The sequence below is a fragment of the Magnolia sinica genome, chromosome 12 (assembly GCF_029962835.1).
Source record: "Magnolia sinica isolate HGM2019 chromosome 12, MsV1, whole genome shotgun sequence".
Taxonomy (NCBI): domain Eukaryota; kingdom Viridiplantae; phylum Streptophyta; class Magnoliopsida; order Magnoliales; family Magnoliaceae; genus Magnolia; species Magnolia sinica.
The window spans coordinates 53141066-53212340 of NC_080584.1; the positions used below are offsets into that span (position 1 = coordinate 53141066).

At 39.8% G+C, this 71275-nt stretch overlaps 1 protein-coding gene and 1 long non-coding RNA gene across 3 annotated transcripts; one reads left to right on the forward strand and one right to left on the reverse strand.

The window, feature by feature from the left end:
• Positions 1–12134: 12134 nt before the first annotated feature.
• Positions 12135–21749, reverse strand: LOC131220060 (protein LIFEGUARD 2-like). The gene is made up of 4 exons (XM_058215034.1): positions 21494–21749; positions 21260–21373; positions 19783–19940; positions 12135–12335 (listed from the first exon to the last, which is right to left on the reverse strand). The coding sequence occupies exons 1-4, from the start codon at positions 21747–21749 to the stop codon at positions 12135–12137; spliced, it is 729 nt and encodes a 242-aa protein (XP_058071017.1).
• Positions 21750–34427: 12678 nt separating this feature from the next.
• Positions 34428–43496, forward strand: LOC131221382 (uncharacterized). Of its 2 annotated transcripts, XR_009159228.1 has the most exons (7): positions 34428–34685; positions 35318–35391; positions 36853–38018; positions 38405–38474; positions 39034–39124; positions 39301–39344; positions 43435–43496. It is a non-coding gene; the product is annotated as an uncharacterized LOC131221382 (long non-coding RNA). The 2 variants fall into 2 exon arrangements; XR_009159229.1 differs by lacking the exon at positions 43435–43496 and having other exon boundaries at positions 36853–37355; positions 37482–38018; positions 39034–39723.
• Positions 43497–71275: the final 27779 nt, after the last annotated feature.

Consider the following 71275-nt stretch of genomic DNA (forward strand, 5'->3'; position numbering starts at 1 on the left):
CAGCAACAATAACATGCAAAGCAAGCCCAAATGTAACAACAAATACACAAAAAAAAATGCTAATATATATATATATATATATATATATATATATATATATATATATATAGATAATCTAAACAGATTCACAAAATACCCCAACAAATTTCAACAATCTAATAAATAAAATACATCAAATGCAAATAATGCATGTTGAAATGAAATAGAAATAATCAATTTGATCCAAGTGGGACACATAATGGATGGGCTAGATTTGTGAACCACATAAAAATCCTCTTAAGACCCACTATACTGTTTATTTGACATCCAATATGTTGATTAGGTCATACAAGGCCAGATGAAGGGGAAAAACAAAAATCAGTTTGATCCAAAACTTTTATGGCCCCAAAATGTTTTTAAATGGTTGACGCTTATTCAACATTGTTTCTTGGAATGTGGTCCACTTAAGATTTGGATATATCTCACTTTTGGTTTCATACCGTAAGATGATCTTTAAAAATAGATAGATGACATGGATTAAACATATACATCATAGTAGGGCTCACAAAAGTTTTGGATCAAGCTAATATATATTTTTTCACTTCATCCAATTTTTTACATCTAATATATCAATAGGTAAGATGTCAAATAACCATTATAGTGGGCCCTAAGAGGTTTTTAACAGTGGACATTCAATCAAAAAAAAATTCCATGGTGTGGTCCACCTGAGATTTATATCTATCTCATTTTCGAGATTAAGTCATAAAATTATCTTTTAAAATGGATGGACGGCGTGAATAAAACACGTACATTGTGGTGGGGTCCACATTGCATCGACTACTAGCAACCTGGCTAGCCAAACCACGTATGTTTCTGGATGGAAGCGGATTGCATATAGAGTAACTCGGTACCCTAAGTGCACTGAGTAAATCCTGTGGGGCCCACCATGATTTATTCATTTATTCACTATCCCACTCTTTTCTATGGTGGGTCCACTTGAACTTTGGATCTGCCCCGTCAGTCAGATGCACCATTCCATGGTGGGCCACGAGCTTAAAAATAAAGTCAATCAATGACTTGGGTGGGCCACACCACATACTATAGTTGAGAGGGTTACTCTCCCATTAAAACATTCATAATCATTTATTAGGCCCACCTAGATGTGGTTCATAGATCCAGCCCATTCATAATGTGTGTCTCACTTGGATGAGGAGTTAGACCAAGTTTCATACACATCCAAAACTCATATGGGCCCCACCAAATGCTTTTATATATTTTAGGGATGTCTTCGCATAGTTTTAGATGCTATGGCCCACCTGAGTTTCATATATGACTGATTTTTGGACTTAAAGGGGACACATTAAATGCATGGTGTTGATGTTCTACACGCATCATGGTGGGGCGCACGCAGATTAACCTCATGGGAAGTTCCTATGAGGTGCCTTATAGTACCATTTCAGTATTTAGGTAACTCCTTCATGGGTGTTACTCTAACCGTGTAGGGCCCACCTTGATATATTTTATGTATATCGACACCGTCCATTCACTCTATTTTACTGATCATTACCCTCAATTTGACTAGTTACTCGCCTCGATCATACTACATATGAGAAAGATATTGGGCAAACAAGATTAATCAACAATTTAAGTGAATTTTGATTTAAACATCTGAAGTTATTTACTCTTCAAGTCCGGATTGATCAAATTGTTTAAAAATAATTAAAGGTTGTTCATAATATTAAAAATATATAAATTAATAGAAAACACAAACATCAGCTTGATCCAAAACTTCTATGGCCTCTAAGAAATTTTAAATGGTAGAGTTTCAATCACACTATTTCTTGTGGTGTGGTCCACTTGAGCTTTGGATATGCTTCCTTTTTGTTTTTTAGACCTCAAATTATCTGCTAACATGGATGAATGGAGTGGAAAAAATAAATAAATAACGGTGAACCCCACAGAGTTTACTCTGGTAACGGTAACGAGTAACTCACTTAAATGTAATGGAGAAAGGTTTTCCTAAAACATTCATAATCATATATTAGGCCTGCCTAAATGTGATTCACATATCCAACCCACTCATTATGTGTATCCCACTTGGATGAGGGGTTAGACTAAGTTTCAACCGCATCCAAAACTCATGTGGGCCCCACCAAGTGTTTTTATATTTTTTAGGATGTCTTCACATAGTTTTAAATGGTATGGCCCACTTGAGTTTCGTTTACCAATGATTTTTAGATATCTCATAACATAAAGGGGACACATCAAATCCACAGTGTTGATGTTCGACAAACATCATGATGGGGCCCACAAAATTTACTAACATCAATTCTTAGGTTCTCACGAGGTTAGTAAGTTGGGTCACAATTTTAACCAGAATATTTGGCCCATTTTACATGTCTAGTCCATTCACCCTATTTTACTATCAATACTCTCAATTTGACTAGTTACTCGCCTCAATTTTAACCAGAATATTTGGCTCATTTTACATGTCTACATATGAGAAAGATATTAGGCATACAATATTGATCAACAATTCAGTGAAATTTGATTTAAACATCTGAAGTTATTTACTATTCAATTTGAACTGATTAGATTGTCCAATAACGATTAAAGGTTCAATTAGTGGATGTGCCTAATAATTTAGTTATTTTATATTTCACAAATAAATTTAACATTTTTTTTTCAAAATGTATATTTTTTTAAATCTTTTAACTAAATATCATTTTTATTATAAATAAATTTAACATTTTTTTTTTACAAAATTTAGTTTTCTTCTTTAAAATATATATATTTTTTTACAATTTGTCAATTTTTTCACAATTTCATTTAATTTTTTAAATTTTCTTTTTCAAAATATCATTTTTTTATCAAAATCTTGTTATATAACTTTTTAATTTTTCTTTTCAAACTACAAAATCTAGTTTTTTATATATATATATATATATATATATATATATATATATATATATATATATATATATATATATATATATATATATATATATATATATATATATATTTAAATTTTTTTTCACAATTTTGTTTAATTTTTTAAATTTTATTTTTCAAAATATCATTTTTTAAATATCACTTTTGTTATATAACTTTTTAATTTTTCTTGTCAAAATACAAAATCTAGTTTTCTTTTTAAAATATATATTTTTTTTTACAATTTGTCAATTTTTTCACAATTTTGTTTAATTTTTTAAATTTTCTTTTTCAAAATATCATTTTTTAAATATCATTTTTGTTATATAAATTTTTAATTTTTCTTTTTAAAATAAAAAATCTAGTTTTCTTTTTTAAAATATATATTTTTTTAAAATTTGTCAATTTTTCACAATTTTGTTTAATTTTTTAAATTTTCTTTTTCAAAATATCATTTTTTAAATATCACTTTTGTGATACAACTTTTTAATTTTTATTTTCAAAATACAAAATCTAGTTTTCTTTTTTAAATTATATATTTTTTTGAAATTTGACAATTTTTTTACAAATTTGTTTAATTTTTTAAATTTTCTTTTTCAAAATATCATTTTTTAAATATCGCTTTTGCTATACAACTTTTTAATTTTTCTTTTCAAAATACAAAATCTAGTTTTCTTTTTTAAAAAATATATGTTTTTACAATTTGACAATTTTTTTACAATTTTGTTTAATTTTTAAAATTTTCTTTTTCAAAATATCATCTTCTTATCGAATTTTTTTTTCAAAATTATCAACATTATTAAAAGTTCTTAATTTTTTTTTCAAAACCTAGATTTTTATAAAATTACATTTTTTTTCAAAATCTAAATTTTTTTCTTAAACATTATTAGTTATTTTTCTAAGTTTTTTAACTTTTTTTTTTCGAAATTCATAATTTCTTTTGTTTTTAAAATTTGAGCATTAGAGACGGTTTAGGACCGTCTCTAATGCAGACGGTCTTTGACAGTCTCAAATAACCACAATAAGACGGCTAAGGACCGTCTCTAATAGAGACCGTCATTGACAGTCTCAAATAGAGACTGTTAAGGACCGTCCCTAATACAAGCTATCTACCGAAGCTGGTAAAAGACGGCCGATGACCGTCTATAATTGAGACGGTCAATGACAGTCTCAGATTACCAATACGAGACGGTCAATGACCGTCTCTAATAGAGACGGTCCTTGACAGTCTCAAACAGAGACAGCTGAGAACCGTCCCTAAGATAAACTCTCTTTGACTGTCCCAAATAATAGGAAAAGACGGCCAACGACCATCTCTAATTGAGACGGTCCTTGACAGTCTCAAATTACCAGTAAGAGACGGCCAATGACCGTCTCTAATTCTCCCATATAAGACGGTCAGGGACCGTCTCTTATTCCCAATGGTCAATGGCCGTCTTTTATCTGCTGTTAACGACGGTGTTTGACCGTCTAAATGATTGGTCAACGTTCAAATTTTTAAGACAATAATAAGGACGGTCAAGGGTCATCTAAAAATTTAGAGACGGCTTACGGCCGTCTCTAAAGCGTCTTTAAACCAAGCAATTTTAGAGACGGTCCAGAACCGTCTCTAAATCCGTCATTTTTTCCCATTTTTCACGTACTGTCTGAAGGGTGTTCGGCTTCAACTGATACAGGTGAAGGAACTCGTCTACCGATAGCTTGAGCTGCTCCAGCTCAGCCCAAAGACTACGCAACTGAACAAGTCCCGCCACCCGTTCAGGGTTAGCTGTCCCGGGGCCAAGTCGAGACAGGTCAAAAGACACCAAACAATTCCTCGAAGCGGAAATCGCAGGCCGCACTAGAGGATGACCTGAAAAATTGGTGCTACCCCTTTGGGAGGTCGGTCCGGAAGTTCATCTGCTGAAGGAAGACAAAAAATCCCAAACTCGAGAATGTGGTACCCGAGCCTGATCCGACCAGTTCCTCGGCGATCAAAGTAGAGGGCACAGGCCCCCTCGGATCCTCCTCGCCCACTTCATTGTCGTCGGGTGGATTGCATGCCTCAGCAACTTGGTCGGTTGCCGAAGACACATTCAGCCCTTTCATCCCAGGCGCCCTCTCGTGCCTGGAAGATAAGTTCAATGCCCTAGCAGCGGGCACCGGTCTCTACTATGGAGATCTCTCCTCTACTCTCCTCGACAATGAATAGTAGAAAGGTGGCATCCGCCATTACTACCAGTGGCGAGGATGGGTTTAACATTACCCTGAGGCGACTGCTCACCCCACTTTCGCCACCAGAAATTCCCTCCCATGAGCTCCTAGAACCGGACATTGAATAGAAAAGTAGAAAGGTAAAAAAAAAAAAAAAAAAAAAAAGAAAAAGAAGAAGAAGGAAAAAGAGGAGCTCACCGGAGTTGAAAATGGTGGGACTTTGAATGAGGTGCAGCAGAAATGGTCACCACAGTGCAATTAAGAAAAACGGGGAAAGCAGAAAAGGGGGAAGAAGATGGAGCACAGAGAAGAGCCCTAGAGTGTTAGGGCTCTCCTTATATAGTTGTACCACATGGCACTGAATGAATGCGCACGTTAACTCCAAGCCATATGAACGCCTCTTCAGCTACACCAACTCGCCATGTGTCACGACCAGATGCGCCGCTCGCCCCTGACATCAAGTGCAATGCCATGCGTCGCGATCTCATTGAGCTATCACCAAAGCGATAGCTTGACGCCCCATGTGACCTCGAGCCACGTGATGACGTGTCATGATTATAGGCGGACGACGCTTCGATTGACGTGGTGGCTGCCATACCTGGCATTAACTACAATGCGGATCGACCTAGTCCACACATAACCCGACCTAATGATGATTGAGCTTACTTTTCGAGCTCCGTTCAAAAAGCAAGGGGGCTCACGGTTGGGGAAAAAATTACAAGTCCAAAAGTCGGCTTATGGAATGGACCAACTCTATTGAACCAGCCTGAGCCCGATAAGGTCTCTACGTCCAAAAGCAGGCTGACCTTCAAGAAGGCTAATGTGAACGCAAGGACACTCGAAGAGCTTCTAAGCTCACACAAATGGTTGAAAGACCGACCTAATTCATAGGTCGGCTAAAGGATGGTTATGGATCGTCTGTAGACTAGCCACATGTCAATTATGGATCGATCATAGCTCGGTCATAGATCGATTCCAGACTGGCCATAGTTCAGCCATAGATCGGTCATAGATCGAATATAGATCAGTCACAGGATGATCACAGATCGACCATAGCTTGGTTATAGATCGGTCATAGATCAGTTGTAGAACGATCACAGATCGGTTGGGGTGTACATCGAGTCGAACCGAGTCGAGCTGGCCTTAGCTCGACTTGTCTCGAACACTGGCTGACCTCAGCTTAAACTCATCTCGGCTCGGTCCTTGAGCCTGACTGGCCAGCTCGGCTCGTTTTGGTCAATAGCTTAGGCCGAATTCGAGCCAAGATCGAGCCGAGTTCTTCATTGATGCATTTCCACAGATACCTGAATTGCAACTTCACAATCCCACTGTTTGTAAAACAGAGGCAGTGGTTTTATAGGTGTTTTATCAAACACCTTCTAAGTAACATAAAAACCATAAAAAAATAAAGAGAAAAAAGATATTTGTTTAATGTACATACCTTGCTTGCCACCGGCCAAACCTTCCTTGCCACTAGTCAAAACTTCCTTGCCACCAGCCACATTTGGTTAAGTCATTTTATCAAACAGTTGATGAGCAACATCAATGACAAAGTAATCGAGTCACCAAACTGGTTCGATTTGAGTTCGATTCGAGCTGGATTCGATTCGAGTCGAGTCAAGTTGGGGCCTGCTCGAACTCATTTTCAAGCTTAAAAAATCAGCTCGACTCGGCTCGAACTCGACTTCGAACCGAGTCGAATCGAGCTTTTTCGAGTCGAGTCGAGTGAGCTAACCGAGCTAGCTCGGTTCGTGTACACCCCTACAAATCAGCCATAGCTCGCTCATATATCGTCGTAAAAAAATGACACTCATAGCAAAATCGAGAAGTCTCAGCATCAGGACGTAGGAAACACTATACTTCTGGCTCGACCGATGGTCGAAAATGATGAATGTTGATCTATCGAGCAGAATAGTATCAGTCGTTTCTAACTCGGCACCCGCTCGAGATACGACCTAAAGTCAAACTATAGATCCAAAGAATTTTCCTTAATCTCAAAGATCTCTTCCAAAATCTCCGGAGGATAATATCAAATCCCGATAATCGAGGGAACCTGCAATCTCGGAAAGATCCTGGATCGTAATAAGTTTCCAAGATATGAGGGGAGATCCCCCTCCATAACGGGATCCCCTCTTCCCTATAAATAGGCAAATTTCTCCCACCATTAAGGTACGTTCACAAGAACTCAAAACACCCGACTGATCTCTTTTCTGGAGATTCTTCTTCCAAGACCTCGAGCCTGACTTAGGCATCGGAGTCCCCTGAATGAACCAGGGCCTCCTTTGTCTCTCACCTTTGTCCATGCAGGTTCAAGGAGGAACGTTGTAAAGGGTCTGCATTAATAATATGTATACTTGAATTGAATTTTAAGATGGGTACTTAACTTGTAAGCACGCAAAAGATCATTATCTCTCTATAAACTAGTTGCTCATCTTGTTGCATCTATTGTAGTCTATGTGATTGGACCCACTTGGCTTGTAAGCTTAAGTGTTAATTGCCTTCTTAGTTTAAATTGGTAAATTGTTTTAAGTAGGTAAGAATTTTTAAGTAGTCCTATTAACCCCCCTCCCTCCTGTAGGACTTAGTTGTAATTTTAAGCTTCGTTAAGGTTTCACATGTCGTGATAGACAATTTATGTAATTTCAATTGAGACGGTTACTAGAGGAGAAATTCAAGAAGAGTAAGAAACTGACTAAAACGATTAGCATGATACCTAGGAGAATATAACAAAAAATAAGGAGAGACGAGCCATTAGAGCCTTGGCTCAATATAGGTTCGAGCATTTGGTTTCTTTGGCTTTGTTCACAGGGAGTGAAGATCCCTCCACTTTTCAAGAGGCTGAGTCTGGAAAGGATGGCAACAAGTGAATGTCAGCCATGACAGAAGAGGTGTGATCTTTATACAGGAATCAGACATAAGAGTTGGTGAAACTTCTAAAAGGTCAGAGGGTTATAGGATGCAAGTGGGTGTTCAAATTTGTATTTACAACACCCAAAGACATTAAGTTCTTCTTCAGATCCGAGACATGCCGACATCACTTAGAGTCTGCATGACTCCATCAAACATCATTATCTTAATGTCCCCTATTTTAATGGCCTTGCATGTAACGTCATTCCCTATCAGAACATTCTCACCATCATAGGACTTGTAAGTATCGAAGCAAGTCCTATTTGGACACATGATATGAAAATCCCGAATCGAGTATACACGTATCTGTAAGATGACTCGTACCAAAGGAGACTGAGAGGTCTTCTTCTGAGTTCTCCTGTGCTAAGCTAACCGATTCACCTGTGTTCTTTTTATTCTTACTTTCCATGTCGTCCTTCCATTTCTGGTACTCTCTTAAAGTGCCCCTTCACCAATTCGCCTCTGAGCTCGATCTAGACTTCTTCTTCTTGTCAGGCCGATAATCTCTCCAAGCCTTAAAAACTCGCTACATATCTTAGTAAACGAGTTTGTATGCTCCATAAGACCGAATCCATCCTTCTTCTGTGGCCTGTAAAGTTGTTTCTTCACAAACAACTTGTTAGTGATGGACTTTTCTATGTATAGATCTTTTAATTTCATCCAAATTTACCGTGATGATTCCTCGTCCAAAACATTGTACATGACTTTATCCGATATACACTGACGGATAACGCTCATAGCCTTCTCCCTGAATTCGTTACCAATTGTCTTCTGACTCTTCTCCAGTTTTATCTCCAACAATATTTTGCTCAACCCTTACGACATTAGAATATCTTTAACCTTCCACTGTCACAAAATGAAATTGTTCTTCCCGTCGAATTTATGGATATCAAACTTCGACCCTGACATCTTCGTTGAATTCTTGAACGTCAGTAATTTAATGCTCTGATATCACTTTGTTGTAATCTTGAGCCCACAACAAACCTAGATTAATCCTAGATATTAGAAATTCATGTCTAATACCGCGACCAATTCTGCATTTGTGGAAGCATGTTCAAGAAAGATAGAACAATCAAATAGAAACAACCAATCAAAGCAAAACATAAACGCACAATTTTACGTGGAAAACCCTAGTAAGAAAAAATCATTGCACAAAGGCACAAAGATCTTCACTATAATCAAAACCTTAAAATTACACCACACACCTTCTCCAATTACATAAACAACTCTATCTCCCCTTGCAATGCATAACTTAGGAAAAACCCTAGCCCCTTAAGAAAATCTTTTCCCAAGCCCTTACAAGTGTAGAAACCCTCCTAACCTGCAGAACCCTTTCTCTCAAGTGTAGAAACCCTCTCAACCTGCAAAACCCTTTCCCTTTTGAGAGAAAATACTCGTAATTTCCAAGCCCTAATCATATTAGGCTTTAAATACTCATATTTGTGCAAAACCACGGAACACTGAACTAAACTAATTGTCAATTGGATCGAACTAACAGTCAGTTGGACCAACAGAGCCCGACTCTGCTTCTAAATGAGAAATCCAACACTATTGGTATCGGACCAACAAAGTCATGCTCTGTTTCCCCAATCCAAGGCATATGCACAACACCACCTAAGTTGCACTGAAAAGGAACACGTGCTGCTAAAAAAAAAAATAGTAGAAGATTATACGCATGACCCCTATCAGTTAATAGAATTTTTTTAGACATTGGATTTTAGTTGAACATGAGAGGTAGGCACTATCTCTACTGGGTGTGGTTATGGGGAAGGACTTCTAGCATATTGAGAGGGGGGCAGGGGAGAGCTCTTTCTCATGGTTGGCCATGGTTGTTTGAAATGGGAAACGGATTGGGCCGTGGTAGAAGGGATGTGCTCGCGAACATCTAGTTAAAGAAGGCATAATGATGGTTTTTTTTTTTTTTTTTTTTTGTATTTTTTTTTTTTTTTTGTAATTTTTGGAGATCGAGATGAACAAAGAATGCAAATGATTACATAGGAACTAGAATCCTTGAAACGTCGTGATGTCTTGTCTTTCGAGTCAAGTCACAACGAGTGGAACTAGCATGTCCCTAGCAGAGTAGCCATTATGTGAATCCTAGATTACGGATCACACTCACAAGGGCCTTTGCAGGCTTTTGTATATATTTGTGACTCGGAGTATTATATATTTAACTTTCAACAATGGCAAATGAAGAAGAATTAATGATCATAGTAAAAAAATTTGAGCCCTCAGTTTATCTTGCTTCAGCCCATTAAGACACATTTTCTCTTGGGATCCATTATTTGAGACTCATGCATTTGTTCGGTAAAAGTTTCCTAGGACTAATATAGAAATTGCTTGATAATTCAGGATAAACTCAAATGAGGGCATGGCCCACCCTCTATTATTGTCAATTCTGTAAGTATCACATGGTTGAGCTTACTCTCAGGATTTATGGCTCTTATCTTGTTATTCTTGACTCACCGAAGGTGGGGGGCTATCAACCCTATAACACCAAAATGGCATCAAGCCATTTATACCATCTAATGAAGGGTGTGTTGACATTGGACATTGATCATCATTCTCTTGTTTGTTTTCGACAATCCATTATAGGTATGTAGGTATGGATGGGCTGGTCAAGCCTCTAGGCCTGGCCCATTCCCATCTGAGTTTGAGCTTTATTTTTAGGCCCTCAGCGGATAACAAAATCAGGCCACTTTATAGGAGAGTGGATACTATCAAATAAGATAAGGGGCCCACCTAAGTCGTGGATGTAACTGATTTTTTATTATCATGATTTTTCAGGGCCAAGCCAAGACCAACATGAGAGGGAGAAGAAGAAATGAACCAGGCTCAGGCTCCTGCTGATACTGACCTGACTCAGGCCTCATCATCTCATTATTTTGGGTGCAGGTTAGATTTTCCAAATGCAACATGTTGAAAAAATCTCAATGGCTGGTTTCCCTTTCTACATTGGCTCCTGCAGAGCAACACCAACAACCTGACCCCGACCCAACCCAATGCTTTTCTCTAATGTTTTGCGGCGGCCAGCACGGGTCTGCAACGGACGTGGATTTGGTGAATACCTGACCGTGGGGACCATCTCGATGTATGTACCTTATATCCATGCCATGCATCCGTTTTTCCCGCTCATTTTATAGCAAGAACCCAAAAATGGAGCAGATCCAAATCTCAGGTGGAACACACCACAGGAAACAGTAGTGATTAAAACACAAACTTATGGGGGCCACAAAAGTTTTCGATCAAGCTGACATGTGTGGTACCTTCATCCAGGTCTTTGTGACTTCATCAACGGAAGCGGATTGCGTCCGACCCCGCTCGGACGTAGCAAAGAACGGACAGAACTGTGTGGGGCCCACCGTGATGTATCTGTTTATGCACGCCGTCCATCCCTCTTCGCAGATCATGTTATGGTATGAACTCAAAAATGAGGAAGATCCAACGCTCCAGTAGACCACACCGGAGATGACTCTTTCATTTAATGCAACCCAAACTTACTATTTGGTGTGGTCCCCTTGAGCATTAGATCTACCTCATTTTTGGGGTCAAAGCTTAAAATGGCCCGATAAAAGGGATGGACGGTGTGGATAAACAGATACATCACGATGGGCCCCCACACAGATCTGTCTGTTCCTTGCTAGGTAAGAGCAGGGGTCGGACGCAATCCGCTTCCCTTATCAACAGGTTGGATGGAAAATAAACGTTCCAGTGGCCCCAAAGAAAATTTTAATGATGGGTGTTCAATCACCACTGTTTCAAGTGGTGTGGTCCACCTGAGAATTGGATCTTTTGGACTCATGGCATAAAATGAGCTAGCGAAACAGATGGACGGCATGGATATAAGGTGCATACATCACGGTGCATGGGCCTCAGAGTCAGGGATTCACAGACCTCCAAAGCCATTTCCCATTTACAAAGTAGAAGCAAGCAAAGAAGAGGAGAGACTGCGTATGCATGTACGGGGAGGAAGGTTGGATTTTATTCAGATAACATAAAATGCCCATTAATTTCAATTAACTAATCACTGACAACTATATCAAAGGATTTAGGATTATTCAAACAAAACCAATGAAATTATACTTGATTATTCCTCTTCAAACAAGGCCCACCTTTTCCAACTGTTAATCTGCATTTAAGATTTGAAGCAGCGCCATGAAGAGATTGAGAATGTCAAGATACAAAGAGATAGCCGCAACGATGTGCTCATCATACGAGTAGCGCTTGATCAAGTTATCGGTATCATAGACAATGTAGCCGCAAAATAAGAGAGCTGCCAATGCGCCAAAGATCATTGTTGATATCTTACCTAATGGTACAAAGACCTGCGAGAAGGCCATCAAAGAAATATTTATTTTAATTAAGTAAAGGCAAAGGGACAATAATATTTTCTAGTTTAATCAAGTAATTAAACTCAAATTGGAGTTGCATTTCTTTCAAGTCCATTCCAAATGTAATTCAAAGAAATACAATTTGGTCATTGGACTAATTACTAATTATTTCAATTCATTTCGACAGTGCATCTAAGTGCATTTCAATACTTGGTCCTGAATGTGCTTAATGAAAGACCCGAGAAAAGATATATATATATATATATATATATATATATATATATATATATATATATATATATATATATATATATATATATATATATATATATATATATATAGTCTGAACCAAAACTTAAGCCACTGCTGGGGCAATCTTCCGTATGTATGGTGAACATGAGAGTGGTCTCTATAATATTTCCCATGTGAGAAGATCATATCCAATTAATATATATATATATATATATATATATATATATATATATATATATATATATAATATATATATATATATATATATATATATTTATATATATATATATACATATATATATATATATATATATATATATATATATATATATATATATATATATATATTGTTGGGGATTTGTACTGCGGAATCACCCAGATCTAGATCTAGGATAGCAATCGAATGGCACCAAGCACACACAAGAGAACACAGATTTAACGTGGAAAACCCTTGCGGGAAAAAACCACGGCACAAAACGACAGATCTCCACTATGAAAATAGAAATTACAAAGAGAGAGGACTTACCCAATTCGAACAACCTCGAATCTCACCCTTACTATACCCTTTAAAAATCCTAAAATCCTTTTAGGAACCTTTGGAACTCCTTTAAAAAGCTTTAGAATACCTCCCAATCCCGCATACACCCCTTAATATAAATTTAGAAAGAAGTAGAATCGAAATAAAACATAAAAATTGCAAAATCTACGTTTCCGCAGAAAATCTGCGTAAAATCTTCGATATCATCGAAGGTCCATTGATGTCATTGAAAATGGACAAAAACTGTCCAGCGACCAAGGGTGAAAAATTCGACAATTATCGATGGCATCAAAACCCTGTCGATGTCATCGACAGATCAACAGACAGATTTAAGAAATCTGTCAATGTCATCGATAGACCAACAGACAGATTTAAGACATTTGTCCATAACAATCTCCACCATGTCTTCAATCTTCATCCATGTAGCTTTTTGTCCTCTTCTTTTATCTCTGCATCACATCATAGCTTCTCTTGCACACTCCATCTTCCTTTTACGCCATTGCCAAGCCCAAAGAAGTTTTACAGGCCTTGAACTTCTCTACAAGAACGATCTAGGGGAGCATGTCCATTGGATCAAAATTCACATGCCCAATCATCTTTGCTCCTGTCTTCTCAAAAGGAAAGACGTAGTCTTCTTACCATCTCACTGCTACCCAATATTGTTTGTCGAGGTACTTGCTCACAACATTGATAGCCTATGAAATAACCGATCTAATCTAGACCATGGCATACACTACCAACCGCATTCGACTAAGACTCATGAGATATCCTGCTTTTCCTCATCTGTTTTGGGACATGTCCTGAGGAAAACTTGAGGAGAGACGCGTAGGGAACGCTCTCCGGCTTTACCTGGCCCATCACATCCTTGATCAATACTTACACATAAGGTATTCCTCCTGTAATTATCAAAACCTACTCCTCTTTCAGTCTCAATGCCGAGAACCATCTTTGCAGCCCCATGATCCTTCATCCTGAATGTCCCACTTAACCGAGTCTTCAATACATTGATTTCAGACATGTCATAATTGGCAATTTACATGTCATCAATTCCTGACTCACTATGAAGGAATCAAACCACTGCCTAGGCGACAGGTTGAACTACGACCTCCTTCAAAGTCTTTTCTCAACCCCTTTAACTTCGAACTACTTTGGTTGCTTCATGTAGATCTGCTCTTTACTTTCCCTTTCAGAAGTGCAGACTCCACATTCATCCTTCCAACTCAAGATCACATTGGCCAACCAGCGCCAATCACGGATCTAATAGAACCTGTTATACCATCGACGCGAATATCTCTGAGAAGCCAATCCCTTCTCTTTGAGCATAACCCTTCGCTACCAACCTCATCCTGTATCTATGTTGTATCCTTCTGAAGATCCACCTGCATCTTACCGCTTTCCAGCCCACTGAAAGCTCCACCAGCTCCCATATGTCAATCTAGTATAACGAATCCATCACATCACCCATAATCATGTTTCACTTCTTAGCATCAGGCTCACTTAGAGCTATCTAAATAGAAGATGAATCCCCTGCGATATTGGAGTCATCCATGTACCCTGCCGATATCCTACAATCATGCCGTATGATTCTTCTCACAGGTGGTTGCTCCACCTGCTCTGTATCCCTGTCCATACGTCTCAGCCTTCCTGCCCTGCCCACTCTTGTGGCCATGCCCAACATGCCACACACATGCAAAAGTGGAATCCGCTACATCTACTACAGCTCCACCTTTTGAAGTGCTCCTGAGCAACCTGTACATATTACTGAGTCGTAGCGCTTTTATGATTACCCATGCCCCCTTGGATACCCTAAGAGCACGATTAATACCTATGTACTTGCATCCTTTTGCCTCAAGCACACCAAGAGAAATCAGATTCAACTTCAAATCAGGAACGTGCCTCACATCGGTCAAGGTACGCTCCACCCCATCAAACATCTTGATGCGCACCGAACCAACAACCACAACATTACAGGCAATGTCATTACCCATAAATACCTATCCACTATCGCACTCCCTGTAGCTGGTGAACCAACTCCGATGAGGAGTCATGTGAAAAGACGCTCCTGTGTCTAGCATCCACTCGTCCTTACGATCATCGTATGGCCATCTAATAGTAGACACAGATAAAACATTACCATCACATCCACTCGATTCATCAGACGTAGCAGCATTGGCCTCTCTGTATGAAGCTCCAAAATCTTCTCTCTTCGATTTAGGATTTTCTCAATCCTTCTTCACATGTCCTTCCTTCCCACAATTCCATCACTTTACCTTTCCTTTGCCCTTGCCCTTAGATTTGGATTTATAACTTGAAGAACCTGTACCTTGCTCAGAATTTATCCCTCGTAAATAGTGCCTCAAAAGATGTCCTCATATTGCTATTTAGCTTTCTCATAGTCTTTCCTTGAAGGGCTAAGATAACGGTGTCGATACTCAGGGTTTTATTTGTGCTACAAATAGTGTCCTTGAATGACTTATATGACGTCGGAAGAGAATTCAACAACATACATGCTTGTTTTTCATCTTTCATCACTTCTTCCATATCCAGCAATTTGCAAACTAATTTATCAAAGTTGCTGATGTGAGCCTTCAGATCTCCACCCTCAGCTATCTTGAAGTTATACCACTGCTGCTTCAAGTGTAGGCGATTTTTCGAGAATTTTTTTGCATAGACATCCTCTAACTTCGCCCATAACTTAGCCACAGTTTTCTTCCTCATGACGTTATAGAGAACCTTATCCATGAGACATAAACGAATCGATGATAATGCCTTCTTATCAAGAGTATTTCATTCATCATCAGTCATAGTAGACTTTCACTCCTCAAGAGCACCATCTTCGCCTTGCTTGATTAAGAAACTCATCATCTTGATCTTCCATAACTCAAAATTATTTTTCCCTAAGTACTTCTCAATATTATCCCTGGTGCTTGCCATTATTACTAATTCTTCAGATTTAGATCTGTGCCCTAATGATTGCTCTAATACCACTTGTTAGGGATTTGTACTGCGGAATCACACAGATCTAGATCTAGGATAGCAATCCAATGGCACCAAGCACATACAAGAGAACACAGATTTAACGTGGAAAACCCTTGCGGGAAAAAACCATGGCACAAAGCGACAGATCTCCACTATGAAAATAGAAATTATAAAGAGAGAAGACTTACCTGATTTGAATAACCTCGAATCTTACCATTGATACATCCTTTAGAAACCTTAAAATCCTTTTAGGAACCCCTGGAACTCCTTTAGAAAGCCTTAGAATACCTCCCAATCCCGCATACACCCCTTTATATAGGTTTAGAAAGAAGTAGAATCGGAATAGGAAATAAAAATCGCAAAATATGCGTTTCCGCAGAAAATCTGTGTAAAATCTTCGATATCATCGAAGGTCCATCAATGTCATCAAAAACGGACCAAAACTGTCCAGTGACCAGGGGTGAAAAATTCGACAATTATCGATGGCATCGAGCAACCTTCGATGTCATCGACGACTGGCTTCGATGTCATCGAAACCCTGTCAATGTCATCGACAGACCAACAGACATATTTAAGACATCTGTCGATGTCATTGAAACCCTGTCGATGTTATCGACAGACCAACAGACAAATTTAAGACATATGTCCATAACATATATATATAATGTGTGTGTGTGCGCGCGCGCGTGTGTATTACTAATTATTTCAATTCATTTCGACGGTGCATCTAAGTGCATTTCAATACTTGGTCCTGAATGTATTTAATGAAAGATCTGAGAAAAGGCATATATATATATATATATATATATATATATATATATATATATATATATATATATATATCTATGTCTATATTTATATATATATATATATATATATATATATATATAAAAACAAAAATATATATATATATATATATATATGGAAAAGGTTCTATGTGGTCGAACTCATGAGAACTTCCCATGCGGTCGAGTTGTGTGGGCCTCACCATGATGTATATCGAACATCAACACCGTGCATTTAATGGGTCCCCTTTAAATTATGGGATATCCCAAAAATCAACTAGAACTCAGGTGGGCCATGCCATCTACAATCATGTGAAGACATGCCTAAAACATATAAAAGCACTTGGTGGGGGCCACCTGAAATGTGGATATATCTAAAACTTGGTCTGACCCCTCATCCAAGTGGGACACACATAATGGATGGGCTGGATTTGTGAACCACATCTCGGTGGGCCCAACTAATGATTATGAATGTTTTAATGAAGGGTAACCCCTCTCAACTTTTGTATCTGGTGTGGCCCATAAAAGTCACGGATTGACTTGATGTTTAGGCCCTAGGCCCACCATGGAATGGTGCATCTAACTGATGTGGTAGATGTTCGACACGCATCACGGTGGGAACACATTGCTCGACCTCATGGGAAGACCACAGTACAGTTTCGCTATACGTATATATGTGTATGTATATATAGGAATGCACACCTTTGCACATGTATCATGGGCTCAAAATCTGAATAGTCCACATGATGTGGCATGCCCTGAAAATCTATGGGCCCAATTTTCAGCCTGACACAAAATTCTAGTGGGCTATAGCAAAGAGAAATGCGAATTAACGGAAGAAACTATTTCATTTTGCCATGGCCCACTAGAGTTTTATATCGGGCTGAAAATTGGGCATGTGAGGTTTCAGGGGGTGCCACATCACGTGTACTATTCAGATTCTATGCCCATGACATTTGTGTAAAGGTGCGCATTGGCACTCACATAAGAAGGTGAGTATGTGAGCATTCCTCTGTGTGTGTGTGTGTGTGTGTGTGTGTGTGTGTGTGTGTGTGTACATGCATGCTCACCTATGCACGTGCGCACCTTTGCACACGTATCATGGGCATCTAATCCAAACGGTCCATAAGATGCGGAATCCCATGAAACCCAATGGGATGAATTTTCACCCTGATTTAAGATTCTGGTGGGCCATAGCAAAGAGAAATGCAAATCAAGGGAAGAAACTATTTTCATTTTTCATGGCCCACCAAAGTTTTGGTTTAAAGTTAAAATTGGTACCAGGTTTTCATGAGGTTCTGCTTCACATGGACCGTTCAAATTTTCGAGACTCGTCATGTATGATGAGTTCTCAAAAAAGTTCATAGGACTTCCGTGTGAATTGGTTCGCAATTGAGCATTCCACTATATATATATATATATATATATATATATATATATATATATATATATATATATATATATATATATATATAAAAGGAAATGGTACTATGAGGTCGACCTCATGGGAACTTCTTATGAGGTCGAGCTATGTGGGCCCCACCATGATGTGTGTCGAACTTCTACCCAATTAGTCAGATGCACTATTTCATGGTAGGCTATGAGCTTAAAAATCAAGTCAAACTATGACTTGAGTGGCCACACGACATATAACAGTTGAGGGGGGTTGCTCTCCCATTAAAGCATTTATAATTATGTATTGGGCCCATCAAGATGTGGTTCATAAATCCAAACCATCCATTGTGTGTGCCCCACTTGGATGAGGGGACAAGCCAATTTCCAGCTGCATCCAAAAGTCAGGTGGGACCAAGTACTTTTGTAAGTTCTAGGCATGTCTTCACATTGTTTTAGATGGTATGGACCACCTGAGTTTCTTATATGGCTGATTTTTGGCATATCCCATAACCTAAAGGTGACCCATCAAATGCACAGTGTTGATCGATGTTCGACACACATCATGATGGAGCCCACACAGCTTGGTTCCCATGAGGTCGATCTCATAGTACCATTCCATATATATATATATATATATATATATATATATATATATATATATGAGGAATGCTCACCTATGCACATGTTTTCATGAGTTCTCCTGAAAACTTTTTCAGAACTGATCACCTGTGGTATGACCCCAAAATCTTAACTATCCACGTGATACAATACCCCGTGAAACTCCAAGGCCCAACTTTTATCTAAAACTTTTGTGAGCCATGACAAAAGAGAGAAAGGGAGGAAACTGTTTTCTTTTAAAATGGCCCACCAAAGTTTTAGATCAGGGTGAAAGTTGGGTAGTAGGATTTACATGGGGTGCTACATCACATAGATAGTTCAGATTTGGTGCTAATATCATGTGAGATAGATTTAAAAAAGTGAGCATTCCTCTCTCTATATTTTCCCAAGAACTCATAAAAACATTTTGAGAACTCATCTCTCATGATAGGAGCTCAAAATCTGAACCATCCATGTGATGCAACTACCCATTGAAACTGCTAGGTCCCAACTTTTATCCTTATCCAAAACTTTGGTGAGCAATGGCAAAAGAGAAAAATCAAGGGAGAAAAATATTTTCTTTTGCCATGGTCCACTAAAGTTTTAAATTAGGGTAAAAGTTGGCACTTAGGGGTCTGCATCACATGGACGGTTTAGAATGAATTTACACTCATATCAAGAGAGATAAATCTGAAAAGGTTCTCATGAGTTCCATGAGAATTGGTGGGCAGGTGATATATATATATATATATATATATATATATATATATATAGAGAGAGAGAGAGAGAGAGAGAGAGAGAGAGAGAGAGAGAGAGAGAGAGAGAGAGAGAGAGAGAGAGACGCTCAAAGGAGAAATGGTGATAGAATATAGAATCAGCAAAAGGTCTAGCTTACTTGGATGAGAGAGAAAACAATGAGCATCATGAGGCCGGCAAACAAGAATGGCCCAAGGAACCCGAAATCATGCCCTCTTCTAGCTGCCCAGAACGTGTAGAGGGTAAGGCTTACGACGATCACCGTTGTTAGAATGACAGCTTCGAGAATAGCCTTTCCTGTTTTGCAATAAGGATTTCAGGTATTAAATGTACTTGGTGTTGTGAGGCATATTTACACACGTTGTACCTTGTTTGGAACTATAAAAAGATTTTAGCTGAAGGTCGTAGGCAGATAAACACATATATCATTTTCAGTTGGCAATTGAAGGGCTCAAAACAAAACAAGCACATCTTGTCCTTTAATATGCATGTTTTAACATGATCAGTAGACTAAAAGGCTTAATGGTTATTTTTTTACTCAATCAGGAATTCAAGTACAAACTTTGGTGTGGTGAGCTTGGCAACATTATAACAAATTGTAACTACAATAAATGACAGGTTGAAGTTGAAATCATCAGCCATAAAACAGCATAACAGCATGTAGTGATTGAAATCATGCTTAAAACATTTAAAAGCTCTTGGTGGGGCCCACCTGAATTTTGTAATGGCCTAAAATTTAGTGTAACCCCTCATCCAAGTGGGAATAACACGATGGATGTACTGGATGCCTAAATCACATCTCACTAGGCCCTATATACAATCAGGAAAGTTTCAATGGTGGGCATCCAATCTCAATTGTTGTATGTTGTATGGCCCATCTAAGTCATGGATTGGCCTGAGTTTTAGGGTCATAAATCATCAAGTAAGGGAGCATCCCATTAATGGGATGGATGTCCATCACACATCAAATCATGGTAGGGCCCACAGAGCTCCACCTCATGGGAAGCTCTCCCTCTCTCTCTCTCTAAAAAAAACAAATGATTATATATATATGTGTGGGAAATGGTTCCATGCGATCGAGCTCATGGGATCTTCCCATGAGGTCGAGCTGTGTGGGATGCATTTGATGGGTCCCCTTTAAATTATGGGATATGCCAAAAAATCAGCCGGAACTTAGGTGGGCCATATCATTTAAAATCATGTAAAGACATGCCTAAAACATATAAAATCACTTGGTGGGGCCTAGCTAAAATTTGCACGCATTTGAAACTTGGTTTGACTACTCATCCAAGTGGGACACACATAATGAATGGTCTCGATTTGTTAAAAACATCTTGGTGGACCCAACAAATGATCATGAATGTTTTAATGGGAAGGTAAACCCTTTCAACTTCTATATGTGGTGTGTCCCACCCAAGTCATGGATTGACTTGATTTTTAAGCTCATGGCCCACCATCTGACTGATGGGGTAGATGTTTGACATGCATCACGGTGGGACCCACACATGCAGCTCAGCCTCATGGGAAGTTCCCATGAGCTCGACCAAATAGAACCATTCCCGCCTCACACACATATATATAAGGAAAACTCTAATTAGGGTTTCTTTATTTCTTACCGCCGGAGAAGCTACAGGCCACTCCAACTAGAAAGCTGATAGAGACGGTGAACAGAGCAAGGAGAAGAAAATTCCAGGGATGCTTCTGATGGTAGGCACGCAAAGGAAACAAAACTGCACAAAATAATAATAATAATAATAAGAGTTGAGATAATTAAAAAGAAGAAAAAAATAAACAAGAAACAAGAAGCCACACTAAAGAATGGAATTTTCTCTCAAGAAGCCTGGAATTACCAATTAATGAGAAGAAAAATATGGCAAAGAAGACCCAGATACTGGCTTTGGAATGGGCGAAGAAGTTGGAGATGTGATGGACGGAGATGACAGTATAGGCCACGCCAAGGGTAATCAGAACTTGGACGGTGAGGATGGCGTAAACCTTACGGATGAAGGCCCATCTCAACTGGCAGTTCTCTTTCATGTCAGGGTAGAGGATCTGGGGCCCAGCTTCAATGTCGCCCGTCTTGCCATTGCTGGATGTTTCCTTCATCTTCTCCTTCTTTTCTTTTCTTTTCTTTTCTTTTCTTCAACTGTGCTGTTGCAGCGAAAGAGAGACCGAGTTTTCGACGGAAGCGGATTGGCTGGTGTACCACACACCAGCTATATAGCTGAAGTAGATACGTGTCGTGCGGGACGCGGATTTCCTGCGAAAGCCTTTCGCAGGAGTTTCCTGCGCAAGAATGCTAGGTGGGGCCCACCCAAATGTTTTTAAAACATCTACTCCATCCATCCGATTTATGAGATCAATTTAGGATGTGCGACCAGAAATGAGGTGTGTCCAACACTCACATGGCCATAAAGAGGAAAAAGTGGGCATACAGTAAGCACCGTTGAAGCGTTTTTATGGCCATTCAAGTTTTGTATCAGGCTATAATTTTGGTGTTTTCGCTTCATCCCATTCGGAATGACCTTGTAAAAGGTTTGGATATCGTATAAACATCAAGGTGGAGCTCAGTAAAGTTTAAACGGTAGAAATTTCTTTCCCAATTTTCTCTCTCGTGTGACCTACTTGAGTGTTGTATCCACCCCATTTCTTCTAAAATGTACTAAAACGAGATCAAAAAATGGATGAACGGAATGGATTTATAACGTACATTGCAGTGGGCCCCACCCAGCATCCTTGTGCAGGAACTTACTGCAAAGGCTTTCGCAGAAAATCCGCGTCCTGTCGTGCCAAGACGAGCGCTGACTCTCCTCCATCTCCGAGTTGTACCAACGGTTCAAAGGAGATAAAAGTTACATGGCCCCATGTATTTATTATATCCACACCGTTAATCCATTATTCGAGATCATCTTAGAGCATTAGACAAAAAATTAATTATATAAAAATCTCAAATGGACCACACCAAAAATAGCATCTAGATAATAAATTTTACTGTTAAAAAATTCGTAGGGCTCACGATAACATTTATTTTCCATCTAATCTGTTGATAATGATTTTTACTGTTAAAAATTTCATAGGGCTCACCATAACATTTATTTTCCATCCACATCTGTTGATAAGGCCACGAACACCTGTATGAATAGGAAAAATAAATAAATTTAATGTTGATCAGAAACTTCTTTTAACCCCAAAAGCGTTTCAATGGTAGACGGTCAATCCCCACTGCAAAAATGCAGTGTGGTCTACTTTATCTTCATATCTGTCTTATTTTTGTACACAGCCTTACCACGAGTTTGACAAATGGGTGGATGGTTTAGATATAAAACATACCTCCTGATGGTACCCATAAAATTTACTGACGTCAGTACATCATCTGTATAGCTGGCGTGTGTACACCAGCCGATCCGTTTCCGCGAAAATTGTTTACTCCCTGCCACCAGCGTATGGTTGATGGTCGGTGTTATGTGGACCCACCATAATCCATGTGTTTCATTCATTCCATCGATCTATTTTTCTAGATTATTTTATAATATGAGACGAAAAATAAAGTATATCACAATCTCAAGTAAGACCACATTACGGGAAACAGTGTTGAATGGACAATGATCATTAAAAACTTTTTGGGGCCATAAAAGTTTTGGATCAAGTTTATTTTTGATTTTTTTTCCTTCATCTATGTCTGTATGACCTAATTAGAAGATTTGATAGGAAATAAACAGTACGGTCGGCCTTACGAGGATTTTAATGGTGGATATCCCATTACTATTGTCTTCCTGTGGTGTGGTCAACCTGAGATTTATATCCCTCTCATTTTTGGGATCAAGCCATAAAATGATCTTTAAAATTGGATGAACGGCATGGATGAAAAACATACATCATGGTAGGGCCCACATAGCGCCGACCATCAACCACCTGGCTAGTGCCAGGGGTGGAGCCAATCCGTTTCCGTTTTCGGCGGGACTGACTGATTTAAATAGTACGGATCGTACGTAGATTGCCTGCGAAACTTTGGGACGCGGTTTCGGTAGATCCACGACATGTGTAGGACCACTGACTGTGGGGCCCACCTTGATGCATGTGACTACATCCACGCCGTCCATCTGTACTTAAAATTCATTTTAAAGTAATACGAGAAAAATGAAGCAGATTCAAATCTCAGATGGACCATGGCACAGGAAAGAGTAAGAGTAGTAAACTAGTAATTGACCATTAAAAAATTTTTAGAGGCTACAAAAGCTCTGATGATATTTGTGTGGTATCTTCGTATGGGTCTTTGTGAGCTTATCAACAGGTCGGATGGAAAATTAGCATTCCGGTGGATTCCATGAAGGTTTTAATGGTGGGGATTCAATCACGACTGCTTCCTGTGGTGTGGTTCATCTAAGAATTTGGCATGCTTCATTTTTTGTAATTATGTTCTAAAATGAGCTTTGAAAATGGTTGAACGGCCTGGATTTAAGAAAAATACATCACTGTGAGCTCCACAGTTAGGGTCCCACCCACTTTGGTGGTCCTGGTCTCACCCAATAGCTTCTCGAAAGTATGGGCCTACCCAAAACCTATCCTGTTTGGAAACGGGACATTGGGGGAAGGTTTATCAGAATAGCGGCGATTAGGCAATACCTCCACCGGACCTACCTAGAGATGGACAAGATCTGTGAGGCCCACTTTGATGTATGTGTTTCATCCACACCGTCGATTCATTTTCAAAATTATGAGATAAAAATGAGACAGATCAAATGCTCTAGTGGACCATATCACAGAAACAGTGAGGATTGAATGCCTGTCGTTGAAAACCTCCTGCGAGACAAAAAAAAATAAAAATAAAAAAAATTGGATCAAACTTATATTTATGTTTTTCCTTCCTTCATGTACACGTGACCTTCTGAGCAGGTTGGATGGCAAATAAACATTACAATAAACCATAGGAAGGTTTAATGGGGGAGATTATTGTCACCACTTGTTCTTGTAGTGTGGGCCACTCGACCCTTCAATCCATCTCCATTTTAGGATCATACCATAAAAATTTTAATATATATATATATATATATATATATATATATATATATATAAACTTTCAAAATGATTAAACGTTGGATAAAACACATGTATCACAATGGGCCGTGCAGAGCCATGACAGGATCGTCAAGCTCTGGTTAGCTACTGGTGGGGTAGTATCCAAAGCGTGCTGGGATTGGATTAGGTGCGCCCTTGCCATGGACGCGGATTGCGTCCTAGCCCCGCCAGGATGGTAATTCGTCCTGGCAGGGCTCTGTGGGGTCCACCGTGATGTAAACGTTTTATCCATGTTGTTAATCTCTTTTCTCAGATCATTTTAAGGTGTGATCCTAAAAATGAGGCAGGTGCATAGCTCCAGGTGACCACACCAAAGGAAGCTGCGGTGATAATGACACCCACCGTTGAAACCTTTGCAATGGCCACCGTGATGTTTTTTTACCATCCAACCTGTTAATAAGGTCACGTAGACGTCTATGAAGTGAAAAACAAAATTCAGCTTGATATGAGACTTCTCCAACTCCCAAGAAGTTTTTAACGGTGGATGTTAAATCTCCACTTTGTGGTCAATCTAAGCCTCGACCTGACTCATTTATAGCATAATACCTTAAAATGATACGAGCAAAGCGATGAACGACGTAGATAATATGCTTTCATCATTGTGGGCCCCACAAACCCCTGCCCGGACAGATTACCATCCTCGAGGTAGGATGCACGTTCCCTTGCCATGGGCCTACCCTGACGTGTGGTAGAGGATTCGGCTTCCATTGTTCTTTGGAAACGGTATCAGCTAGGGTCTTGTGAGGGTGTACTCGGGTTTATCTGATCCTGAATCCCAAATGCACACGCATTACTAGGGATTTTCGGGCTCGGCTGGGTGGGATCCTGTGGAGCCCACCTTGATGTATTTTCCTTGTGTCTACGCCGTCCATCGAATTGAAAGCTCATTTTAGGAATGGACTAGAAAATGAAGCAAATCCAAATCTAAGGTACACCACACCACTGGAAACAGTCTTTCTGAATCCCCAGTGGGGGTGGCTAACATGGAGTGTGTGTACTGACATGGGTGTGTACTAACAAGCTAACCCAAAATAATAATAATAATAATAATAATTTTACTGAATCACTCACATTAAAAATTAATGAGTTTGACCATAATGTCTATTTTCCATCCAACTTGTTAATAAGATAACAAGACCTGAACGAAGAGACCACACAAATATCATCTCAATCCAATTTTTTTAATAGTTCATAAGAAGTTTTTAATTGTTAATTACTATTTCATGTAATATGATCCACTTGAGATATCGATCTACATTATTTTTATCGTTACCTAAAATGAAATTTAAATAAGGATGGACGGCATGGATGTAAGGAAGATACATCAAGGTAGATCCCACAGCAAGGGATCCCACCCACCTCCCAAGCATGTTGGGGCGGTTATTCATCAGTAGTGTGTTCGAAAGGACCCTCATCTAAAGGGGGGAGGCTTGCCACGTGTCAAAGGTTTGGACCATTCATTAATAGTGCACCCAGTTAATATGCTATATACCAAAAATTACTGTGGGATACTCATCACGTCCTTTGAATTTCATGGCCCATGGTAAAGCTCCATTTTCTTGTAATGCATGGGAAAGTAATTTTTTTTACTTTTGCTCAAGAATCATGTTGGACCACTAATCAGGTGGGCCACGGTTCATGAAACAGATGTACGGTGTAAAAGAACTTTGCTAAAGTTTTCGAAGATATCCATCTGTTCAAACGTGGTGGTCTACTGGATGAGTGTAGCCTCTTGTTTTCTAGGTGTGATGAGAGCATTTTTAGTCAGACCCTCCTGTTGAAATTGTGGTTTTTTGAAAAGTTCCAAAATCCAAAATTTCAGGATTTTGCCGCTAAAACGTTTTTTGGAATTTTCAAATCTAAAAGTGCGGTGTGTGCTTTATCCTAGATTAGAAATGGTAAGAATCTTTTTGGGGTTTACATATAGACTTATGAAGAGTATTCTTACTTGGATGTTTTGGATGTGGAGACGCACTGGAACACACGCACGCGCTCGGGCACGGGCGTGGGCAGTGTGGCTGTAGTGGTGCTAATTAGCGCACTTTGCACTTCGTACATGTGCGATACGTCTAGTCAGAGCCTAAGGGCCGTGGGTCTGAAATGAGCCTTGGTTTTATAGGCAACTGAGAACAGTCGGATCATAAATCCAAAACGTTCAGCAGTTTCTAAAAACGGCTAGCTGCCTTGAAAGCCACAACGGTCCGAAAGCGAACAGACTATAATGATCCAACGGTCGGATCTTGTGATCTGACAACCAGAAACGTTTGGGATTAATGGTCAACGGTCAGAAACGTTTTCCAAATATTCTGAACCATTGATATCCACCTAGCAATGGTTCATTATCTAGAGCCTATATGACCATTCCAGTCTAAACTTATCATCTCAACACCACCTCTCCTATCAAATTCTCCAGATATCCCATTTACAATATTAACTAGTCCACTGTTTGGTTCTATTAGAACAAATCTACTACGTTTAACGTTCCTAAGTGGACCCATCGTGATTGCTGCACACCGGATCCAGACAAGCTTGTCTTATCCTAGAAGCAATTCGCTTGTAACCCATCAACAATTTGATAAGGGGGCAAATCACGCTTTAAGGACACTGAAAGCGTGATATGGACACCGAAAGCGTTGCATCAGTCAAACTAATGAACTAGGATCTAATCCGATTGGACCGATTTGATAGTTCAAATTTTACTAGGTGGTAGGACAAGCTGAAATTCCTACTAACTGCTCTAAAGATTTTCTACATCCTGGACCCGACTCTCCAGCCTCTGCCTAAAGCGAAGGACACTGACACTTCAGAATAAGTTGTTGTTAGGAACAAGTGACAAGAAGATGAACTGTTGTGTCGTGATCACATTCTTGACGCTCTCTCTAATCGGTTATACGATCTGTACACGGAGACCACATCAGCTAAAGAAATATGGAGCGCACTAGAATACAAATACAAGGCTGAAGAGGAAGGTACACAGAAATTCCTAATTGTCTGGCATTTCGACTTCACGATAATAGACAATTTGCCGCTGCTGGCCCAAATCCATAAATTACAATTAATTGTAAATAAGATAAAGGCATTAAAAATAGACCTACCTGAATCCTTTAAAGTTGGAGCTATTATCGTCAAATTGCCTCCGAGCTTGAAAGACTACAAGAAGAAGCTACTGCATAAATCTAAAGAATTCACCCTGGAACCAATCCAAAAACATCTTCGTATTGAAGAAGAATCCCATAACCGAGACAAAAAGGATGACACTAATGGTGCATCCTCATCCAAGGTGAATGCAATAGAAAGACCATCCCAAAATAATAACTATGAGAAGTCTGATTCCCTTAAACCCAACAAATATCAAGGAAAATTCAAGAAAACCCAAAAGAAGGAAAATGACAAACCCAAAGGATCTTACTATGTATGCGGCAAGACTGAACATTACACCTGAGTCTGTGGGGACCGTAAAAAGCCTAAGGGCGTGTTTGGGCAGTGAGATTAGAAGGGATGAGGTGGGATGGGATTCATCTGGTCCTGTGCCAATTCCACTCCATGTTTGGGAAGAATGGAAAAGCTTGGAATTAGATTAGATGGAATTACATTGGGTCCCGTGCTAATTTCACTCAATGTTAGCAAGTTGTGTAGGTCCCACCATGATGTGTGGGCTATATCCACACCGTCCACCTATTTTTCGAGATTATTTTAGAGCATGGGCCAAAAAATCAAGTAAATCTAAATCTCAAGTGGACCCCACCATAGAAAGCAATGGGGATTGAATACTTACCGTTGAAAACTTCTTTGGGGCCACATAAGTTTTAGATCTACCTCATTTTTAGGCTCATGCCATAAAATGAGGTTACAAAACAAATGAATGGTTTAGATATAACACGTGTGTTATTCTTAGTGATTTCAAATGATGGTGGGTATATTCATTCAATGTACCACTGTATTACCAATAAAGCATGACATTAATCTTATCCCATGGCAAAAGGGGACAATCCCTGCCATGGGTAATAATTATGTTTTTTGAATCCCATCCCACCTAATCCCTTCTAATCCCACCGCCCAAACAGACCCTAAGGGTGGATGCCCAATATTTTGATTTCGAAAGTAATGCGAATGCATTTGACTGGAAATTAATGCATAGGCAATCCGTATGTTAATCATACCAGTTAACTAAAATGATTTGGCAAGATCAACGGATAGGATTGTCCAAGAGTCATTAAAAGTAGAAAAGAAGAACAAAAAGGGAGAAAGTTACAGGCAAACGAACCGTGGAATTACTCTTTACCTCTGGAAAGAAGGTAATCCTGACCAACGTACTGCTTGTCCTAGACATAAGGATGAATCTTATCTCAAGGGATCTCTTAAGCAAATCTGGGATTAGGGTTGTGTTTGAATCGGGCAAGCTGATCTTGTCCAAAAATGAAAATTTTATAAGTAAGGGATATGCTTGTAATGGGATGATCAAATTATCTCTGAATGAAAAGAATTCTTCTACTTAAATGATTGAGTCTTTTATGCTATGGCATGGTAGACTAGCCCATATTAGCTACAGTACCATAAAATTCATGGTTAAGAACGGCTTAATATCATACAATAATAGTGATAAAGATAAATGTGAAGTATGCATATGGTCTAAATAATAAAGAAACCATTTCCTAGTGTTGAGAGATCATCTCAAATATTATACCTAGTACATGCTAACATATGTGAACTAAATGGCGTTCTTACCCATGGAGGGAAAAGGTACTTCATAATGTTTATAGATGTTGTTCGAGATATATATATATATATATATATATATATATATATATATATATATCTGTTAAAATTAAAAGATAAAACATTTAATGCAGTCAAGATATATAAATTCGAAGTAGAAAATCAATTAGTTAAAAATATTAAAATCCTTCATAGTGACCGAGAATGAGAATATTTCTCTAATGAATTTTCTACCTATTGTGAAGAACACGGCATAATACATTAGTACACAATACCTTATACACCACAACAAAATGGTATAGCAAAGAGAAAAAATAGGACCTTAGTTGAAATGGTCAACTCATTGCTAATACCAGCACAGTTGTCATTAAACCTATGACGATAAGCATTGTTAGCCACATGTCATGTTTTAAATAGAATTCCATCTAAGAAAACCAAGACCTATCCATACAAAATGTGGAAAGGAAGAAAACCAAACATAGGGTATCTTGGAGTGTGGGGGTGTCTTTCATACTGCAGAACTCCAGAACCTAAAAGAACTAAGTTAGGACCAAGAGCTATCAAGTGTGTCCTTGTAGGATATGCACAACATAGTGAGGCCCACAGACTTCTAGAATTATACTCTAATGTAATCATAGAGTTTAGAGATGTAGAGTTCTTTGAGAACTCTGTATTCACGGAGAAAAAGAATACTGAGATTCAATCTCTTAGTGAAACCATAAAAGCAACACAACTAGAAGTAGAAACACTAAGTGAACCTCGTAAGAGCCAAAGAGCAAGAGTAGAGAAGAGTCTTGATCCTGATCAAATAGACTCTCAGCGACTCTCTTTTCATCTAGTTGATGGTGATAGAGAGAAGGTGATTAGGAAAATACATATAATTTTAATTATAGAAGATGAACATAAAACCTTTAGTGAAGTTATGTCTTTAAGCGACTCCACTTTTTGAAAAGAGGTCATTAATGATGAAATTGATTCAATAATATCTAAACAAACATAGGAACTGGTATATCTACCTCTAGGTTTTAAACCAATAGGTTATAAGTGGGTATTTAAGAAAAAATATCACATTGATGGTACAATTCAAACCTTTAAGGCAAGATTAGTTGCTAAGGGTTTCCGACAGAAAGAAGAAATCGATTGTTTTGACACTTATTCACCAGTAGCTAGAATAAATCGATTAGGATCTTATTCGCTCTAGCATCCTTACATCATCTTTATATCCATCAAATGGACGTGAAGACAGCATTCCTGAATAGTGATTTTAATGAGGAGGTATACATAGAGCAACCAGAAGGGTTTGTTCTACCAGGTGATGAAAGACAAGTGTGTAGACTTATTAAGCCTTTGTATGGATTAAAGCAACAACCAAAATAATGACATGATAAATTTGATTCTAAAGTTCTGTCTTATGGTTTTGAACATAATATTGCGGATAAATACATATATTCAAAAGTGTGTAATGATTATGTTGTAATCATATGCTTGTATGTAGATGATCTGTTAATAATTAATAACAAAATGGAAGGTGTAACTGTAACAAAGAAGTTTTTCTCTTCAGTTTTCAAAATGAAGGATCTTGGACAAGTGGATACTACATTAGGTATCAAAGTTAAAAAACATAGTAGAGGTTTCGCATTTTGTCAGTCTTATTATATTGAGAAAATACTAAATAAGTAAATCAAAGAGGCAAAAACCTCATTTGATCCAAGTATCAAGTTAATAGAAAACAGTGGAAGAACGGTTGCACAACTAGAGTATGCTAGTGCTATAGGCAATCTTATGTATGCGATGCAATGCACAAGACCGGATATAGCATATGCTGTGAGTAAACTAAGTAGGTTTACGAGTAATCCAACTGTTGAACACTAGAAAGCTACAAGTAGAGTTCTAGGTTATCTAAAAAAACTAAAAAACTAGGGCTATTTTACTCAAAATTTTCAGCTGTATTGGAAGGATATACCGATGCAAGTTGGATATCGAGTGCAGGGGACAACAACTCCACTACAGGGTGGATATTCACCTTAGGCGGTGCAGCTATATCTTAGAGATCCAAGAAACAAACTTACATAATACAATTAATAATGGAATTTGAGTTCATAGCTTTGGCTTCTACAGGCAAAGAGGTTAAGTGGTTAAGGGATCTTCTATTAAAAATCTTATTCTATGCGAAGCTATACCAGCTGTTTCACTTCATTGTGATAGTGAAGCCATCTAGCAAGAGCATACAACGGTACCTATAATGGAAGTCTAGACACATAAGTTTGAGATATGATTATGTAAGGCAATTGATTTAAGATGGAATCATTGCAATCTCATATATGAAGTCAAGTAATAACTTGGCTAATCCTTTTACTAAACTCTGACGAGAGAAGTAGTAAAGACAACATATAGAGGGATGGGGTTGAAACTTTTTAATCAAAGTTCTACCAGTGAAAGAAACCCAACCCAAAATTAAAAAATCTCTAAATATTGAGTTCAATGAGTAACCACAATTCACTAATAAGTGAAAAGTTTCAGCACTATATTTAAATAATCTCATCTAAGATGAAAGTGTTGGCCATTATAAAAGAGGGTTGAGTATTAAACTCTTAATGAAATCCAGTCAAATAGGACAAGTGTTTAAGTAATGGAAACACTGGAAGGATTTCACCTATGTGAACGTAGAAGTAGTGCCACTTCTCATGAGAGTTAAAGTTATCTCAGGATCATTCATGAAACAGGATAAGCACATGGCCATTAAAAGTGCTAAGCGAGTAATATGGAGGAACACATAACGTAAGAGTCATTATGTGTGTAGTAATAACTGGTTCAATGCTACAACAACCAAAAATTTCGAAATAACTTTAAAATACTTACACTAAGGAAGGATTCAAATCACAAGATATCTTTCTTTATGCATAATAACTATTATTATGGCAGAGCATTTTTCTATTGTTTAAAAAAAAAAAAAAACCAGTGGGGGATTGTTGAAATTTTGTGGTTTTTTAAAAAATTTGAAATTTCAAAATTTCAGAATTTTGCCACTAAAATATTTTTCAAAAATTTCAAATCCAAAAGTGCGGTGTGTGCTTTATCCCACATCAGAAATGGTGAAAATCTTTTTGGGGTTTATATGTGGACTTGTGAAGAGTATTCTTACTTGGATGTTTTGGATGTGAAGATGCTCGGGTTGCACTGGAACACACGCACACACGAGCGCTCGAGCTCGGGCATGGGCACGGGCACAGGCATGGGTGTGGGAGAGGGCAGTGTGGCTATAGTGGCGCTAGTTGGTGCACTTTGCACTTCGCACGTGCGCATCGTGTCGCACAGTAGTCGCTCCCTCGCGACCTTAAGCGAACCGTCGCGAGATGGTGCTATCGTGGTGTGATGTATTTGGTCAAAGCCTAAGGGCTGTGAGTCTGAAATGAGCCTGGGTTTTATAGGCAACTGAGAATGGTCGGATCATAAATCTGAAACGTTCAGCAGTTTCTGAAAATAGCTAGCTGCCTTGAAAGCCAAAATGGTCTGAAAACGAACGAGCCATGATGATCTAACGGTTAGATCTTGTGATCTGACGACCAAAAACGTCTGGGATTAATGGTCAATGGTTAGAAATGTTTTCCAAGCATTCTAAACCAATGATAGCCACCTAGCAACGGTCCATTATGTGGAGCCTATATAAACTGGACCATTCCGGTCCAAATCCATCATCTCAACACCATCTCTCCCATCAAATTCTCCAGATATCCCATTTAGAATATTGTGAACTAGACCACTATTTGATTTTGCCAGAACAAATCTACTACGTTAAAACGTTCCTAAGTGGACCCATCGTGATTGTTGCACACCGGATCCAGACAGACTTGTCTTATCCTAGAAGCAATTCGCCTATAAACCATAAGCAATTTGATAAGGGGGCGAATCACGCTTTACGGATAGCGAATCAGTTTACGTGATTCAGCCCAGTGAAGAACAAATTCATATTTTATTTTATTTTTATTTTTTGGTGCATCCATCAGTATATTTTCTAAAAGACCCAGCCGATGGATTGCTTGGATATTTCATCTGTATGCCACGCTGGCACATATAGTGGCATATTTCTGGTTTTCCTTGTAGAGGAGTGTGTTGACTATTTCGGCTTAAGAACCGATGTAAATAGGGGTGCACACGGGTCGGTTCGGTTAGGTTTTGGGGTGAAATCAGAACCAAATCGTTCTTAATGGTTTCAAGAAAATCGGAACCAGACTATAAAAACCAGTTCGTTCTACAGTTCTGGGTAGAAAGAGAGAGAGAGAGAGAGAGAGAGAGAGAGAGAGAGAGAGAGAGAGAGGCCATGGTTGGGTGAGGAGAAGTCGTGGCCAGTGTGAATTGGTGGGCGTCGGGCGGTGGGTGGTCGGTGGCTGTCTTGTGAGAGAGAGAGAGAGAGAGAGAGAGAGAGATGAGAATAGAACTGGGGCTTGGGCAGTATGAAGAGATTAGGGTTTTTTTTGTTTGTTTTTTTTTATGCTTAAATTTTAAAAAAATATTTATTGCTTGGGCTAGTCCAGTACCAAGTTCAGTTCTACAGTTTGGTTCTATAGTTCGATTCAATTCTACATAACCCAAAATCGAGAACTGAACTGAACTAATTAGTTCTTTGATTTTTAGAACCGGCGGTCCAGTTTAGTAGTTCTACTGGTTCCGTGTGCACCCCCTAGATGTAAAAATGATACCTTCTAATACATTGCCATATTGCTGTATGGACCTTTTATTACCTTGCCAGTTTAAGTCATCTATTTTATTATTAGTTTTTGCATCTTAAACCACATTGCATTTATGTGGATTCATACACTGCAAGAAAGAGGGCCTTAGCCGACCAATGGACCGGCCCTTTGCCGGCTGCCAATTTTAACGACTATCAGGAGGGTCCCTATGTATAAAAGAAAAAAAAAACCTAACCTAACTCCCACTCTCACGCGACTCACTCCCTCTCTCTCCCTCTCTCTGTCACTCCCTCTCCACTCGCTCTTCCTCTCCCTCCCTCTCTGTGCCTCTCTCTCTCTCCCTCTCGAGCGCACTCCCTCTCTCTGCTTCTCCTTCTCCATCTCCGGCCCTCTCCCTCCCTCCCTCTCCCTCTCCCTCTCCCTCTCCGCTCGCTCTCTCTCTCTCTCTCTCTCAAAACCCTAGTCCTCTCTCTCTATCTCCTCCGCCCTTTGCTGCAACATCATGTATCTCTCTTTCCGCTCGATCTACCGCACATCAAGGAGCATTCTGCTGCAACATTAGGTATCTCTCTCTCTCTCTCTCTCTCTCTCTCTCTCTCTCTCTCTCTCTCTCTCTCTCTCTCTCTGTCCTTATTTATTCATATCAATTTGGGCATTTTTTTGGCATTTTTAATCCTTCAAGTAACATTATGCAATGATTTGTGTATTAGGAATTTTTGAGTTTCGAATCCCTAATTAGGGATTTGTAGTGTCGATTCCCTAATTGTGGATTAGTATAGAGGTGTTGTCTAAGAGATGACAGTCATGTATCAGAGGTCCATTTGCATGAGGATGCTGATATCTTAGTCCATGAGCCTGTAGCATACATTTGGTTATGCATTACATAAGATGTTGAAGTTGGTGGGCCATCATTGATCAAATAGACTGCATTGTTTGGATCGGTGGCCCATGAGATTAGAGGATTATGCGTATCTAGTGGGCCTGATTGGTAGACATATGGGTGCTTAAAGTAAAGAGACCATATTGGTTTCTTGTGTTGTGCTTGATTTGTTAGCTTTTGTGAGAAATGTTGCTACTGCTATGCAGGAGATTCTAGCTGTAAAATCTTTTGTTAATCGGCAATATTACATGGTTTATCAATTCTTCTCTGTTATATACTGAGTTTTCATTGGTTTCTATTGTTTTTGGTTATAGTTAACAACGAGAGATACAAGTGGAACTGCAAGCATTGGGATTCCATCAGTGCCTGGAAATGCAAGCTTGCTTGGGTGAGTTGTTTGTCTTCTCCTGTTGGATTCCCAAGTTCCTTATGGTAATAATGGTAATTGCCTCTAATATGTTATTATCTTGTTCTTTTCCTTCTTGTTTTTTTAGTATAGTTAGACAAATTTCTCTAGCACTGCTTGTCATTTGTTGCTCACCCCTTATGCCTGACAACATGGTGAACCAGTGTTCATTAAGTAGTCCTCACCATGGATGAGCCATAGGGAAAAATCCCACTGATCAGTTTGGATTGCCCTATAGTGATGCCCGGCAAGCAACCACGGGAGAGTGACAAGGGCAAGCAATGGTAGTGAGTCTCTATTTGGACTCAGATATCATTGTTTTCTTTGTCCATTCCAGTGCTAGAAGTTTTGAGTGTCGACATATTACACAATGACTAGAATTTCTTTCCACTATTTTATATTCTTAGTCATGTTAAAATTAAAATTGTGTCATATAAGGATGGATGTAACCTGAGCTGTCATCTTACTCCAAATACATTAGGAAGTAGACCTCCTACTATATTTGAAATCTTACCTGATGCTCCACATTGAGTGGCGTATACCCTGTCATTAGGAAATGACATCTTGGAGTTGGGATCAAAGAGGCAAGAAGACCAACCAGGTCATTGTTCATGTATCCTAGATACCGAAGAGTAGTAGTGCTTGTGGACATTATAGTAGAAACCAATAAATTTGTTTGTGCAAAGGTAGGATTACTTAGATGAAGGTGTTCCACAGCAATCCTGTTTAGTGCAGTGTTGTCAAGAACAACAACACAATCAGCATTTAGAGTCAATCGTTTGAGAGCCAAAAGCGAGTTGCATGGATGGACCACAACATCACTTGTCTCCATCTGATTGGGAAATACACTATATGTCTAAACAAGCCTTTTGCTATAACGATCATTTAAGGTCTCCAAAAGATATGAACCCATTCCTGCACAAAAGAAATAGATGGGTGTCATGCCCAAAACACACACAGTGTTGGCATTCACCAGCTATTGTTGCTTCTCATCTTAGTCATTCTAAGGGTCCAATTCCTGCATGATGATATATCAACACTGGAACAACATAGTGAGTCAGATCAATATTAGATGCATATGAGAGAACTTACTTGTCATTAAAAATGCATTTCGAAGGGAAGTTCCTGGCATTAATGCTCCAATTGCAACCAATCATGGATTTTGAGAATAAGAGAAAAAGATGAAGAGAGAATGTAATCGTTACCCAATGGATCCTTACGTTGCCTCGCTTGATACCTTGCATACCTTCTTCCAATATTTTCATTTTTACTTGTATTTTCTTATATTTGTAACTATATATATATATAAAGAAATCTTATATTTGTGGAGCTTTGACAAATCTTGATGAGGTTGAAATGTTGGTACAAGTGCTCCTTTTCAAGGCCGATACAATGCATTAACAATATGTGTTGAGACTTAAAGAGTACATTTGGGTGTTCTAGGTTTGCAAGGCCAAGAGGATGAACTCTGACCGAATTAGAAGCCTAGTTAGCAGAACTCCATGGAAAGAGAGGCCCTCATTGATGTAGTTTTTGTTTTCCAGACTGCCCCAAACGCCATGGAAGCTCCACCAACCATGATTTGGTAGTACACCCAAATGCACTAAGAGGGAAGGAGGGAGCTTGAAAGTAAGTGAGATGTGGATGTTGCAGCCTAAGAATCTATGTTGATAGTCTCTCTTGGAACACTTGTCTTCATTTTTCAATGGCTTGTTGCTTCCAAATTTTCCAGGTGAAGTTACCCTTCAATTAGAAGTTATAAAATAATTTATGGTTCATAAGCCCTTGTATTCAAAGTTGGATATATTAATGGTTCCTTTTTATATTGTTTTTTGTGCTCCACATCTGATCCATTTTGTTGCAAGATCTGCTATCTCATTCCCCTACACTTTCAAGTGTAGCTATACAAAATGGGATTGGGAAGCCTGATGCATACAGTCAAGAAGGTTTGTAATGGTACTGTTGAAGACCCATCTTTTAGTGGGCATGCATCTCTCTTTTCTTCCCCATGATTTCATCATACAATGCCACTCTAGGCTTTACTTGTTTTGTTTTGTATGTTCATGACTTAGAACAGTATTGTAAACCATTTGGACTACTTTGATGTTCAGCTTTTGTGTGGAGATGTGGGGCTCATGCTGAGTTGTAATGGGAGAAGTACTGTAATGGATTGCACAGATCTCAACGGTAGCTTTGTCTTATTGACGGATCCTTCTCTTCCATCCTAAAACTAAATACACAAACTGAAAGCAGTCACATCTCTGTTAAGATTTATTCAGGGGTCAACAACTATATTGTCTTACAGTTGGTTTTTCAAGCATATCTAGTTCTTCATATAAATGCATGTAGAAGAGAACCTATGGAAAATTCCTTGAATGGGTTTTAGGAAGAAATCTTAGTCAAAGTCGTGCATTATCACCCTTCATGTGAATATGAATCCAGATTGGGATGGACACTATTAATTTCACCTGAATTTTCAAGTTTACTTTTCTCATGTCATTGATTAAACTATTCTAACTGTATGTAAGGGTTTTGGAAATTCATATTCTAGGTATCCATCAAATAGGAGTGAAACAGAATCAGCATTCTCTCATCTTCGGCATCGTCAAGTAATTTCGGTTCCTCTTGTTTTTCAACAAGCTTCATGTGCACCTAGAACACAAAATGCTAATTCAACTGAGTTAACTCAGGGGTACAATGAATCCATGGTATGTTCTATTTGAATAACATGCATGGGTCTCACATGCCTGGATATATTGATGAGAAATTGTAGTCGAATATTCCAATTTCTGAAAGTGGGGTCCATGACCGGTTATCCATTTGATGACCTGATGGGTTCAATGTCCACAGTTTTATGTAGTTTAATTCATTACTAACTCTCCATTATCTCCTCTTTTTGATCTTCACAGATCTTGTGTTCTATTGTTTTCGATACTATGATTAATATGGTGGGTTGTTTCACAGTCTTCTACTTACACCTTACTTTTGTGTTCAGGGTTTTCCGAAATATCTGCTGATTTATCGGAGGCAACAATAGCGCACTGCCACTTAATCGTCATTTTCAAGTAAGTTGCCCACATCAATATTGTCACAGATTCCTTCTCTTCATACATGGTGTTGGAGGACCACACTATTGTGGCAGTCACCTTCTTTTATTTAACTTCTTAGCCACTTGCTTTTTCATGTGGCAAACCTGTTATCAGGTATGCTATTACTTCTTTTTTTTTTGAAAATTTTTGGGTGTTCTCTGCCATAGTGCAGGTGGTGGGATGCGCTCTCTGCATTTTGGTGACATCCAAATAGTGATTTTTTTTTTTAATTATTATTTTTTGAAAGATGGGAAACAAATTTTGTAGTACCAGTTCTGACATCTTGGTAAATTCCAATCAGTTTAAGGATCCCTAATAAACTAAGATTCTAATGTAGCTTAGCAGTTTACCCATCACAAATCCAAAACCTTAGATCTGAGAAGATTATTCAATTTCTGTTAAAATTCATGAGGAAAATGAAAACTTATGTTGAAGTATATCTTTGGTTCCTTGTTTTTGGATAGATTTTTTTTTTTTTTTTTTTTTTTTTTAAGTTCATGAGAAAAGTTTTTATTGAATTTGTTGTGGTTAGTAGATTTTGATGAAATGAGCTCAGTTATGGACTCATATGAATTGAGATCCGTCTCGGATCTACCTGCACCTTTTCGGCCAACTATTAGTTTCAGGTATTGTTCTCTATGTTTGTGTTTGGATACAGTATTGAAATTAACTGCAATTGTTTGTTAGTAAAGTGGAAATAACTAGATTGTGATTTCCTCAACATTGGTATTGCTTTCTTCAACATTGGTATGTATTCTTTTTTAACAACTTACTTTGAAAACATGATCAACTTTTGCATCAGGAGCATGACAAGTAGCCTACAACCTTTTCTCCATGCTTTGTAAGGTGTTTGAACATCTCAAATCTACCTCCATAAAAGCATTCCTTTTGTAGTCCTACAGTAGTCATTCCAGATCAGTAGCATATCACAATTCACAGGTGCAACATGCTCAAATAGATCTATGGAAGAATGGCGAGTCCATTTTCTTGTTGCTAAAAAAAAAGGAAGTTGGGTATTAATAACGACAGAAGCTAGACTACATTATCTTATGACATCAAAGAAATGCTTGAAAGAAATCAGAAAAGCATAGAATAAAGCTGGCAAATAGACATGGGATGCATTAGACCTTAACTTTCAAGAGTGATAATGTGTAGCTATTAAAAGTGGCCTTGGCTTTAATACCAGCTATTAACATATCATCAAAGCCTCTCGAAGTTTGATTCCAAATGTTTTCTTAAAGTATTTCTTGCATATACCAGCTATTAACATATCATCTAATCTATCTATTTACAGTTAATCAGATCAAGTGTGCAAGTGCAACCTTATCTGTCTTCTCATGAGAGCATGTTTTCTGTGTCATAACAGGGGGCACATTTGCTTTATACTTGTTGATTTGCAGGAATGCGAAGGTCAGTCTTCTCCCAAACCAATTTCCATCTGATGCTCGTATATCGAGTTTCAGGCTCAAGGTGTTGTCGCCTGAGCTTGAGATGTCACTAAAAGTTAAGGAGCGTCTTGAGAATTCGTTGGGACTAAAAAAGCTTCTGCTCATGTTAGTGCTTGCCGGTACTTCCATGGTGGTAGCAGATGGGGTTGTTACTCCTACAATGTCAGGTTTTGTATTGTTTTCCTGGGAAGAATGTTATCATGCAGACCATTCTTCTTGCATATAAAAGGCCTTCTTCTATCTAAGATGCAGTTATGTTTTATTTATTTATTCCTTTGTTCATTCCACACCACCACCCCCCCCCCCCCCCCAAATTGCAGTTATGTCAGCTGTGAATGGTCTAAAAGTTGGAATATCAGGATTTCAGCAAGGTAATCCTATAGTCTATTGATTATGTCTATAGCTCAAGAAGTATTCTTGTTCTTTATTTGTTTCTGTGTTTATCATGGATAACCATATGAGAGAGACTTCAAAAGGCATTAAAAGTATCATGCAGTTATAACTTGATAATTTACAATTTAGACTTTAGAAGCAATATCATTTGAGGGAATGTAGGAGTAGCACTAATGTGTAACAAGATGAGGGAAAGTGGACTTAGATGGTTTGGTAATGTGTAATGGATATCAAGAATTGTGCTAGTTAGAAGAAGTGAGTTTGTGCAAGTTCAATGCTTTAAAATGGCAAGGGGAAGGCCCGAAAAGATGGTTGTCTTCAGTTTTCTTAGGACATGGCCGAACCATTTGAACTAGCTCTTAGTCATTTTATCTCCAATTCCAAGGTTGCTTCATATAATTCCTTCTTAATTCTGTCCTTCCTAGGCTTCCACAAATCCATCTTAACATTCTTATCTCCACAATGTTCGTACATGTTGCCTTCTTAATTGCCCAATTCTCTACTTCGTATGGCATAGTCGTTATATAGCTTTCTTAAAATTTCCTTTAAGTTTCATTGGTATGTAGTGCTCACACAACAATCTAGAGATTGCATTACTACATCATTTTACAAGTCTTATTATATGATCACTAGAATGTAGATAGCAAAAATGATCCTTATGAGGAATCCCCTAGCCATCATTTCTTTCGCTTAAGTCTTGCATCTTCTTTTTTTTTTTTTTTTTTGAAGGTTTAAGTTTCACATCTATTAATCCTACTAAAGTTGCATACTAGATATTCTATCTTGATTCTTCTAATTTTTTAGCTTGCAGATTTTAAAGCCTTCCTCCAAACACTTTAGTAGAGGAAGCTCTATTCACCGTTTAAGCTCTGTAAGTTGGGGTTAATTGGCTGAAATTGATGGATGATAGGATATTATCTGATTGTAAGTTGTGATCTAATTATATCTTGTCAATCCGTAGATCTTATTTGTATCCTTTTAAATCCTTTTAAAACTTCTAATTAATGAATTTACTTTTGTAGAATTTTACAATGTTTATCCTTGTAATTGTAATTAATGAACCAGATTCACAATTGTATATGATATTTGCCTCTATAACATGTGTAACTCGTAACCGCAGTAGTGTAATTTATGTCAGTAAGGAACTCTTCAAGGAGGCAGTACGTCTAATTTGTTTGCAGCCAATCCATGCTTTGAAACCCATATCAACTGAGAATAGTAATTTCACATCCAAGCTTAAATTTGGATTGAGTTAGTAATATTTATATATATATTTTTTTTACTAGTTCTCATTTTGTTATATATGACCCAACCAAATCTAATTGAAAGTTCCTTGCCATCCAATCTTTGGTCATCTTTTTTGACGCAGGGATGAACGTGATGAGGATAACTACCCCGAATCCACGGAGCTTCTCTGGACTCCTCACAGAGACTTCTCGAATCCACGAGGAAAAGAAAGCAGAAAATAGGAATAAATTCTAATAAATTCGAAATTGATTAATTGATGAATAAAAACGAGTTCACAACCCTTTAAATAGGGCTACCAAGCAATGGGAAAGAAATTAGAAGCAAACTACAACTCAAACTCTTAGAATCCGCGACTTACTATAAATAGTAAACTTACTATTTATAGACGGTCGTGATGTCTACTAGTGCGCAAGGTTTTCGGCCAAAAATAGTAAGTGTCCTATTTGGCTTCACCAAACCATTCTCCTAATTATTCTAAGCTCTTTTCACGTTGGGCGCAACTCCTAAAGCCCGACGGATGAAGAGTTATAATCAAACTAAAACTTACTATTTATAGTAAAAACGAAATTAAAACAGGGAAACGACCGTCGATCCAGGGGTTTTTCGTAATTCCGGGCTGCGCAACCCGGCATAGCCGGGTTGGTTGGCTTCAGTAGCTCGTTCTACCCCAAAATCATATATTTTACGTCAGATAACTCATTCCGGATTGCAAGATACGCCCGATTTAAGGTTCGATGGTCTGGATCACTTCTGTCGTCGACCAGGCCTTTTTTGATCCATCTTGGCCATGTAATTGTCTGCGACCCGCTCTACATCAGTCTCCTCCACTTCAAAAGAGCTCGTCCTCGAGTTATCGTCAAGCTCTGGTTCATGATACTCGGTCAGGTCCGCGATATTAAAAGTCTGTGAGATTGCCATGTCATCTGGAAGATCAACAATATAAGCGTTATCATTAATCTTTCGGATGATTGGGATGGGTCCAATCTTCTTATTTTTCAACTTGTTGTACGTCCCGGTCGGAAATCTCTCTTTGCGCAGATGGACCATAACGCGGTCGCCCACCTCGAACACTTTTTGTCGCCGATGCTTGTCCGCTTGTTCCTTGTACTTCTCGTTCGAGGCATGTAGCTTGGTCGGCCTTTCGCATGGATGCCCATGATCTTGTCCGCCATATGTTCTGCCGCAATGCTCGTGCACAGGTGCTTGGGCGGAGGGACCAAGTCAAGTGTGTGGCGAGGCACTCGTCCGTATATAACTGGAATGGTGATCTCCCTGTTGAGCGGTTCACCATGTTGTTGAATGCAAACTCGCTTGAGACAAGGCCAAGTCCCACTGCCTTCGGTTTTTCTCCCGAAATACGCGAAGGAGGTTTCCCAACGTGCGATTCACAACTTCGGTCGCCCATCGATCTGTGGGTGGTAGGACTTCTGAATTGAAGTCGTGTATCGAATCGATTCCATAAAGTCCGCCAAAAATGGCTAATGAACTTCATAGGTGCAACATGCCCAAACAGATCTATGGAAGAATGGCGAGTCCATTTTCTTGTTGCTAATAAAAAAAAGTTGGGTATTAATAACGACAGAAGCTAGACTACATTATCTTATGACATTAAAGAAATGCTTGAAAGAAATCAGAAAAGCATAGAATGCAGCTGGCAAATAGACATGGGATGCATTAGACCTTAACTTTCAAGAGTGATAATGTGTAGCTATTAAAAGTGGCCTTGGCTTTAATACCAGCTATTAACATATCATCAAAGCCTCTCGAAGTTTGATTCCAAATGTTTTCTTAAAGTATTTCTTGCATAGACCAGCTATTAACATATCATGTAATCTATTTATTTATAGTTGTTGAATCAGATCAAGTGTCCAAGTGCAGCCTTATCTATCTTCTCATGAGGGCATGTTTTCTATGTCATAACAGGGGGCACATTTGCTTTATACTTGTTGATTTGCAGGAATGCAAAGGTCAGTCTTCTCCCAAACCAATTGCCATCTGATGCTCGTATATCGAGTTTCAGGCTCAAGGTGCCGTCGCCTAAGCTTGAGAGGTCACTAAAAGTTAAGGAGCGTCTTGAGATTCACTGGGACTGAAAAAGCTTCTCTGCTCATGTTAGTGCTTGCCGGTACTTCCATGGTGATAGCAGATGGGGTTATTACTCCTGCAATGTCAGGTTTTGTATTGTTTTCCTGGGAAGAATTTTATCATGTAGACCATTCTTCTTGCATATAAAAGGCCTTCTTTTATCTAAGATCCAGTTATGTTTTATTTATTTATTCCTTTGTTCATTTTCCACCCCTTTATGTCAGCTGTGAATGGTCTAAAAGTTGGAATATCAGGATTTCAGCAAGGTAATCCTATAGTCTATTGATTATGTCTATGGCTCAAGAAGTATTCTTGTTCTTTATTTGTTTCCGTGTTTATCATGGATAACCATATGAGAGAGACTTCAAAAGGCATTAAAATTATCATGCAGTTATAACTTGATAATTTACAATTTAGACTTTAGAAGCAATATCATTTGAGGGAATGTAGGAGTAGCACTAATGTGTAACAAGATGAGGGAAAGTGGACTTAGATGGTTTGGTAATGTGTAATGGATATCAAGAATTGTGCTAGTTAGAAGAAGTGAGTTTGTGCAAGTTCAATGCTTTAAAATGGCAAGGGGAAGGCCCGAAAAGATGGTTGTCTTCAGTTTTCTTAGCACATGGCTGAACCATCTCAACCAGCTCTTAGTCATTTTATCTCCAATTCCAAGGTTGCTTCATATAATTCCTTCTTAATTCTGTCCTTCCTAGGCTTCCACAAATCCATCTTAACATTCTCATCTCTACAATGTTCGTACATGTTGCCTTCTTAATTGCCCAATTCTCTACTTCGTATGGCATAGTCGTTATATAGCTTTCTTGAAATTTCCTTTAAGTTTCATTGGTATGTAGTGCTCACACAACAATCTAGAGATTGCATTACTACATCATTCAACAAGTCTTATTATGTGATCACTAGAGCGCAGATAGCAAAAATGATCATTATGAGGAATACCCCAGCCATCATTTCTTTCGCTTAAGTCTTGCATCTTTTTTTTTTTTTTTTTTTTTTAAAGTATTAAGTTTCACATCTATTAATCCTACTAAAGTTGCATACTGGATATTCTATCTTGATTCTACTAATTTTTTAGCTTGTAGATTCTAAAGCCATCCTCTAAACACTTTAGCAGAGGAAGCTCTATTCACCATTTGAGTTCTGTAAGTTGGGGTTAATTGGCTGAAATTAATGGTGATAGGATATTATCTGATTGTAAGTTGTGATCTAATTATATCTTGTCAATCTATAGATCTTATCTGTATCCTTTTAAATCCTTTTAAAACTTCTGATTAATGAATTTACGTTTGTAGAATTTTACAATGTTTATCCTTGTAATTGTAATTAATGAGCCAAATTCACAATTGTATATGATATTTGCCTCTATAGCATGTGTAACTCTTAACTATGGTAGTGTAATTTATGTCAGTAAGGAACTCTTCAAGGAGGCAGTACGTGTGGATTTGTTTGTAGCCAATCCGTACTTTGAAACCCATATCAACTGAGAATAGTAATTTCACATCCCAAGCTTAAATTTGGATTGCGTTAGTAATATTTCTATAATTTTACTAGTTCTCATTTTGTTATATATGACCCAACCAAATCTAATTGAAAGTTCCAATACATTAGGAAGTAGACCTCCTACTATATTTGAAATCTTACCTGACGCTCCATAATGAGTGGCGTATACCCTATCATTAGGAAATGACATCTTGGAGTTGGGATCAAAGAGGCAAGAAGACCAACCTGGTCATTGTTCATGTATCCTGGATACCGAAGAGTTGTAGTGCTTGCGGACATTACAGTAGAAACCAATGAATTTGTTTGTGCAAAGGTAGGATTACTTAGACGAAGGCGTTCCACAATAATTCTGTCCTTCCTAGGCTTCCACAAATCCATCTTAACATTCTCATCTCCACAATGTTCGTACATGTTGCCTTCTTAATTGCCCAATTCTCTACTTAGTATGGCGTAGTCATTATGGGTGGTAAGCACTGCTGAATTGAAGTCGTGTATCGAATCGATTCCATAAAGTCCGCCAAAAATGGCTAATGAACTTCGTGTCACGATCGGAAGTAATGGTCTTGGGGACCCCGTGTAGCCGTACGACCTCCCTGAAAAATAAATTCGCCACGTGTGTTGCATCGATGGTCTTCTTGCATGGGATAAAGTGCGCCATCTTGAAACGATCTACCACCACGAACACCGAATCCATGCCACGTTGTGTTCGTGGGAGACCAAGCACGAAGTCCATTGATAAATCCTCCCAAGACCGTCAGGGACAGATAATGGGGTGGTATTCCGAGGCTGCCCCTTGGAGGTTCGACAAACATGACAACGTTGTACGGCTTTTCCCACATCACGTACTAATTGTGCTGAATACCGCTCTTTCATAAGATCTCGCGTCTTGTCTCACCTATGTGTCCACCAAGGCCACCTCCATGTAGCTCTGAATAATCTTCCCTCAGAGAACTTTGGGGATGCACAATCGATTCCCTTTGAAGAGAAAATCGTACTGTATATGAAGGTCACGGGTGACCTTCTTGACACTTCATCCAAGAATCTTTAAAGTCCTCATCTTACAGCTCCTTAAGATAGTCAAAGCCGACTACCTCGTTGCTCATTGTAACTAGTAGTGATGACGGCTAAGTGCATCACCACCTTGTTTACTTGCTCTAACTTGTGCTTGAGCGACGTGAATTCTCGTAAACGCATACCCATCTAGCATGCACACGATTCACGTTAGTCTGACTAATCAACTTTAATGCTTGATGGTCCGTGTTTACAAAACAAACTCTCTTTGAATCGAATAATGCCGCCAATGTCACCTGAACAACTGCGTACGACTCAAGCTCATAAGTCGACCACTTCTTCGCGCTTCGCTGAGTAGTAGAAGGCTTTCTGTGATAATACTCCTCCAATTCCGACGTATGAAGTGTCACACTCAACCTCAAACAATTTGTCGAAATTAGGAAGCACCAAGACCGGTGTTGTAAACAAACGATGCTTGATCTCATGAAAGCTCTTATCAGTTTTATCGGTCTACTGAAACGGGCCTTTTTTCATGCAATCTGTTATAGGCGCGACTATGGTGCTAAAATCTCGCACAAATCGACGATAGAAAGTCGCCAACCCATGAAAACTCCTCACCTCATGAATGTTTGTCGGGATCGGCCATTCCCTAATAGCTCGCACCTTTTCATCGTCCACACGAATGCAGTGGATGTTACAACAAATCCTAAAAACAACAGTCTGTCCGTTAAAAAGCTACACTTCTTCAAGTTGATGTACAACTTGTTAATTTGTAGGACTGTCACCTGCCTGAGATGTTTCCTGTGCTCAGCCTCATCCTGGCTATATATCAATATGTCATCAAAATATACTACCACAAATCGGCCAGTGAATGGTTTTAGAACTTGATTCATTAAACGCATAAAAGTACTTGGTGCGTTCGATAGGCCGAAGGGCATGACCAGCCACTCATACAACCCTTCCTTGGTCTTGAATGCCGTTTTCCACTCATCACCGGGTCAGATACGAATCTGATGGTATCCGCTCCTTAGATCTAGTTTAGAGAACACCTTGGCCCCTTCTAACATATCGAGCATGTCGTCCAACCGTGGTATTGGAAACCGATATTTGATGGTAATTTTGTTGATTGCTCTGCTGTCGACACACATGCGCTAGCTTCCAGTTCTCTTTGGCATTAATAATGCTGGTATGGCACATGGGCTCATGCTCTCTCTCAAGAGACCCTTACGGATCAATTCCTCCACTTGCCCCTGAAGTATCTCACACTCCTTCGGACTCATCCGATAATGGGGGCGGTTGGGCAAGCTAACCCTAGGGACGAAGTCTATGTGATATTGGATGTCCTTCATCGGGGAAAATTCATCCGGTAGATCTTCAAATCAGACATCTTTAAATTCGTTTAGTAATAGTCTTAAACTTGGAGGGATGTTTGAGGGTTCTTCTTCCTCGCCCTTTACCACTACGGCGTATACCTTGTTGGTTTCCTTGGATTCCTCCATGAAATACCGAATGGTCAAGAGGGAACTCCCCTCTACTTTAGAAGCTTCAGGGTGGTTCTCAGGTGCCATAGGGGCAAGGATTTTTTTTTTACTATCCTTGATGAATACGTAGACATTATCTCATCCCTGATGGGTCGCATCACGGTCCGACTGCCTGGGTCGACCGAGTAGCATATGACAAGCTTCCATGTCGACCATGTCACAAAGTATTTGATCCTTATAATTTTTGCCATTTGAAAACGAGAGTACATTGTTTAGTTACCTTGGTCTCATCCACCTTTTTTATCCAGCCAATTGAGTACGGGGAAGGATGCTTCATCGTTGGTAGCTGCAACTTATCCACCATCACTCTCGAGCGATATTTTCGACACCACGGTCTACACTCAGGCCCCTGTGTGTGTGAACATCACCACCGAAATTTTGATGGGCCTCTTGACTATGAACCCTTAAATACGCATATTCGCCTCACAACTGAATTGCCACGATCCTCGCCGTCACTTCATCGCCACCTGCTATTTCTTAGTTTATCAATACTATCTTTGCTATTATTTGTTTTTACTCTTCATCCTTCGTTTATAGTGAACTCATCAACGGCAGGTTGAGGAACAAGTTTAAGTGGCCCAGTGTGACCTCAACAATTATTTGGCTTGCAATAAAGGATGGTGGATCCTACTCGGACTGTGTGAGTCTGCACGTGATGGAAAATGACATATGCTGCGCCACGGTTGGCCCCGTGTATGTTGGTGATCCACCTTCCATAGTGTGGGCCCCCACCATGAGGTATGTGGGACGTGGAGTCATTCCCCATGGAACCACCATGATGCATGGGTTTGTCACTGCCGTCCAACCAATTTGAAAGATCATTTTAAGGCTTGAGACTAAATAGAAGGCAGATCTGACCACATTATAGAAAATAGTGGATTTGGACGTCCACCATTAAACCCTTAGAAATTTTAATGGTGAAAATCCTTATCCTGCTTTGATTCGTGTGGCCCATTTGATATACGCGAGGCCCTTGAATTGTATAAGGCCCATTGTAATGGCCCAATTTGATATGTACATTAGGCGAATAATATCGGCTCACGATACGGCCCACGAGATGAACATAAGGCCCACGTGATACGGCCCATTTGATGTACTTAAGGCCCATGGGACGTGGTTCCATTGCAATGTGTGATTCCTCCATGCGTATATAATGATGTTTTAATTTAACCTTCCATTGGACCCTGGTTGGACATCCACTCAGAATAATGATCTTTGGTTAAATTCACATTGTCACTCTCCATAAGGCCTAGTGATAGGCACATTCTTGTAATGTGTAGGCTCACGCCATTTTCGAATTGTGAGGATAGTTTATCACTATAAAACATGCTTAGTATGGATCCATGATTCATGATCACACGCATCATATATAGGCTTGATATGACTGATCATCGGTATGCCCTACGGTTTGCCATTGTTTATGGGCTCCGAAAATGGGATTGCCCTTCATGAGCGCGGTAGTGTGGAATTGTCCATGGGTGGTAGGAGTGATTCATGGCACTCGGGGCATGTGTGTCATTCATTATTATATGCCGTCGACATCGGGCCTCCCCAAACACATCGTCGGGGCAAACTTCATCTAAAAGATTCAAGCATCGGGCACCATAGATGTCCCGGGTGAAAATCCCTATTCATAGTTCAGGAGATGCTCCAACGTCTTGACCAAGTGGATACATGAGCGCGCGAGACGTGATGAGGATAATAGCCCGAATCCACGTGCTTCTCGGACTCGGTTGGAAAGGTTGTGACCTCCACGAGGAAAAGAGTGAGGGAACAAATTTCTAATAAATTTGAAATTGATTAATTGATGATTAAAAACGAGTTTACAACCCTTTAAATAGGGCTACCAAGCAATGGGAAAGAAATTAGAATCAAACTACAACTCAAACTCTTAGAATCCGCGACTTACTATAAATAGTAAACTTACTATTTATAGACGGTCGTGATGTCTACTAGTGCGCAAGGTTTTCGGCCAAAAATAGTAAGTGTCCTATTTGGCTTCACCAAACCATTCTCCTAATTATTCTAAGCTCTTTTCACGTTGGGCGCAACTCCTAAAGCCCGACGGATGAAGAGTTATAATCAAACTAAAACTTACTATTTATAGTAAAAACGAAATTAAAATAGGGAAACGACCGTCAATCCAGGGGTTTTTTGTAATTCCGGGCTGCGCAACCCGGCATAGCCGGGTTGGTTGGCTTCAGTAGCTCGTTCTACCCCAAAATCATATATTTTACGTCAGATAACTCATTCCGGATTGCAAGATACGCCCGATTTAAGGTTCGATGGTCTGGATCACTTCTGTCGTCGACCGGGCCTTTTCTGATCCATCTTGGCCATGTAATTGTCTGCGACCCACTCTACATCATTTTTCCTAGACAATTGATATTTATATTCTTTTCTTATCCGTCTTTTGTAGGACATTGACAGGCAGGTTAAAAGCTTCATTTTGTAAGGTTTTTTCACACATCTTCCATCTATGGCAGAGCTTATGAAAGTAAAGTTTGTATCTCACAACTGTTGGCCCCACTTGTCAGTTGTAATATGTATCCCGACACTTAAACTCAATGCACTTAGAACTTATTACTTCTGTTTTCTCCATGATTAGTTTTAGGAGTCATTTGGATGCCTGTAAGTTTTATTAGTACAGGTAACTCACGAGCGGTGTTTGGCTAAGAAATTTCACCATTAGTTACAAAATGGCATAAGCTCACTTTCAGGTGGAACTTGTTTGCAACTTAGCAAGTTACACAAGGGCAATGAGAGGAATTTCAGTCTCAAGCACACCTGTTCGATCTGCTCTCGGGATTCAGGTCCAAGCATAGTTGTCCATGCGACCACATCGCATCATTTGATAACATCTCCAATGAGAGAGAAGGCCTGAGTAAGGATGATAACATTCACAGTGTAATATATATATATATATATATATATATATATATATATATACATACATACATACATACTAGGATACATGAGTGTCACCTTTTCTTTTCTTCTCTCTGTTTTTTTTTTTTTTTTCCCTTGCTGAAGAAAAAGATTTTCTCATATAGCTACGGATTTAATTCATAGCTATATGTTATGGATTTTATCCATAGCCTTTGATAGAGTTTCAATAAAAAGTTGACGATTGAGCGACATCTAGCATAACCGTCAATAAAGGTCCTGACCGCCGGTAAAGCCTTTTCCGACGCCACCTTTACCGGCTGTTACCTGACCGCGGGCAAAGCCTTTGCCGGCAGTTTTCTAATTTTCTTTTAGTGTTACTAAAATCACACATGAACTCGGTACATGTTTGGTTGATTTTTGGGCTGGTAAGGGTTGGCTCCACAAATTGATGGGAGGCCCAATACAATGTATCTAGTTAGGACTAAGATACCTCTGCCAATCAGGGGCCTCTTAAATCTCCACAATGCCGGATTGGGAGCGATTAGAAGGGTTAGATAGTTTTGGTTTTTTTTTTTTTTCTCCTACCCTGGTGTGAAGTGATGGGCCTTGAGAGTATGTGGAAATGGGTATATGATAGGTGAGGTTGTCATCTTTTTTGTGATGCGCACCTGAATATATTTCTGTTCATAGGAATCAATAAATCCTCTTAAAAAACAGAAAGAAAAAAGAGTGGGTCCACATGTTCCAAGTTCAATGACTTGATCTTACACACTTTCTAGGACCGCAGATATTGTGCACCAATGCATCATGTAGTACTCATTTTTCTGATCTTGGTTGGGTTTGTATGTATGCAGATAAGATGGATTTATGGTTCTGTTACAGAAGATATTCTTACTAGATTCATGATGCATGCTCGTGGTTGACTAACGGATCTGCATGCCTCCGCATCCAGCCTTCAAAATACCTACTCCTATTTACCTCTTGATAGCTGAAGCAAGTGCTTCGATTAACCGTGTTCAGTTGAAATTATTTTGAGTCGGCATTATTATATTGAATAAATTGTGCTTTTATGATTGTTTTATGTCTTGATGAATATGGAATAAAATAAATGATCGGATTAAATGAATGAATGATTCTACAGGTATAATAGATAAAACATGAACGGGTTATTTAAACAATTATAATGTTTTAAAAAATAAAATAGTTTTAGCTTCCATTTGTAATTGGGGTTAAAATATATTGTTAACCTTGAACGACAAAAATCAAGACCAAAGATGGATTTAGTCTTTGTTGACATTAATCGAAACTAAAAACTAGTTTTAGCCTGGTTGAGAATCAAGACAAACCCAAGTGGGATGGGAAATAAGCCACTTAACGCTAGCTCAAAACTATGGTTAAAAAAATTAAAAACCAAGGCTAAAGCCTTTTAGCCTGGGTTTGTCTTAGTAACTGAAACTGAGATAACTGAGGCAAGGCTAAAACTCTTTTTAATCTCGGTTCTTAGTAACCGAGACTAAAGCCTTTATCTATAGGAGTTGCTTCTATATATTAGGATAAAATCGAGGCTAAAGATGAATCTAGCCTTGCTAGGATCAACGGAGGTTTATCTCTCGATCCCTCGTCCTATAACTAGAGAAAAATATCTTTCAATTACAAAATTTAAATAAATAAATTTTTTTTTTTTTAAAAAAAAAAAAAGAAGAAGAAAGAAAGAAATAGTGAATTTGTGTTCATCTGGCCCGTTCCTTAAACGCCCCAAGTTGTATATCGAAATCTGGGGCCATCTATACCATAGAATCTAAAGGGTGATTAGACTCATCTGCTCTAGTAGTAATTAGGTGGATTGCTGAACCTTAGCCGTTCACCATCAGCTTTGTGGAGGTCTCATAATGTGTAAACCATCATATCCTGAGGGCCCACTCCTCCGCGCTGACTATCACACATGCCACGTCATTGTATGCACTCAAGAAATCAGTATAGGAATGTGTCAATAAATAAAGACATAACAAAAGATTTTTGACTTCCTTCATGGCTAGTTTCTTAGGGGGCGTTTAGATTTTAAGTTACTTAAGTCACTTTCAGAACTATGGTGTGTGTAGAGCCCACCGGCATGTGCATGTAAAATCTACTGTCTGACCATAGGTGTGTCACTCCATGTTAGGCCCAAGGCCCAAATATCAGACCCATCCATGATTCAAGTGGACCACACAATTGGGAAAAAATGTACAGGGTGACACCCACCATCCAAACTGCTAACCTTGGTGCAGCTCATCTGAATCATGGATGTGTCACGCCCCAAACCCGGAAATCGGATTTATAGAAATCCCGATTGCCGAATCTGGTGCTGACAGCCTCCGTAGTACCCCATTCTCGGATCCTAGCATTCACACGCCAGATTCCGATCCTGGGATCCTACAAGGAGGATTTTTTATTTTTTTTTTGCCAATGTACATTTATCTCGTAATAAGCATAACCACAAGTATACCCAAATCATAAAGGCATCATCATCATCACATATCCACTAATATAATCATTTGAATACAATGCTGAAAGGGAAATACATAAATCGAAATCAAAGCTCCAGAATACAACTGCACGCTCCAAGCTCAATGCTGCTGCAACCTAAAAACACCTGCACGCATCTATCGTGCATAAGCTTATAGAAAGCTTAGAGGGTGGTGTAAGTGTGTGCACAAGGTAAGTGCCAAGTATTCGATACAATGCCATTTTCATACAAACTGGAAGTACTGGTAATCCATAAACCGTACAATATCGGAATAAGCAAAGATACTAGCAAGATCATGAATTATCTGAGTAAACAGAAATACTCACAAGATCATAGATCATACGATAACAGAGTAAGCAGAAATATGAACAAGTCCATGAGCCAATCGATATATACGCAATATATAACAGCTACGCAAACGAGGAGTCATAAAGAGCCAAATATCAAATGTAGAGGATGCAATACAATATACATTTCTGATGAGTAACACAAATAGCATCAGTCGTACCTAGACTATATAACCATATAAATGCAATTGGGTATATAATTCCTTATGTGTTCACAAACACGTCAGCCATATCTAAACCATATAAATGTAGAAACACAGTAACCTAAGATGTCGTATGCCGCGGATGTAATGCAATATGCGGTGCGGATGGAATGACCATACTGGAGTGTGAAGTCGGGATGGTAGTACGTAGTATCGCAGGCTATGGGGTCCATCACAAGAGACTTCTATCCAAACCAGTCCCATACCTAAATTTGGATAGTCAGACTCAATGTGGTAGACTCCTGATCTCAGGTTAGTCGCGCGCCCCAACCAAAATCCTGGCCATTGCGAAGGCACACGTATCAACTAGTTGCTTACCACCAACCCGAGTAGATAGTGAATGAATGAATGCATGAATGAGTATGCAACTCCTACTCACTAAATCCACATATCAGTACGGTTCATCTCTGGGATCATCACCGGGGTTTAGTACACTCCAAATGGCACTGCCGCTCTCCCAGCCGCACAGTCCAAGTGAGCATAAGAAACCTCACTATCTGCCTTGTCAATAGTCTGCCAATACCTATCCGGCACGTCGATAGCGGACCCATTCACGAGCTGGTCAAACTCAGCCTAGTATTGCCCCCTACCCTCGGGCGAGTAAGGCCACACCCCCTCCCAACCGACCACGACACAGTGGGAGACGCGGCCTCCTGGTATTTGGCACTCGGGCGCTCATGTATCCACTCGGTCTCGACGTTGGGGCGTCTCCTGGCCACGGAGGTTTAGGGATTTTCACCCAGGGACATCTATGGCGCCCGTATGCTAGAACAAATTTCAGGTGTCCCGTCTGACCATCCACGATATGCATCAGCTAACAGGATACATGGCACCAGGAAAGGAGAACAAGGTGTGTAGACTGAAGAAGAGTCTATGTAGCCTGAAGCAAGCCCCGAGGTAGTGGTACAAGAAGTTTGACAATTTCATATCGGAAAATGATTTTAGGAGATGTCATGCAAACCACTGTTGCTATTTGAAGAAGTTTGACACGTCGTACATCATTCTTCTTCTGTATGTTGATGATATACTTGTGGCCGGATCAAGCATGAAGGACATCTCAGATCTTAAAAGACAACTGTCTAGAGAATTTGCCATAAAGAATTTAGGAGCTGCAAAACAAATCCTAGGTATGAGGATAAAGCGTGACAGGAAAAATAAGAAACTAGTTTTGTTATACGTAGAGTACATAGCAAAGGTACTTGATCAATTCAGTATGGGAGGTGCTAAGCTGGTTAGCACTCCATTAGCCAACTACTTCAAGCTTTCTAAGGAGCAAAGTACGAAGACGCAGGAGGAACAGGACTACATAGCTAAAGTCTCATACGCGTCAGCTATTGGGAGTCTTATGAATGCTATGGTGTGCACGAGGCCAGACATTGCTCAAGCAGTGGGAGTTGTTAGCAAGTTCATGAATAACCCCGGAAAGGAATATTGGGAAGCTGTGAAATGAATCCTCAGATGTCTGGTAGGTATATTGGATGTAAGGTTGTGTTATGGAGGATCGAAAATCAAGCTACAAGGCTACGTAGATTTATATTTGGCAGGAGATATCGATAGCAGAAGAAGCATTACAGGGTATGTCTTTACTCTGGGTAGTGCTACAGTCAATTGGGTCTCTTAGTTAAAGAAGATAGTATCTATCAGTACAACAGAAGCAAAATATGTTGCAGCTACAGAAGCGTGCAAGGAAATGGTGTGGATGCAAGGTTTCATGGAAGAGTTGGGAAAGAAGCAAGCAGATTGCAAGTTGTACAGTTTGGTGGGCTGTTAATGTTCCTATCCTGAAGGAGTATGACCTTCACTTTCTGGGTGCTTAACTGAGTCTGCTCCCTCAGCAGATTCTCTTTTTCCTTTCATGTATTCTCTTTTTTTTGAAATACAAATATCATTACTTCTACAAAAAAAAAAAAAAAAAATACTTTTACCTACAAAACTGATCCAGAAGAAACCGGAGAAGCATTTTACCTTCTCACAAGAGAGATGCTTGTTGATTGATCCATGAGAGTTTATTCACAACCTAGTATTATCTATTACATACTAGTAATATAGAACCAATATTGGGGCACCATACCATAAGCTACAAGAATTTCATGTCCCCCTAAACAAGGTATCCTCCATTGATAACACACACACACACACACACACACACACACACACACACACACACACACACACACATATATATATATTATAAGTTCTTTATTTTCATTTACATTCGTAAATATATTCATCATCCATCCAACTATTAACAACATTTACAAAAAATAAAAGATATCTAACCAACTCTTAATAATAATTTGCAACTTAACTTACTGGGAACCGTCATGCACCGTAATGTCTTACGGCAGAGCGGGTTCTGAGGAGTTACAAGTTGACCCTGACGACAACACATAAATGAAGCAATAAAGATATAAATGATTCAAGATTAATTTAAGGTTTTGAGAACTTACATCCACCTCACTCTTACTACCAAGTAGTCCTGATGAAAATGCATCCACACTACAAGAAGGGAAACAAAAAAAAGAATTTGTAGTTGCACCGATACGGTCTAGTATGAACGGTTGCCTACGTACCCAATGTTTAGAAGATTGAAATCAAGCCACTACGTAGTTCTTAATATTTAAATCAAAACATTTTATGCATAAGCAGAGAAAAAATCAAATATGGTGAAAGACCTATGGAGAATCAATACAAGGAGATGCAAAGGCTCGTAAATATATTATCATCATCTTTTTAGACTTTGTCTCAGTGCGAACTATAGCATACTGTTCACTCCCCAAGTATAGGGTTGTGATGTAGTAATAAACTCGGTGAGACCGAAGTCGAATCCCAAGGGACTGATACCTGTACGTAATCTGAAACTAAATAGAACTAGAACTAGACTAAGATGAAATCTAAATTGAGTGTAAATTGAGAAATGATGATGAAATAATTAAAATTATAGAATTCAGGGAAAGGAAACTAGGGATTCAGAGGATCTACTTGTAGAGATCAGGGAGATCTTATGCCTGCATCAAGAATCATGGAAATTAAACTAAACTTACTTGATCTAGTTTTCACGAGATGAAAGGTATATGAATTAAAATGGATTCCATCACTAAACCATGCCCAGGAGACAAAGCAAACGACAGAATTAAACTAATTACCAACCAATCAACAATGCATGAAAGTTAGGAAGTGTACCGTCATCCGACCATGCCCATGAGACGATGGTGAACAACAAGGCTTCCTGACGTCATAAACATCAAAAGGAGGAAGAAATACTCAAAATCATCGCAGATCTATTGTAATTTCAGTCACAACAAACCATTGAAAAAAAACTGAAAGTATTCCTTTTTAATTGAACTAAAATTAACATCAGTCAGTCTAAACAAGAGGCACAAGCAAAGTCTCTCCCATCAGACTACAAGCTTCACCTCTTAGCCCTAGCTAAGAGGTTTAGCCACACACAAACATGATTAACCAAGTCTTAGAGAAAAAACATCAAAAGGTAGAGGAAACCAAAGAAGAAGAAGGAAGAAGAATGCCGGCCCACGTCTTCAACTTTTCTGTCGCCCAGATGGTGCTCCACGTCCCTGCTATCTCCCTCACGTACCTCAGAAACTCCATTTATCAAAGCCAGAGGCGGTGGCGAATTTTCGCAGCCAATACCGCTTGTGCAGGAAACATGCTGCGTTTGGATGCAGATTTTGGATGACTGATCATCCAGACTCGGGATCTGACTTCTTGGTGGGGTTCAAGATCCCCTACTCTATCACTTGAACGGTCTGGATCATTAATCCGATCGTGATTGACATCACATAAGGGGTCATGGAAAGCGGCAGCGTCCGGGCTCTGCTTGGACTCTCTGCCTGCGCAAGACCTGCGCTGAGCTACTGGTGGGGCCCATGATCAGCGTCAGTGAGGAAATCTACTCCGTCCATTGGAATCACGTCAAAAAACTGGTCGGTAGGGGACTGTTTTGGATAGGTTTTGGTGTGGCCCACAGAATCTTTCTTGCTGTCGTCCGTCCTGCGTTTAAACCTTCATGTACATGTAACCTCTGAGGAAATCAAAAAGCGGGACAGGGGACGGTTGGTTTTGGATGGGAAACAAGGTGGATGGGTTGGATTTTCCAAACGGTCAGTCCTGGTGGGCCACGACGTCACCCAATTGGACGTCATATGTTAACGTAGCAGTGTGGAGGTTCTTTTGTGGCTGGAATTTGTGCATCCACACATGCCTAATATCATGTGATTTTAGATCTGGATTGGACAGGAGTGTGTCCTGAATAGGATGGACGGTCTAGATCCTTCAAATGACTGATGTGTGGGGCCCACTATCTTCCGCAAGACGGACAGAGTCCGTCCGTTACACGGACGCTGGCGGAATGAAAACGCAAATTTTGTTTTAGAAAGAAAGGTCAGTCAAACCGACTATGACCAGCCCAGCTGGTCCGGTGCACAGCTAGTGTACATGTGCACTTTGCACATGTCACTTGAGGTGGGACTCACTGTGATACTCGTGAGAGATCTGATCCGTCCATCCCTTCTATCATATCATTTAAACCGTTGAGGACAATTTAGAAGAATATCCAAATAGTAGGTGGGCCTAAAATTGGAGATTAATGGGCTGATATGTTCGTTAGGCCACTTCCCGAGTGATCCAATGGCTAAAATTTAATATCTATGGTTAATTTATGATCCCCATCACATGTATGAAGTTTCGAGTCAATCAGATGGCAGGAACCCTGTGATCTTGCATTCTGGACCATTTTCGGGCCTCTTTAACATGAACGGTTTGATTTTCTCGGATCCCTGGCATGTAAATCCGTTGATCTTAGTCCTCTAGAGTCCCTTCCAATGCCTTTGGTGTCATCAGAGCGTTAAATCTATGCTTTATCATCCTTTTTCAATCTAAGCTCGTAAGTACACTCTGCATCATAAACACGATTAAATCAGCCATTAAACGGTATTATGCTTGTAGATCCAGGTAACAACTGGGGTCTAATATGCAATATTTGACCCTCAACACATACAAATCTTGAAAACAAAGAAAGTAGAATTACCTAGTGTTCTCAATGTAAATAAAGAGATTTCATCAGAGATTCTTCCATTACTTTGAATTGGGCTGCATTATTGACATTTCCTAGCACGCTTCAACAACTGCCAAAATAAATAAATAAAAATGTAACTTTACAAAGCTCCATTATTTTGTTCTCATGCCAAGTTGATAAGGGATGGTCAGTAAAAAAACACTGCTCACACAAACATGTAGGCTACCAGTGCTTGCTTCTATGCATGAAATACAAATACAAATAATGCAACAACTTTGAAGTCCAAGAAACTATGGCTATAGGCAAAACTCCACCTCAATCTATACTTCTCATGTGTGAGCATTTCATGCAAAAGTTGTAACCAATTTTGCAAATCCTGCACATATCAATGATGTTATAACTGTTAACTGAGCTTATAGAGAAAGTTATGTTTACAATACATCAGTAGATGCAACAATCTGATGGAATGTAAAAGGTAAGATTAAAATCAAAAGTAGGACCTACAATTTGGATGGTTTGATTTTGAGTCATACATGCATAAGGACAATCATACTCGTACTATAGAATCACCATTTTTCCTTACAAAACAAACCCAAGTGACAAATAGCATCTACAATTAGTTCAACAACCAGCTGCCCTTTGCTCGTTTTCCTACTACTATATGAGGATAGCACATGTGCTGCTAGGCCCCTTCTCCATCTCATTTGTTTGAGTCCCACTTGCATTCATTGATGAAATTATGGTGTTTAAATATTCTGTTTGCCAAATAAATATCTCTCAAATTCATACTCACAATGAAATCAGGGAGGGGACAACTAGTTTTATAGGATTAAAACATGCTACACACATATACAGATTAAATCGGTCAAGTATTTCTTTGTCCAAACTTTCTTTCCACCAGACCACAATTTAAGAGCAATAAGGTGCAGTACTTGGAGCCAATGCATCAATAGAGTAATCTGGAGTTTCCTTGCATAGGTAATTGGGTCTTCTACCTCTGATCAAATGGCTTTTCTAATCACATTTGGGCATTAGAAATGTAGAGGGCATCTCTTTGCATTGCTTTCACATTCATAAACTAATAAAAAAAAAATCTATATAGTGCTAGAACCAAAAACAAGAGTAGCAATTGGCAAGGGCAAGGGAACAGAGTACGTTAAATATTCTCTTCCTTTGTTGGTAAATATATACGTTTGATTGGTAAACTAGGATCAGATTGATGTCTTAAACATCTTAGAATTTGAAAAATCACCAATGATCAACCCAAATATCACCTATGTTTGCATATCAAATTCTTTAGCTTGCCACGTACCCATGAACTTCCTCACAGATATGATTTGAACTGCATGAGTGTCATTCCTTGTGTGGATAAAATAGTATGTCTCTGATCACTGTACTGTCAGCTAAAGTACTTTGACCTGTATTTTCTTTTCTGATTTCAGTACAATGCCATGCTCAAAACCTTTTTTAATTTTATTGATTTAAATGTATGGGAACCTTCCCATTTGCTACTAATTTCCATGCTCAAGAAGTACACTTTGCAGGTGTCTGTGGAAATTACAAAGGCCTGTTTTGCAATCAACTAGGTCAATTTTTATAGCAACTGTGATCTCAAGACATGTCCAAGATACAGCTAGATTTCACCAGCCTTTTGACTAGTCAAAATTCAATTCCAATGGAACCAATAAGGGAATCTTCAACAAGCTGCCATTGCACTACGCTAGCTTGACTCCCATGGGCATTGGATGGGCTTGCTTGCCATAAGCTAAGCACTTGATGTGACAAACGTACATCAGATCCACCCTTTTCATTAGGCGAGTCACCAGATTTTCGCCATGAGTTCTAAAAAATCATTCCAATCCAAAACTTAGGCCACAACACAAGGAATGCAAAAATTAAGCCTTTAAAAAATCATGCTTATTTGAATCCAGATCCAAACTAGACCAGATTCTATATGAACCATGACAGAAATTAGACCAGATCGAATTAATGCTTAAATAAGGATTTCGATCTAGTACCTGATTGTTGTTACTCATATCAGTACCCAAAATGTTGGCTTCTAGTATGAGTCATATAAATGTCAAACAGCCACATCAATTAGCCAATGCTTAACCTTCAAACCCAAGATTAAAAAATTATTTTCTTTAATCCTAAAATCCAAAATTCCTAAAATCTTCACATCCCCGAATCCTAAAAACCCCAATTTGTAAAATCAAAAAATCCCCAATTTTAAAAGTCCTCAAATCCCCAAAATCCTAAAATCCCTAAATCCCCAATTTGTAAAATCAGAAAAAACCCAATTTGGGGTCCACATTCAAATCTATAAGCCCTAAAATCTCCAAATCCTGAAATAAGGATCCACATTCAAATCAGAAAAACCCAATTTGGGGTCCACATTCAAATTTGCTCGGCAGACCCTAAGATCTGGCTCAGATTGGTATGATGTTTACATGGCAACCCCATGAAATGTGCCTTGGACCTAATGAACAGTCTAGATCAATGGATTGGGGACTTCAAAATGTCAATATAGAAAGAGAAATAAATAAATAAAACACAGAAGGTGAAATCCCTAATTCCAAAAATCCTCAAATCCCCAAAATCCCCAAATCCCTAATTTGTAAAATCAAAAAAACTCCAATTCGGGTTCCACATTCAAATTATGTAAGCCCTAAAATCCACAAAATCTCTAAATGAGGGTCCACAACAAATCAAGTTTTAGATCTACCTCATTTTTTGGGCTGACGTCTAAATGTGGCCCATAGAGCTTACACCAAGGTACTCCTAGGCAGGAAATCGAAGTCCCAGAAAAAATCGAATCCACCCTAAAATCCGAAAAACCCTAAATCGGCATTAAGATTGAGAAAGATTGAGAGAGAGAAATACCTCAATGTTCCTGGAGATTTAAGCCTTCAACCACAGATTCAGAGAGAGCGAGAGGGCATGCGTAGGGCGGTTGGCAACAGGATCTTGGGTAGGGATAGAGAGAGAGAGAGAGAGAGAGAGAGAGAGAGACAGTGGGAAGAGAGATCGAGCAAGGAAGAGAGAGAGGAGGGAGAGAGATTGACAAGAAGAGAAAGAGGAAGGAGAGATCTAGGAAGAGAGAGAGAGAGAGGAGAGAGAAGAGAGAGGCGAGCGTATGAGGGAGAGATGAAACCGAGACTGGTTTGGGTCGACGCCCTAACCAATCCGCTTAAGGGAAATTGAGAAATCTATTTTATCTGTAAATAAAATATTCCTGCGCAAGTATGCTAGGTGGGGCCCACTGAAATGTGTATGAGAAATTCATTGTCCATCCATTTTTCAAGCTAATTTCAGGAAGTAAGACAAAAAATGAAGTGGATACAAAGCTCAAGGGGGTCACACAGGAGGGAAAATTGGGGAAATAAATTTCCACTGTTGAAACCTTCCTAGGCTCAACCTTGATGTTTACATGCTATCTAAACCATTTATAAGGTCATTCCAAATGGGATTAAGTGAAAAAATTGAAATTATAGACCATTATAGAACTTTTATGGCCATAAGAATGCTCGAGCAGTGATCACTGAATTACCACTATTTACTCTCGTGTGGCCCACTTAAGTATTGTATACACCTAATTTTTGGTCGCACGTCATAAAATGAGCTCTAAAAACGTATGGATGGGGTGGATTTCACAAAATAATCTCAATGGGCCCCACCCAGCATTCTTGTGCAAGAAGTTCCTGCTAAAGGCTTGAGCAGGAAATCCGCGTCCGTCTCTAGACGCGCGCAGTTTGGATGCTGACGTTACCAAGCTCTGTGGGCCCCACTATGATGTATGTGTTATATCTACACTGTCCATCCATTTTTAAATATCATTTTACAATAAGAACCAAAGAATGAGGCTAAAAAAAAATCTGTAGTGGACCCCACCAAAGAAAACAGTGGGGAGAGTGATTCCCACCATTAAAACTATCCTAAGGCCCATCATAATGTTTATTTGAAATCCAACCTATTCAAAAGTTAAAAAAGACATGAAATAAGGGAAAGCACAAATATCAGCTTGATCTAAAACTTTTGTGGCCTTAAGAAGTTTTTAATGGTGGGCATCACTATCCCATTATTTTTTGTGTTGGGGTCCACTGGAGCTTTGGATTTAACTCGTTCTTTGGATATTGCCCTAAAATAATCTCTCCAAATGGATGGAAGGTGTGGATACAAAACATACATCATGTTGGGGCCCATGGAACTTGCTGACGTCACTTCAGTAGTTAGTCTCGCTACTCCCCTTACACCAGCCTCGTGGCTAGTGGTCAGTGCTCTGTGGGCCCTACCATGATGTATGTATGTCATCCATTACGTTCATCCATTTTTAAAGATCATTTTAGGGATTTATTCCAAAAATGAGGGGTATATAAATATCAGGTGTGTCACGCCCCAAACCCAGAAATCGGATTCACAGGAATCCCGATCGCTGAATCTGGTGCCGACAGCCTCTGTAATACCCCATTCTCAGCTCTCAGCACCCATATGTCAAGTTTCGATCCTGGGATCCTACAAGGAGGATTTACCAATGTACATTTTACTCGTTAGAAGCATAACCACAAGTATACACAATTCACAAAGGCAACATCATCATCACATATCCACTAATATAAACATTTGAATACAGTGCTGAAAGGAAAATACATATATTAAAAATCAAAGCTCCAGAAGACGGCTACATGCTCCAAGCTCGACGCTGCTGCGACCTAACATTACCTACACGCATCTATCGTGCATAAGCTTATAGAAAGCTTAGAGGGTGGTGTAAGTGTGTGCATAAGGTAAGTGCTAAGAATTCAATACAATACCATAATCATACAATATCGGAAATTCTGGTAAGATCACGAATCGTACGATATCAGAGCAAGCGAAAATACTGATAAGTCCATAAGTCAATCGATATCAAAATACACAATACAGATCGGCTATGCAAATGAGGAATCATAAAGAGTCAAGTATCAGATGCCGATGATGCAATGCAATATACAATTCCTGATGAGTTCACGAATAGCGTAAGTCGTACCTAGACCACATAAATGCAAAAACACGGTAATCCAAAATGCCATATGCCGCGGATATAATGTAATATGTGATGCGAATAGAATGAACATGTTGAAGTGTGAAGTCGGGATGATAGTACGTAGTATCACAGGTTATGAAGTCCATCACAATGGACTTCTATCCCAACCAGTCCCATACCTAAATTTGGATAGTCAGACTCATGTGGTAAACATCTGATCTCAGGTTAGTCGCACGCCCCAACCGAAATCCTGGCCATTACGAAGGTACATGTAACAAATAGTTGCACACCACCAGCCTGAGTGGATAGTGAATGCATGAATGAATGAGTATGTAACTCCTACTCAATTAGTCCATATATCAGTATAGTTCATCTTTGGGATTATCACCAGGGTTTAGTACACTCTACATGCAACTGCCGCCTACTGACGCGCAACCATACAAGTGGAAGATACCTCACCATCCGTCTAACTAGTAGTCAGCCAATATCTACCCGGCACGTCAATAGCAGACCCATTTACGAGCTAGTCAAACTCAGCCTAGCTATGCCCCCTACCCTCGGGCGAGTAAGGCCACACCCCCTCCCAACCGACCACGACACAGTGGGAGACGCGGTCTCCTGGTATTCGGCACTCAGGCGGTCATTTATTCACTCGGTCTCGACGTTGGGGCGTCATCTGGTATCAAAAGGGTTTAGAGATTTTCACCCAGGGCCATTTATGGCAGCCCGATGCTAGTAACAGATTTCTGGTGTCCCATCTGGCCATCCATAATATGTCTGTGGAGGCTACGCCAAGATGTCACTAGGGAGTACAATAATCACAATACAAGATGCATGAGTCATACAATCCAATCATGCATCAATCCTACGCATACCATGCGCTCATGTGAGATAACCTCCGCCTATCTGGGAGTCTCATAACAACTTGCTCAATGTCATATGTAATGGTCAACCACATCTCATAACAAACATGCAAATGATGGGTATGGGCACGTATCATGATGTTATGCTGTCACATACTCATAATCGGTTTCAGTAACCGGCATTAATAATTAACCTCGACAACATGGATATTTAACCAACATTGCCCCCAAGGAATGGCCCACATAGAGCCTAACATATAGTGGTCCCATGATCTCACAAGAGGGCCAAAAATACTACATCATGGGCCTCACTCAAGAGCTTAATACACATCACGGTGGGCCTTTCACATGGGCCTAACGTACATCACAAAGGGGCTCCATAGCCTGGCCCTCAAACATACTATAATGGACTCATATAATCATAATGGGCCACGTCAATGAGCCTAATACACATCACATGGGTTGCATCACATGGGCCTATATACATCGGACGGGCCACGTCCCATGGGCCCCGAATACATCACAATGGGTCACAACCCATGGGCCCCAAGCACATCGCAATGGGCCTCTCACACGGGTCCATTATGCATCATATCGAGGTGAGTCTCAATGGATGGCCATAAATTCGTCACATTGGGCCTCATATACATCACAATAAGCCTCTAACATGAGCCTAATATACATCACAATGGGCCTCAAATACGGGCCGCATATACATCACTTTGGGCCTTAACAATCGACCCAATGATCGGCCTCAATAATCGAAATGGCAATCGGTCACAATGATCGACCTTAATTGCTAATCGGTCAATTGGCCACGACAATCAGAATCAGCAATCGGCCACGACAATCGGAATCGATCGATAATCCGCCTCAATAATTAAAATTGGCAATCGACCTCGATCGCTAATCGGTCAATCGGCCACGACAATCAGAATCGGCAATCGGCCACGACAATCGGAATCGATCGATAATCGGCCTCGATAATCAAAATCGACAATCAGTCACGATAATCAGCCTCGATCGCTAATCGGTCACTCGGCCACGATAATAAGAATCGGCAATCGGCCACAACAATCGGAATCAATCGATAATCAGCCTCGATAATCAGAATTGGCAATCAGTAACGATAATCAGCCTCGATTGCTAATGGTCAATCAGCCACGACAATCAAAATCGATCGATAATTGACCTCGATAATCGGAATCAGCAATCGGTCCCGATAATCGGCCTCGATCGCTAATCGGTTAATTGGTCATGACAATCAGAATCGGTAATCGGTCATAATGTGGACATTAAACCATCATTGCCCAACAATGTAACCATTTAACCAACATTGCTCTCAAGGAGTGCTCACATAAACATCATTACATACATCACAGTAAAATCACACATCACATCAGGCCTTGATACACAACAGGTGGGCCCTGCACCTGGGCCACAAATATATCACATGGGTCTCTCATATACATCACGTCGGGTCTCGCCAAAGGTCACGAAGACATCACAGTGGGCCTCCTCACGTGAACCATATATACATCTATGTGGGCCTCGCCAAATGGGCCACAAATACATCATAATGGGCCTCATATCTGTACCACATATACATCACTATGGGCCTGAACTCATGGGCCTTAAATACACAATAGGTGGACCCTGCACATGGGCCTCAAATACATCACATGGGCTTCACTAAATGGGCCACATATACATCGATCATATTAGGCCTCACCCATGGGTCAAAATTATATCATATTGGGCCGCACACATTGGCCTCTCATACATGATATCAGGCCACGCTGCATGGGCCCTTGAATACATCGCAGTGGGCCACAACCCATGGGCCCAAATACATCTCAATGGGTTGGGCCCTACTCACTCCAAATGGGCCCATCAATGGACAACTTAGATAAAACACGTACATCACGTGGGGGCCACGTGAATGGACGGTGTGAATATATAACATATATATCACAGTGGGTCCTACATCCTGATGGACAGTGGGCACTTGGATTACATCTAAAATCATTTCAATAATTGCAGGTGCAACATGTGTATCATTCTATGGGGCACATGGCACCCTAATGATGATCAGCACTGCCCAAACATTATCCAGCACAATCTGGACAGTATGGATAATATAAAATAAATACATCAAGGTGGGTCCCACCCGTTGACAAGGAAAAATGGATGGACGTGTAAATATAGAACACGTCATCAAAGTGGGCCCTGCCCATCCAGAACATAGATGGACGGCGTGGCTAACAGATTCATCACTGAGGGGTCCCACGTGGCAGGTGGGTCCACACATGTGGAACCCACCAGCAAAAGGGATGGACGGTCGTGGATAAAACATGTACATCAAGATGGTCCAAGACCACGCCCAGACATCTGGACGGTCTGGACATAACACATATGCAGACAAGGTGGGCCCCACCCCTCACACATACAGCATGTGTGGGGTGGGCCCACCGCTGCCAAATGGGGGATGGTAGGATGGTATGGAGTACATACATCAAGGTGAACCTACAGAACTTGCTGCGTCAATTCAGCAGTTGTAGGCTGCTGGCCATCCAGACGCACGGCCCAGATAAACACATGCATCATGTGGAGTCCACATGTGTGTGGGTCCCACAGCTGCAAAGTAGCATGAATAAAACACATATATCACAACTGCCCACCGTCCCTGCCTTTGGACGGTGGGATGCAACTCATACATCACTGCAAGGCGTCCACGTCCCAACTGGACAGATGGATGGAGTGGATATACAATACACACTCCAAGGTGGGTCCCACATGGGGCCCACCATAACGTTTATTTGTCATCCAACTGCTGATGAGGTCACATGGACCTGGATGAAAAGGAAAAACAAATTTCATAATCGATCCAAAACTTCTGTGACACCCAAAAGGGTTTCAATGGCAGGCGTTTAATCACACTGTTCCCCATGACGTGGGCCACCTGAGCTCCACAAACAGCTGATTTTTGGGGTGGCCCATTGTCCAAAGGGGGCCTACCAAATGCACGATGTTGATGTCCCACACACATCATAATGGGGCCCACAGCTGGGACCCACAGTCCCTGGCCACCGTTTCACGCAGCAGGACACTACTGGCGTCCTCTGACGGTCAGCAGCAGCACCTGCTGCTATATATTTTTAATTTTAAAAAAAAAAATGTTTTTCTATGGTTTTTCCCATGTGGGGCCTACATCAACAAAATCTACCCCGTCCACTGACTCCTATGGCTCAAGACAAGCCAAATAAGCCCAATATTTGGCATGTTTCAGTGTGTAGAAAGATCAGAGTTCATTTTAACAGTGAAAACCACTGTTTTCTATGATATGGCCCGCCAGAAAATTGCATCAGCTTCATTTTTCGGCTCAACGCCTAAAATGGGTTGTGAAATAGGATGGACGGCGTGGATTGAACCAATGTATCAAGGTGGGGCCTGTATGAGTGGCCCACCCAAAAGTTTGGAATCAAACTTATACTTTATTATTATTTTTTTTCTTTTTCTCTGCTGTGAGTGCAACCCACTGTCGGTTCACACCTCACTGGACCACGTCCAGCGTCCAGGAATGTTGGACGTGTGAATGTCCACCAAGGTGGGTCCCACACGGACGTGGCCCACTTGGTCAATCTGATATTTGTATTTTTCCCATCACATTAAGGTAGGGCCCACATGTCTTGGATGGTTTGAACAAGACATACATCAAGGTGGGGTACATTCGGGTGGGCCACACCCCCACATCATCACCCAAAAAAATGGAAAAGAGAGGAAGAGAGAGAGAGAGAGAGACAGAGGCACCCACTTCTAGATCTACTCCTTCATCAATCCCTCGGGTCCTCAAGCCTTCTTGGATCCTTTTTAAGGGTGGAGATGGGCTTCTAATGGCTGGATTGAAGGGGATCTAAGGTGAAAGAGGGTTGGCCATAGAGATGGGTTGGGACGTCCATGGCTTCTTAGTCGCTAGGGGAGATGAGAAAATAAGGAAGGAAAGAGAGAGGAAGGAGTTATGGCTTGTCATAATGATCGAAAGTCATCATAAATGCCTAGGTAAGGGGATGTGTTGACTTAAGAAGAGGAGCCATTATTACTTGTGTAAGGGCATGACATCATCCACCTAGGGAATGGTGTCATAGGGGTAGGTGGGTCCCGCAATGTGCTGTCCACAGCCATTATAATGCGTGGGCCACAACTTATGATCTAAGCCTCGCATTGGTGCACGAGACGCGACATTGGAACCACGGCGACAATACGGTCATGACGGTACAAGTTTCGAGTCGAGCCGACTTAGATATACTGGACACGACTTAAGATCGCATGCAAATGCCGATAACAGATCGTGGGTCACCGAAATTCGACTGTAAGGACTGCGGAAGCCTACGGAATGGTATAGTATACAATACGAGTCTTACAAGGTGGACCACACCACATGAAAACAATAATGATTGGATATCCATCATTAAAAACCTCCTAAGGCCCATTGTACTGTTTATTTGACATCCAATCTGTTTATTAGGTCATATAGCCTAGATGAAGGGGAAAAATAAAAATCATCTCGATCCAAACCTCATATGGCCCCCAAAATATTTTTAATGGTTGACGCTCATTCAACACTGTTTCCTGTAATGTGGTCCTTTTCAGATTGGGATATACCTCATTTTCGGTCTCATGTCGTAAGATGATCTTTAAAAATAGATGGACAATATAGATGAAACACATAAATCATGGTGGGGCCCACATAGCACCGACCACCAGCCATTGGCTCGTGTCAGGGGGAGTAGCCAATCTATTCCCCTTATTTGTGGTGTGGTCCATTTAATCTTTGGATATGATTCATTTTTTGGATAATTCTCTAAAATGATCTTGAAAAATGGATGAACGGTGTGGGTTGATCCCAAATTTTCAATAAATCAAAAACTCAAGTGGACCATGCCACACGAAACAGTGTGGAATAATGATTTCCACCGTTGATACCTTCCTTAGGCCCACAATAATGTTTATTTGCCATCCAACCTGTTCATAATATCAAAAAGATATGAATGAATAGAAAACACAAACATCAGCTTGATCCAAAACTTTTATGGCCTCCAAGAATTTTTCAATGGTAGAGGTTCAATCACATTATTTCCTGTGGTGTGGTCCACTTGAGGTTTGGATATGCTTCCTTTTTGTTCTTTAGACCTCAAATTATCTAATAACATGAATGAACGGAGTGGATAAAATAAATAAATAATGGTGGACCCCATAGAGTTTAATCTGGTAAGGGAAATGGGTAACTCACCAAAATGTAGTGGAGATGGGCTTCCTTAAAACATTCATAATCATATATTGGGCCTGCCTAAATGTGATTCACATATCCAACCCACTCATTATGTGTGTCCCACTTGGATGACAGGTCAGACCAAGTTTCAGCCGCATCCAAAACTCATGTGGGGCCCACCAAGTGCTTTTATATTTTTAGGAGGTCTTCACATGGTTTTAGATGGTATGGCCAACCTAAGTTTCATATATGAATGATTTTTGAGATATCTCATAACCTAAAGGGGACACATCAAATGCATGGTGTTGATGTTCAATACACATCATGATGGGTGTCACGCCCCGAACTCGGAAACCGGGCTCACAAAATTCCCGATCGCCGAATCCGGCGCCGACAGCCTCCGTAGAACCCCATTTTCGGGTCCCGGCACCCATTCACCAGGTTCCGATCCTGGGATACTACAAGGAGGATTTCAAGTCATCAGTCTGATTCATAATGAGCATAACAAAAGCATAACCCACAAACAATAAGCACAAGAACACCACCACAAAATCCACTATGATCAAAAACTTTTTAAGTACAATGCGACTGAAAGAAAATAAAATACAATGTAACAAAAGAAACAAAACTCCAGAAGCTCGGCTGCACGCTCCAACTATAGCGAGACTATGGCTGCGACTGCATCCTGGCGTCACCTGCACGCATCAATCGTGCATAAGCTTATAGAAAGCTTAGAGGGTGGTGTAAGTGTGTGCGCAATATAAGCGTGCTCAGAATGCAAGGTCAGAGTAACGCTGAATCATGGTGATGAGTACATGAATGCAATCAGCAGTACCAAGGCTATGCGGTGCAAGATATGAATGCTATCAGCCATAACACGGCCATACGATGCGAGATGCAACTCAAGCATGCTAATCCTCATCATGTATCAATACAGTTCTCATTCTGAATAATCACCGGGGTTTAGTACACTCCAAGTGGCACTGCCGCTCTCCTAGCTTCACAGTCCAAGTGAACGTAAGAAACCTCACTATCCGCCCGGCCAATAGTCTGTCAATACCTATCCGGCATTTCGATAGTAGACCTACTGACGAGCTGGTCAAACTCAGCCTAGTATTGGGACCTTCGAGCGAGTAAGGCCACACCTCTTTTCAATCGACCACGACACAGTGGGAGACACGGCCTCTTAGTATTCGGCCCTCCTGCGCTCGTATATCCACTCGGTCTCGACGTTGGAGTCATCCTCTGGTACCATCGGGTTTGGGGATTTTCACCCAGGGACGTCTATGGCGCCCGTATACTAGAACCAAATACTTTCGATTTTCAATCCTGCCATCCACAATGTCTCTGTGGAGGCTATGGCCCTGATGTCGCTAGGGCATACAGTAACTACAATCA

Bases quoted from the DNA above. Each gene is read 5' to 3' on its own strand.
- LOC131220060 (XM_058215034.1), bottom strand. From the start codon at position 21,749: ATGAAGGAAACATCCAGCAATGGCAAGACGGGCGACATTGAAGCTGGG. The intron at 19,941-21,259 runs GTAAGAAATAAA...ATTGCAAAACAG, and splicing joins GGCCTGTAGCTTCTCCGGCG to GAAAGGCTATTCTCGAAGCT. The intron at 12,336-19,782 runs GTAAGCTAGACC...GCCTTCTCGCAG, and splicing joins TTGTTTTCTCTCTCATCCAA to GTCTTTGTACCATTAGGTAA.